The following is a 72,089-nucleotide window of genomic DNA, read 5'->3' as shown; positions in this document are numbered from 1 at the left end:
GACAAGGAGCTTGGACTATGGCCCTTCTGGTTATGGTTTCCATAGTAGATTGATAGAAAAGACGAATGAGAGGACAGCAATGAAGCGACCCTTAACCCTACCCCTAGTTCACGCCCGGCTCGCTTGCCCACCAATAATTTGAAAAGTTTTCCCCCTAAATCAGGATGATCAAAGAGGATTGGTTTTAGAAGATGAAGTTTCTACAAATGCTACACGTGTAGCGTGCCCATCCAGGCAGACAACCCCCCATACACACAAACAAAAGTCTTGAGTTTCTAAGGAGAATATTGCATGGCGCATTCGTATATGGTCGTTATATCAAGACGGTAAAGTTACAAGTAAAAACTCATATGTACTAAGGATCTGAGAACCAAAGAACAACCAACAGAGTTGGAGGAAACGTGTAGATTACAGGACCGACATGAACATCCTGATCTGCAAGACGGGGCCAGCTACACTTCGTCGATGGATTACAATTCAATGTGTTGAAAGTCCATCATCTCTGCACTTGATCAGCTCTATATTACTAGCTCTCGCTGCAATCGCTTCCACATTTCCTGCGCGTAGTGCCAGCAGTTGGAGAAGGCCAGGCTGTAGGTCGGGTCAAAATCCAGCAGAATCTCTAGTATTCGCCGAAAGCCCAATCTCCTACCATCGCACCGAATAATCTCCCTGCAAGGTTCACTCAAATGTTTCATAACTTCATCCTTCGTAAGCCAGAAAATGCAAATGCCGGCGAGGTGCGGCGGTAACATTACTTTCTCGGCTACAATAAATCGCTGCATGTGCTCGTTCCCCAGCTCCAGAATGAGCATATGGTGTGTAACATCGAAGATCTCACACAGACTGGCAGACGTCGACCGAGCCGAGTCTGATAGGGGTGGTGTTACGTAGTACATTGTCTGAAGAGTGAGGGTGTCAAAGATGGGGTCTTTGGGCACCTCATTATGGACGCCGCCCTTCGTCGCGGCCGACGCTACACTCTCTCCGCTGGCCGCCGACGGCCGACTTCTGCTCGCCTCGCTGCCCAAGGCCCGACTTCCGTTCTCCGCGCTGGAGGAAGCAGCTGAACCCATGGAAAGAACGTACCCGTGGGCGAGGCTGAGCACAGGCGCCCCCCTGCGGTGCTGCGCCCGATCCAAAACCTCCTCGACTGGGGATTATTATATAAAGATGGAATCCGTCGCCCACAGTCTTGCTTTCATAATTTTCATTAGCTGGTTTTATTCGATGCGGTGCAGGTGTTTCTTTATTCTGCTCCACTTTGGAGTTTGCTTTCCAGCTGCAACGCATGGGTGTTATTCTTTCGATAGATTAATAATTAGAGCTGCCCACACACGTGGACAGCCGCGTGATGTGAACGGGCACAGGTCCTTTATAAAAGCACATATTGCTTTCTTGATTAATATACACACTAGTATGGAAAGCATGTATTGCTTCTTGATTAATATAACACGAGTATGGGACCCGGACCCGGACCCGGACCCGGACGATGCTTTGGCATTGTTTGGAATGGCATATATATCCTATTTAATTTATGAGTTTTTACACACATAAAGTAACTGCAATGGTTTGCGCGTCCAAGAGTGCGAGTGTGAGTGAGAGAGACAAAGACAAATAGAATGTTAATGATTTTAAGCTAAGGTGGAACCTTTGACCATAAAGGTTCTCAACTTAGGCTCTTTTATATTATAGATTATATTTTTATTTTTATATTTTATTTTAGTTTGTTGATTGTGTGCGATTGCTCCTCTTCTTGGACGCGTATCAGAGCCTGCGTAGTCTTCGTCTCAGATGAAGTCACCAACTGCATCACCCCCCGAGATGGAGAAAAGGGCACACCTACTAGCGAGGGAGCCCGATATGAACAGGCCTAACGTGTCGTCCCACGCGAAGCTCTCCGGATAGAGAGCAGGTTGACCCCACAGCCCCACAGACAACACTGGGTGTACACGAGCCCAACTTGCCTCTGACAAAAGCTAGTTTCATAAGCTGATGCTCTGGCCTCTACGTTAAAGTTTTGTTACCGCCTCCACGCAGTCAAATATATATATATATATATATATGTATGTATGTATGTATGTGTGTGTGTGTGTGTGTGTGTGTGTGTGTATATATATATATATACGTATGTATGTATGTATGTATATATATATATATGTATGTATGTATGTATATATATATATATATGTATATATATATATATATATATATATATAGAGAGAGAGAGAGAGAGAGAGAGAGAAACACGAATTGAACATTGAACAGAAATTAACTCGCATGTTTGCGACAGCATAAAGAGACAAAAAAACATGAATTGAATGCACGATGGCCTACCTCACTTTTGGAGTTTGCAGATGTAGACGGTTGGCAAATGGTAGGGAAAAGGCAGTGATGCTTTATATAGCACGAGAGGAGAAATAGGAAACACCAACACCAAGAGAAAGACGAATCGCGGATGACACTAGAGAAAGACGAATCGTTGATGACACTAGAGAAAGACGAATCGCGGATGACACTAGAGAAAGACGAATCGTTGATGACGCCACGAGGATCTCGCTTCAGCTCTCCTTCCTTGTCAAACCTCGTTTCGGCTCTCCTCGTCTCCAGGCTGCCACGTAGAAGAAAAAATGTCTTCCATTAATATATAGTATAGATAATACATCGTGCGTAACTGTCTCCCTATCTCTCTCACGATCTTTCTCAACCGACTCCTCCCTCCTGGGCTTCACACAAAGTTAGGGGGTCTCTATCAAAACCCCCACAGCATGATCTACGTCAATCTCTTTGTTTCATGCTTCCACTACGGGCCTCTGATCCCTCTAATCCATGCCACCGCCACCAACTTACCGCCACCAACTTCTACTCCTAATTACTCTTGGCAGAACCCCCTTCATCACAAGAACAAGCGCGTGGTAGATCCTACGGACGGTCCTCTCACATGATCTTCAACGATCATTGGATTCTGCTTCCTCATCGGCGGGCTCTTCTCGCCAGAAGTACACATACGAGAATGGGCTTCTTGTCTCCCTCTTTCATCAACATTGGGATCTTATGAAGGCTGGCCTACTAGTAACCTTCAATGAAGTCATGTGGACCAACACCCTCCCAAAGAAACCTATAGAGGGTCTCATTCAAAGGAGGGGGTGACATGCTTGAGGTGCACCACTGGAGCACCATCACCCTCCTTGGAATGACCTACAAAATCCTCTTGCTAGGGTGATCAATTTTTGAAATTTAGAAATAAATTGTACAACAATTTAATTAATTTTTGAATGTTAAGCTAGTTCATGGCTTTCAAATTGACGGGTAGGGTAGACCTTCAAATTTCAGCTTTGATTACTATTTTTCTAGTGTGTATTGTTTGGGAAGGAGAAGATGTTGTTGGTACTCTCCCATTGTTACATTGTTGAGATTGTAATGGTAGTAATTTTATTTATTCACACACACGCATGCACATGCATATGAGTACTAATTTATCTTACACATATATACTCAACTTACCTGCACAAATTGTAAGAAATTTTTATTTCTAACCCACGTACACATACACAAAACACACATGAATATGCTTACAACAACTGTTTTAACCCAAAACATCTATGGAGTAAAGGGCGGGAAAACAAAAGTGAAGAGCAAGAAAACTCGAGCTGTCTGAGGGCGCATAAAATAATTACGATTAAAGAGACACTACATACCGCCCACATGGCATCACACCTCCCGATATGTGGGAGTTCCACCTGATAGACAACTGAAGCATGGCGTGTACAACCTAGTAGTAACTCCTCGCAAAATTGATGGTGAAGCCATCATGCAAACATGTAGACACGCAAGATGAAAGCATGGTCCCCCAATCTTGCGTGGGTGTATACATTGTGGAGCTTGCCCCCCTATTATCCTACACACCAACAAGCTTGTATTGGGTACCATCTCTGAGCAGACGATGCAGGAACTTCACCAAGTAGTGGCCAAAAAAGATGCAAAAGTGCAAAGCCAAGCCCTCTACAGATGCGAGCTCCTCTACACTCAAGAAGATATTTCACTCCAAGATTGACCTCCTTATGGATCGGATTTGTGCCGAGGTCAAAAGAATCCAAGTGTGGACACTTCTTGTACTTCATGGGAAGAGTCCCAAAAGATAGACGTGGCTCTCTTCTACTACTTCCAAGGTAGGGTGATTCTTTAAAAATTTCACTTTGTGATGGGAAAGGGGTCCCATCAAGTGTTGGTCACCTCTATCACACATGTGCCTTATTGTGTGGGAAGTACCTTTGTCTATCGTGGTGACCTAGTTTATGTTATACCATGGTTCCCCTCATTCAAGCCAGAACAAATCTTTTAAAACTAGTGTCCTGTTTAGGTGCACTTCTCTAACCTCCCCTACTCTCTCTAGGGGGAAGTCCGCTCTAGTGTCAGTGTACTAGGCAAGGTGCTTTATGTTCCACCTACCAAACATAACGAAGGATGTGGTGCAAGAATGGCATGCATATTGTGGGATAGGCGCAATGACACACAAGAGGAGATAGAGTTAGTCAGTCCCAAAGGTATCCAGTTCTCTGTGATTGTCAGGTTTGGTGCATTTCACGATGCCTCTAAGTGTAAGGAGACTAGACACTTTGCCAAAGAATGCCTCGACAAGATTAAGTGTAGCTCCCCCTAAGATCAAGAGCATCTCCCCCAAGGGTAACAAGGGCACCCTAGAAGAACCCCAATGCCTCAAGGGGTCTAAATAAATCAAGAGTGGCTCCCCCAAGGTAACAAGGGCACCCAAAAGAAACCCTGTGCCTCAAGGGGTCTAAACTCAAGGGGTCGAGTAGCTCCCTCATGTAATGTAGGAAATTATGTGCTTGGTTGTACTATACATGCACATGTGGGATGAGGGCCTAAGCATATGATATGGGGCATAGGACTTGGGTTTATGGGCAGCCCATGTGTGAAAGGTCCTAGGAGTAAGTGACTATATAAGTCACTTATGGGATAGTTTGTACACCAATCTTTTGATATCTTTTATAAATACAATGGCACAAGCTTCCATGGTGAGCTTCTAGTATGGTGACCTACACCCTTGTTGTTTACTCCATGAAATGAGAGGGCCTCCTTCTTGCAGTGGTTTCTAGTATTTTCTTGAGTTCTCTAGATTTTCTTGAAGTTCTTGATCTTCCTTGATTTTCTTGGGAATCTCGAATCACATTGAGGTTAGTGGACATGAAGATCATGGTAATTGATCTTGATTTGAATTTTGATCTTGATCTTTGATCCATCTTCTTGTATAATTTTCATGATTTTCTTTTAACAAATCCATGGCTGCAATTTCTTTTCATGTTAGAGTGATGGAATGAGCCAAACTTTGCTTGATTTTTGCCAAGGGGATCAAATTTGAGGTGGGGATCAAATTTTTTTAGAGTTGAAAAAAATGGAAGAAAATAATTTTGGATAGAGGAGAACTGTTGCCTGTAACGTGGGTTTGTACAAAGCTTGCGTTTTCTAGGGTTAAGGCCACCATTGCAAAGAGCTTGTTGTGCATTAAGTAGCTAGAAGATTGCTAATTCACGCAAGCACGGCCCTTGCATCGGCGGATTCACGTGGCAAGCACGGCCCCTGCAACATAGAGCTGCTGTGGCGTCAAGGGAGAAGCCGACAATCGCGTTTTGAGCATCGTCATTTTTTTCTGCTCTACAACTTGTTCGTGCCTGCGGCCCTAGCCTTTGCATACATCAAAATATGGTTTCTTTTGTTTTATTTATCATGATACAACCCTCACAAGGCATGCCTTACATGATTTGATGTTGATAAGCAAGAAATTAATCACAATGAGGGCAAAAAAGGACTACACCATTGTTTAGGGTTTTTCTTAAATGGAGATTAGATGTGATCAAGCCCTATTAGCAAGCCTAATCACACACTGGGGTATTTGGCAAACCCTAGATCAATCTTGTTTAATTTCTTCATTGAATGGTGTTTAGTCATTCCCTAATGCAATTGCAAGCAACTTAATGGCTTAGCAAGCCATGGTAAGCATAGGGTTTGAAGAATAAATGATTTGCAGGTTGCCAATGCATCAAATAACTTCTTGGAAACATTGGTGAAGGGGGATTGGTAGGGTCTATGCTTCTTGAAGGTGAATTGTTTTGTGTACCTATTAGAAGCAAATGTGTATGATTGCACACCATTACACATCATGTTTCCTTGAAGCATGGGATACTTCCTTAAAGCATTTTGACACTCTTCATGTTTCATAGAAGAGATTACAAGCATTTGAGAAGAAATCAAACCATTCAAGCATACGGAATGCAAGTGATGCACTTGGATGCCATTTGAAGAGTAATGAAATTATTGATGCTTCTTCACCAAGTTGGATTAAGGCTCATGAAGATGCGAAATGCATATGTGATCTATGGGATTTGCTATTTGTTGGCTCTTTGATGTCATTCTTGGTTACCAAATGCCATTGGGATTGCATTTGATGATATTCAAAGCTTCTAACATGTTTGGGATGTCAATGGACACACATACTTGATGCTTATGCCATGATTGTTATTCATTGGATTGCCTATACTCACATGGATGCCATGGTAAGGGCATATGGTTAATGTTGGGAAGACTATTGGAGAGCTACATATGCCATGGTAAGGACATATGATGCACAAAAGCAAGATTTAGATTTGCCATGATGTATGGACTTTTGCATACAAGATTGTTGGAATCAATGAAAATGTAAGCTTTTCTTGAGTATATTGTGTCTACTGAAGTGAGTAGTTTATGGTTCAAAAGAGGAGAGCCATTGTTAAGGCTCACCCTAACCCTCCTTGGAAACACATCCAAAAAGAGATTACCTGGTAAACCACAACTGTCGTGTGAGGATCTTTCCAATGGTCGAGCTCGTAACCCTCGAGGTCTCCAAGCTCTACAACTACTTGAGAAGCAATTCCACCGCGTCTCCCGTGAGCGTTGTCACACCACTGCGTTGCACTACGGGCCTCGTCCCTCCTCTCACCTCACTTCACTCACACACACTCACTAGCATGCATTAGGGAGAGAGATTAGCAAGAGCAAGACTCAATTGCACAATGGGAGAGTCCCTTGTATTATGAGAGAAATTCACTTATATACATGGCCATAAGTAATCACACTCACTTAAATTATGGTCGGCTGGGCACTTTAAGCTCTTAAGAGGCCTAATGCTATGACAATGACTACTCTCATTATATATCCATGAAGTACATCACTTAGGACTTCATCCTAACTTGCTACCACACGCTCTTGAAGTGGGAATTGCCATAAATACTCTGTCACACCATTACGAGGGCTCGTCCAAGTTGTAGCTTTGGACACTATTACTTGATATCTTGAATGTATGACCCTTTGGAGTATCTACCATGACTCCTTGATGTAAGATAATGGCGGTAGCTCTGGTTAATCCTAGAATGGGATTAGCATTCCCCCCTTCCTGATGATGATCGCGTCCTTAAGATCGCGTTGAAGACTTTTGTGTGGGGAGAATGAACAAGCTTTGTCGATGGCTTTGATGTTGAATGATGTTCAATGGTGTGTGTTCCTCCGGAAGGAATAAGAAAAGCTAGTTAATAAATGAAGAGGTTAGTGGTGTATCGGGAATTCCTAACGGGGTGGGGGGGTTTTGCGAATGATTGCATTTTTATATTTACGTGAGCGTCTTTTTTTTAATTATTTTATTATTTTTTTACGTAAACTGGTTTTTTTGCTCAGTTTGTTTTTGGCAATCATCGACAAGATTACATGTGATTTTTGTTAGTGGGGACACTAAGAGATGTTAATAATGGGAGAGAAGAGAGAGAAGGATCCAGACTTTATTATCAGAATGAGATGGTGATTCTCAGTTCCTCATTTGATTCATTGAAGAGCGACATTCATCATTTGAAGTATTTGGCTTGTGAGGATGTCCCTTTATGTGGCAGGATTCTTGTCAAATGTTGTTGAGTAGGACCTGATCCTGTCTTCTTCTGCCCATGTGCTTTCTATGTTTTTATGTATATTTAAGTACTCTTAGAAGCAGATTTACATGAAGTCCACGAATTGAGTCATATAGACTCTTATTGAACTGCTCTATGTTGAAGTAGCCACTTGTTGGTGAGGATTGAAAGAATTACGTGGACTTGCGAGGCTAATATAGAGATCTTCACTAGGAATGGAAAATCATTGAGTTGTGAAGATTGTGGCGTCTTTTGGAGAGGTTTGTAATTTGAAGGAAAATTCCAGGTGATGGGTTGTACCATTGACTAGGCTTCCGCCCACCATGGCCCCCCCATCCACCAGAGATGTACCTGGAAGTTGTTGATAGTGAGGCATTGGTGCAAATATTCTCTAGTGCATGAGTATGGATATGTACTCATGGAGCAGCTCCTACATAAATTGAGCCAAAATAATAGAAAGCAATAAGCTTAACAATAATATAGTGGCTATTGTGTGATATGGCTTAATCCATGATGAGACTTAAATCGTGAAAGTGCAGGTTCTTAAGCCGTGAGATGGAACTCCTTGATTTTGCAAATTTTGACCTCTTTTTTTTCACGTGAACTACTAAGACGTGAGACACTGAGGCGTAAAAGACCAGATGTGAAAGTCATGACGTGAAATAGTAGACGTGAAAGTCATGACGTGAATGAGCAGACGTGAAATTCATGACGTGAAGATCCAAGATGTGAAAGTCATGACGTGAAATAGCAAACGTGAAAGTCATGACATGAAATTACAGACGTGAAAGTCATGACGTGAAAGAGCAGACATGAAAGTCATGACATGAAATAGCAGACATGAAAGTCATGACATGAAAGTGCAGACGTGAAAGTCATGACGTGAAATAGCATACGTGAAAGTACAGACTTGAAACTATAGGGAGTGACATGGGCTGTGACATTACATCTGTGTTTGCACTTTCTTAGGATAGATCATTTATCATTTCCAGAGGGTGACAAGAGCATTGTTATTTTGTTCTTGATGTGCTCTTAAGTCTCCGTATTTGATCTTGAATTTGTTGTTGAAATGATGTCGAGGCAGTAGGGAAGACTGCTGATTGTTTGCTTGAACAGACAAGCTCTTGTGTTGGTGCTGGATGCACGAGAGTGGTTGAGGGATTTTCTTGCTGTTTCTTGGGCCTCCATTCTTGTCAAACTATAGGTGAAGTTGTTGGGGTTGAAGTCGGTGGTGAGGTTTTCTTCACATTGTTCGATTTTGGCAACCATATGATGGAATTACCATCATAGTATTTTTGTTGTTGAAGCACATGCACAGGTACCCATCTTTGATGAACATTGTAATTTGGTGGCCGATGTGCTTGGTGTTGAGGTTTCCTTCTTTGTGCAAGCTTAGGGGACTTTGTGATGCGCTTGGGGACCCAAGCTTTGGTATTTCTTTGGTAGTACCCTTGTGCTTGCAGCAGTGTTTTTGGTACCCACACTTGTTGCATTGGTGGAGTTCTTTGAGGAACTCGCATAAGCTTTTGTGGATGGTGTTTTGGAGTACTCTTGTTCTTCCTTTGCTTTCGAGTGTTGCGTTGAGGAAGAGGTTTTGACTATCGAGGCACCCAAATTTGATTGGCACTTTCATAGTAGCCTTGAGCTATAAGTAGCTGCTTCTCCACCCACATGATACTATTAAGTTAAGATATCTTGATTGTGGTTGTCGTAGTGGAGTTTTCTTTTGGGGTGATGTGGAAGGTTTGGGGCCCTCCTTGACTTTGGTTGGCGCTGAGACTGCAGGTTTAAGACTCATTGGCATTGTTGATGAGATGAGGTTAGAGTCTCTTGTGGAGTGGCTTTTGATGACGAGGCTTTTGAGCATGTGGTTGTCTCCTTTGGTGAGGTTTGTCGATGAAGATGTATAGGAGTTCCCTGTTAGAGTTAGATGGTTGTGCTCTGAGAATAGCTGCTGATTGCAAGGTTTTGGCATTGAACTTCGTAGGTGAGGATGGGGTTGATGGAGTAGAGGCTTTATCGGAGTTGGTTGTTGATGCAGATGGTAGGTCATTGTGTAGAAGGGCTTTTGTGGAAGAGGCTTGTATCCTTTTGCGTTCAGCATCATAGATATCCATTAAAGTTAGATCCTCTTCCTTGCAGTATGGTATTGTCAACTTCTTTCCATTGACCATCATGATGACTCTATCACTAGCAAAGCACAGTGGTGCTTGGGCAGCAACAGTCCATTTATGTCCCAAGATCAAATCTACTTCCAACACATACTCAACCACAAAAAACTTGCAAGTGAGGGGGTTAGTTTCAATATACATTGTATATTCAAAGTACCCTAAACATGGCATGTTCAAGTCTTGTGTAAAGGTAATCCTTTCAGGATGTGCCATGAGTGTTTGTTGACCTAACAAATCCCATAGCTCGAGGGTCATGAGATTGTGTTCTCGTTTCGGATAAAGCTGTGCTTGAGCTGTGGTGATTTCATTTGAAATTTCCAATCCAACCAAAATCCTAGGGATCTTTTCAATAAGATGTTCCATAATCCTTATGTCTTCAAAAGCATATTTTCCTTTGTCTTGACTCTTAATTGATAAAGGCCTTTGATAGGCATTTTCATACATTGTCTTTGAAAATGAAAAGTCTGCAAGTGGCCTTGCTTGAGAGAAGCCTTGTCCTTGTATACTATATATGTTTGAAGCAGGTTGTTTAGTAAAAACATTGCTTCTTGCTTGCATGTCATCAAAATCCTCTTCATCATCACTAATAGAGTTTGTAAGATCACTCTCAATTGGGTTCCAATTACTATTGCTAAGAGTGATCTCATAGGAAGAATCGCAGCCACCTTAATTGAGTTGAGATTCAACTTCACTTTTATGGATCCAATCATCATTGCTATAAGTGACCTCATAGGAAGAATCATAGCCAACTTGATTCTTGTAGGAATAAGCATCAAAATCCACATCAAAATCCATGCCTTCCATATGCCCTTAATGATCATACTCGTAGTCTTCATCACATTGATCATTATCCATGCATGTAGATTTTTATGATTGTCTCTAGCCCCATCGGAAGTATCCTCTTCAATGCAATCTTCCTCATTCGTGGTACAACTTCCATTGCAAATATTGTCATCGGTACTATTATCATTCTCATAATAATAACTTTCATCATCCTCATTATCATAGTCATCCATGGCTCCTGAATAGTGTACCGGATCCAAAATTGCTCAACTATGCCCCTAGTACAAGATTTGATCCAACTTATGACTTCGAAATCCGATTGATGAGGTTGAAAGCTTGTCGTGAAGCTTATGGGATAAAGATTGAAGCCCAATGATTGCTTTCAAAATAGCCCTAAATCCTCTTAACTGAATTAGGGTTTAGCACTCTGCTCAATATGCGGTAAAAATTGCCAAAACACCAAATAGGCCGTATTTTGCTCAAACAGACTCCAAATTTGATGATCTTTAGTTTGTTACATCCACAATGGAGAGAAGAAAGCGTACACCACCTTGGATCCCACTTTGAATGTGTGCTATATCTATCTGTTTTGAGATTTGTGCCGCATGCTCGTCTTCTACTACACCACTCAAATGAATCCCAATTTGTGTGATCTTTAGTTTGTTATGTCCACAATGGAGAGAAGAAAGCATACACCACCTTGGATCCCACTTTGGATGTGCGCTATACCTCTCTGTTTTGAGATTTGTGCCGCATGCTCGTCTTCTACTACACCACTCAAATGAATCCCAATTTGTGTGATCTTTGGATCATTGGAATGATTTGATCAAGGATGTCTGAAAATAGATTTGAAAAGTCAACTATCCATGTTGACCAATGAAAAAGTCAACCGCTTTGAGTTGACTAGTAGTCAAACGGTCTCCGAACCAAGCATGCTTGGGCTTAATGGAAAGCTCTTAATATATACTTTCATGTTATATGATCACTTTTCCACCAACTTGAAGCATTTATGACTGGGCCAAGGTTTTATACAATCTGCCCCAAAGAACAATGCGGTGGAAAATGCCAAAGTTCACCGCCTTTGCAAATTTTGATTCGGGAGTTCTAATGCTTGTTAGAAAGCTCTTTAGTAGTGCTATCCAACACTTCAAATCCCGTCAAAACAGCCTGCACTATTTGTGATTGAATTAAGCTTTTCTGCATTACCTACGTGTAGTCAAAATTATCCCTCTAATCTTGAATGCATCAAAGTTGACCACCAATGATCTTACCAATGTCAAATAGCATGTATTGACTCAAGATAAGCATTTGGCATTACATTCTGAAGAAATTTTGGGATGACCTTTAGGCAATTGCTACCGAAACTCAATCCAAAATGTGATCACAAATAATGCCCAAGCATAGGCAATATGCATATACCAACAATTGCAATCTTTTCCACTTTGCTTGTGCCATTGCTTTGCTTGAAATGCAATTACCAACTTATGCATGTTCCATTGCTTTGCTCCAAATGAAATTGCCAACAAGATTATTGTCAATGAAGCACGTTGAAGCTTGCTAATCTCCTAGCCAAGCTCTTCCAACCCCTTTACTCAAGTTTACAATCCAAGGGCAAAGGTTTAGGCCATTTCTTTACCACCATGTACCTAATCCCTCACCGTACCACTTTACCAAGGCACTCATGGCATGGTGAGTTCAAGACACACTCTCCTTGGCTTCTTCTCCTTATTGCCAAGGTACCCTCACCACATATCTAGCTTTCTACTTATGCAAAAATCAAATGAAAGCTTACAAATGGATGAGAGTGTAGATCACTTACAATTGAATGCATGAACTCATGCGATTAAAAAAATGGCATATATCATATGATTCCCTATTTGATCTATAACATGATCTATGTAATGTAGCTCTCCGATACCCTTCCCAACATCAACCATATGTTGGAAGTTCTGGCTCCTGCAAGGTTTATTCCTCCCGTAATAGCAAACTTACATTGCATGCAGGAGTGTTCAAGGTGATTGTTTGCATGGATTCATCTAGTGAATACAACGATTCACTTATCCAAGATCTGCCAATGATAGCATCATACTCAAGGGAATCTAGGGTGACATGAAATGTAAATTCCATATCGCCATCGATTTTTCGAGTAGTGTATCTAAAGTAACCTGGAACTTCAATGTTTTGTTCATTGGTTTTTTTTGCAAGACTATTGCTTGTCGGGGTGAGTTTAGGTTGTCCCAATGACACCCAAGTGTCTATTGTCATGATGTTATGACTTGCTCCTCGAGGGCTAATCAATGCGCGCTTGCGCTGAACATCATTGCCTGCTGTAAGAAAATCCAACCATACCATGATAGAGTCTTCCAAAGGAACCATGGGTGTTTCGGTTATTGTTTCAGCTTCAGATCATGTGTCTGTTTCATATTCCCATTCACTTTCATATTCCCATTCAGTTTCATTCTAGGTTTGGGTCTCAGATTTTTCAAAAGTACCAATGCGTACAATGGCACACTTGGCCCTTTGACATTAATGAGGGCTGTTTGGAAACTTGTGAATCCTGAGACAGTCCTGTTTTATGTAGTTTGCTATGTCCTTGTATAACTTTGGTTGAGCCATTAAAGGTGCAAGTGTTGATGTGATTTTAGCTTTATCATCACAGAAGAGCATTGAGGTTTTGAGAGATTGTTTTAATCTTGTAAGGGAATTATCGAATTCCTTACGTGCTTTCTCAAGCTTATAGTTCATACAATCTATCTCAAATGACTCTTCTGTAGAGAGTATGTCTTCCTCTTGAAATGGAAAGCAGTACTCCTCTAGGCTTTGTATCTTGGTTGTTGGTTTAGGTTTGGCATTATGAGGCTCAATCTCAACCGGTGACCTTGTAAGACATTCAACCATGCTAAGCATGCACTCTTGAGCTCGTTTGTTGCGTTCCATATATGTCATATGATCATTATTATCCATTTGGGGTGGTTGGGTGGGTTCTAGTTTCTTGATTCGTCTATGTGGTACACTGAGCGAAGAGTAAGAACTTGTTTCATCCTCACTTAGTGATGTACTAGAACTTGTTTCACCGTGATTGATCTTTCTTTTGCCATTGCTTCATTTGGTTTAGATGAGTAACATCTCGTAGCATTATCATCTTCTCGCATGTTGTCATCTAAACGTATTGCTTCTTTGCAACATTGATCGAATGTTTCTGGATTAGATACAATGATCAAGTTATGTAAGCTATTATTCTTTAAGCCCATCATGAAACATCTCCTCAATTAAACATCATTTAATTTTTCCCATGACTCACAACGTGAGTCCAAGAGTTTTATCCGAAGGATAAAATCTCTAATCGATTCATGTGGTTGATGCTCAATTGAATAGAGTTGTGTTGTTGCACTCCACCGATTACCTTGTCTAGAAAAGCCATGTATAAAGGCTGATTTCATAATTTTGATGTTGGTCTTGATCACTGGCAATTAATGCGATGAACCATCGACTAGCTTTTCCCTCTAAACATAAGTTCAACGCAGTACCTTAGTGGGGCAGTTGGGATTTCCAAAGGCTTCACATCTCTGTTCAAACTTTTGAATGAATTGAACAGGGTCTGTTGTTCCATTATATTTGCCCATAATTTTAGAAATTTGTACGGCCATATTTTTGTAAGTCATTGAGGTCGTATGTGAGTACTCTTGTTGGAAGAGACTCACTGAGTCCTTGGGCCACCCCCTTTCTTAGACTAGTCAGTATGTCCAAGGTGTGGGCACCCAGGAAAGGGTTGGTACTTATAAAATTTGCAGGAATGTTAGGCAAGGGGCCAAAGCCTGGTGAAATCGAAGTGAAAGGGGGTGTAAAACCCGATGACACGCTTATTATAGGCATAGTCAATGGCATGGGGAGGTGAATTGGTGGCATGGATCTCAATGGCTCGAAGATGTCAGCCATTGGGTTCAGTCCTTGTGTAATTGCAGGCAATCTCTCTATTGTGGCCATGTCAGAGTACCTAAATGCTCCTTAATGTGAGCAATCATAGTTTTTTTTTCTTGCTTTTTATACTTTACCATAACCTGTTTACAACCTTAAGAGGCTTGGCGTACTCTTCGTTGGATCAAACGGGTGTCCGTTTGCCCTAATTAGCTTAGGCACTATGCGCACGAACCTTAGAGATATTTTTCCAGAAAAGGTGTACGCTAGGAACTTCCCAGATGGAAGAGGAGGTCCTAAAAGCTATTTTCCATCACTGTCTCAAGACCAAAAAAAAATCTGAGAATTTTCTCCCTGTTTCGCAGCACGTTTTTTAGGGTGATCCAAAAAGAATTTTGAAAAACTCTGTATGAGGGAGTTGTAGTATTTTTGGAGTACTACAACTTTGTTTCCCTGATTTGTCTGTGATTTTGTCGTTTAGACCCTCAAAAAGTAACCCAAATATGGCTCGTCGATGTTTTCACACTGTTTTTTTATGATTTTTCATGATTTTTGGGCTGTTTTTTACCTCGATTTTCGGGTCGAATTTTGAGGCTGTTGGTCGGAGGCCAAAATGATCGATTTTAACTTCGGAAGACTGAGTCCAAAGTCGAAGAGCTCGATGTCAGCTTTCCGATGAGCCCTAGAGCGCCTTCATCGGATATACGGTTTAGGAGATCCGGGCCTCCAAACAAGGGTGGTTTCCAGAGAACTTTTTCACACCGTGAAACCACGCATGAACCGGACTTCATGTGGGATTAAATTTTTATTCTTTTATTTTTTTATTTTTTTCACGTAAACTGGTTTTTCACGCCGTGAAACACTCTTCACGTGTGAATCGGACTTCACGTGGGATTAAATTTCGATTTTATTTTAAAATTTTTTGGAGTCTAGTGGGAAATACGAATTTCCCTTTTTGGGGAGAATATTTTTTGAATTTAGAATAAAAGGGATATGGGCATTTTCCCAAAAAAGGTAAATGGAATCAAAAAAGTCAACCCTTTAATGACACATCTTACACCCATAAATGACTCCCAAAATGGACAAATTGAACTCATGAGCATCTTCTCATTGAATGCTCATTAGCCTTAATGAGTTATGTAAAAAGGTGATTAAGGATTAATCTAAGATTAATCCTTTCACTAATCTTTTTCTCTTTTACACTAATTAAGGACTCTAATTAACCACTAATCCCTAATTAATTCACACAATTGAGCACATCATTGGACAGAGCAAGGAAAAACTAATCTATGTGCATCAACAATTGTATAAATTAATCTAAATTAGGAGATTAATTAGACTCTTAATTATAATCTCCTTTTTAAGGTAAAATTAAGCAAAAGAGAGTCAAATTTCTCTAATTGATCAAACAATTGATGTGATTAGGTGTTTTGATATATCAAAACACTCAAAAACTCTAATTTCAACTTCTCAAATGATCAATTTAGACCCCAATTAATACATTTTCTAAATTTTTTACCTCTTTGAATAAGATTAATCACTTTTAATGATAAAAACCAGTCCATTAAGAGAAATTAGTCAAATTCAAGAGTTTTTGATGGTTTTAATAATTTTTTTAAAAGATTAAGCTACTTCTAATTCTTGCTAACATCCTAATCCAAACAATTTCAACAAACAACACACAATTAAACCAAAATTAATGATCTTAGATCTATGTTTAAACTAAAGAGAGCTAACATTCACTAAAGAAATGCATTCTCTTGCATTGTTTGATGCAATGGATACAAACTAAGCCTAATACAAACTATGTGCAAGCCCTAAGAACATGAAAAACCACAAAAACAACAACAAAAATAATAAATTAATCTAAAAATTAAACAAAAAGCATTCTTTTCAAAAACAAAAAAGAGAGCTATTCTACACCAAATCTCACACAAATCACCATTAATCCACATCTTTTTCATGGAAAACCACTAATCAAGATGATGGGCAATGGGTTATCCGTAGACTAGAGACAAAACGATGGAAAAAGCCAAGGGATGGTTCCCCGGCACAGCGGTGCCAAAAATGTTAAGGCTCACCACCCTAACCCTCCTTGAAATACATCCAAAAAGAGATTACGTGGTAAACCGCAACTGTCGTGAGGATCTTTCCAATGGCCGAGCTCGTAACCCTCGAGGTCTCCAAGCTCTACAACTCCTTGAGAAGCAATTCCACCGCATCTCCCGGCTAGCGTTGTCACACCGCCGCGTTGCACTACGGGTCCTCGTCCTTCCTCTCACCTCACTTCACTCACACACACTCACTAGCATGCATTAGGGAGAGAGATTGGTAAGAGGATTAGCAAGAGCAAGACTCAATTGCACAATGGGAGAGTCCCTTGTATTATTAGAGAAATTCACTTATATACATGGCCATAAGTGTTCACACTCACTTAAACTGTGGACGGCCAGGCACTTTAGGCTCTTAAAAGGCCTAATTCTATTAGAATGGGATTAACAACCATTTGCACAAAGATTGTTTACATTTGATGAAGGAGTCACTTGCATGGGACTCAAGGATTGGATTCGTAATTGGGATGCCTATTTTCATGCCTTTCCTTGTGGAAAGATTGCCAGAGTGAAGAAAGTGACTTCTCATTTCAAAGGAAGAGCTAGATCTTGGTGGTTGAAGGAAATGTACAAGTACAATTGGGATTGGCAAACTTTGGAATATGATGTTGTGCAATACTTTGTGACTACCCAAGAGTAAAAGTTCTTTAGAGATCGATGCATGGTGTTCTCACATGAGGACTCTTTATCTAGCTATATAGAGAGATATTGGTACCTTTCCTTCTTTGTTCCTGACATCAAAGTGAAGGAAAGTATAGAGGGTTTTGTGCAAAGATTAGACAAAGACTTCATACAAGTATCTCAAAGTATTGTGCAAATTGATGAGGACATTGGTCTTGATGAGATCATGGTGTTGGTTGGACTTGTCCACATGCATACCCAAAGGGTCATCACAAGGGCAAGTTTGTTGAGCTAAGTAAGATAGAAATGAATGAGTTGGCGGTACCCATTCTTGGCTACACTTCATGCTTGAGTGAGGATGGAATGTTTCAACTCCTGTTGAAAGATTTGAATATCAAAAGAGATAAAAGAGGTTACCCCCTCACTCAACCTTTTGGTCATTTCTTATCAAGGATTACGTCTTGGGCAGACGCAGCAAAGCAGAAGCCCCAACTTCTCCATAGTGCAGAGCAAGAGATAGGCCGAAGATACCGATTCCCTCTTCAGATCACAAAGGATCAAGCCAAAGGGTGAACGCAGAAAAGCGGGAGCCCGCACTCCTTCGCAGTGCAGAAGAACACGGGCTAGGCCGGAGGAGCCGAAGCCTTTTTCAGATCAACCCAGGATCAACTCGGGCGATGCAGTAAAGCAACTCGGGCGAGGCAGTTTATGATTATGTGGGTCTTTGTGAGTTCATTGAGGGTATCCTTGGGGTCAACACACTTGCTAAAAATTATGAAAAGCAAGTGAAACCATACACTCAAGTACAAGACGTTTTGGACATTATCTCATGTACCGATTGTGTTGCGGCATGCATAGATCTTTTTCCTATGTTGGAAACATCCATATGTGTTGATGTAGTAGCATCCCATTGTGAGCCAATGATGAGCTTTGTGATAGCTGGAAATTCACAGATACCTGGGATTCACTTATGGATGCTTTGAAGGATGGTCCATGGACTACATTTGTGAATCCAATTTATGATGCTTTTTCGAGTTCGGAGTGAAAAGTTTATGATTATGAGCTCTATGAGACCGGTTCATGTGTGGATGCCTTATCGGAGTCTAGTGTTGATGAGGATCATGCTTATGATGGTCTTGAGGATTGTACCTTGGACACATGGGAAAATTGCACATATGGTGATGGTTATACACTTGATTATTTTTTATCAGAGTGTTGTGCATTACAGTGACACCTTACATACACCTATTAGAGATGCTTCTTGTTTTCGTGATGTGTATGGCGATTCTCCTTATACATGGGACATTAACAGGTGCTATGCTCATTGTATAGATGATGACATAGAGAGAGTCGTACCTATGTAGGGTTTGTTGGATTATCATTGTACTACCACCTATCATGAGGACGGGGATGACTATGATGATGTTTACTCTATGCTTGATGGTGGATATTTTTGTATCCACAGTGAACATGTGTATTTGGATGATCACACCTATGCCCATATGGATGTTAGCTATGAGCCGTGTATTTTTGGACCTTATGGATGCCCATATGGATGTTAGCTATGACCCTAGGGGTTATACAACCATTGCCTTGGTGACTACAAGACGTGGATTTCCATTTGACCCAGGAGATTATGTGATGTTTGAGGATGCATGGCTACACCATCTTTTCGACCCAGGCGGCATCATATTCTACAACTTGGGAGTTGGTCCATGGAGTTTTCCATTCGATTTAGGAGGCTATGAGGACCTTTTAATGTTGATGTTGTTTGTGCATTGACATTCAAGGGTTTCCATTTGATGTTGGGTGACTCGACTTATTATAGAGGATCATGGACTATTGGCACTTACTATGGTCTATGACTCCACATGTTGTGGGTCGGTTTTGTTTTTTTTTACACAACTACCCTTCGATTTTGAATTGTAGGAGGGGATGGTTTGTAATGTAGAAAATTATGTGCTTGGTTGTTGTTATAAGACCATGTTACATGGAGATTAGATTATTCCACAAATTAAATAATAAAAGAAATAAACCATAACATCATAGCATAAATCAAGAACATGAAAGATCAAAGAACACAAGACAAGGTGCAATCTCCCCCCCGACGTGTGTGGATTCACTCCCACACGCGGTATTTAAATCATATTAATAAATTTAGCCCTTGGAGCCATTAATAGCATAGCTTTTCCAAAATTGGGCTTTTTACAAAATTTAACCATAGTCCAATGCTTTTTAAAGCATCTCATAAAAAATAAACCTTGCCCAATATATATACAATGGGCCAAACCCTACAAAATTAAATATTTAGCACATGTGCTTAGCTAGATAATCTCGTCTAATGTCCACCTTGGTTGTCTCAAACTCATGATCTATACTCAACATAGCCCACAATGTTAGATCACAATGACTTTGGAATCACTCACAAAAAAAATTATAACAAATGGAAATCATTCATTATTACCATGCTTCACACATGAACCATGCATCACACATAATTATTTGGATTCACTCCCATGATAAAATATTCTGAAAGATCTCACTCCCGTGATAGTCCTCCCGGTTGAGAAGAACAACCGTCCTCAGTTGTAACTATCAGCACACACGAGTGATCAAACATATTAATTGTTCCCACATTGGATTCACTCACAATGTCATTATGTATTTAAGTGGATTCACTTTCACATATCCTCACACGTATCACATGTGCCTTAAATTTGATCAGATTCAGTCACGATATCAAATTCACAAAACCTTTACACGCGTCACACTTGTCTTAGAGTTGATCGATCTCACTCACAATCAAAGTCCTACATTGGATTGACTCACAATGTTTTCATACGTGTCACACATATTCACAAAGTATACCACACGTCTCACACGTGTCACAGCTGGTTGGACTCACTAACAACTAACTAGGGTCACCCTCATCAAGAATTATTGATCGGACTCACTCACGACGACGACGATCATATTCACATAACCTTTACACGCGTCACACGTGTCTTAGAGTTGATCGGACTCACTCACAATGTTTTCATACGCATCACACGTATTCAAAAAGTATACCACACGTTTCACATGTGTCAAAGCTGGTTGGACTCACACAACCATCACACATATTCAAAAAGTATACCACACGTTTCACATGTGTCAAAGCTGGTTGGGGGACTCACACAACCAACTTACACAATACATGCATTACACATGTCACACTTGGTTAGATTCACTCACAACCAAATTAATCACACTTGGGTCACCCAAGATATTCTTTTTACTTATTGGATCACCCAATAAATTAATTACCGTAACAATTATACTACACATGCACATGTGGGATGAGAGCCTAAGCACATATATGGGGCATGGGACTTGGGTTTGTGGGCAGCCCATGTGTGTCCTAGGAGTAAGTGACTATATAAGTCACTTAGGGGATAGTTTTAGTTTGTACACCAATCTTTTGATATCTTTTATGAATACACATTACCTTGATGCCTATGGCACAAGCTTCCATGGTGAGCTTCTCTCTTCATGAGATTCTAGGATAGTGACCTACACCCTTGTTGTCTACTACATGAAATGAGCGGGCCTCCTTCTTGCACCTTAGTTCTTCTCAAAGGGTCTAAACCCAACTCTCCTCCATCAAAAAAAGTAACAAGGGAACCCCAAAAGAACCCCCCTCCAAGGAAGATAGCACTGACATGAAAGCCAAAATATCTCGCAAGAGAGAGTGCTCATCACCGGTTAGGAGGGCTCCTTGTCTACATTTGTTGAAGGTAAGATTTTTGCTCTCATAACCCCTTAATTGTCTAAAGAAAACTCCCAAATTGGAGGCTAGGGGATGGGTAAGAGAACCCTTAAAAAGGAAGCTAGATCTCATACCTTGGAAACCTCAAATCAATACTAGGAGGGAACTCTCCTACAAAAATTTCACTGAAGACATGTGAAATACTCTCATGGAATGTGAGGGGGTTAATGTGAGAGGTTATGCTCATAAGCTAAGAAGAGATAACGCATCATACTATGGAATAAGCACTTTATATGCATATAAGGGAATTGAAAACTAGGGAGAACATATACATCCATCTTGGAAACTGTGGAAATTTTGGTTGGATTAGAGGCACAACAGGAGCACCGACATAATGAAGGCACCTATGTGATAGTAGAGGTAAGTTGTGATAACACCAATTTAGTTATATACCTATGTGTATGCCCATAATTGCTTCAAGGATAGAGCTAAGGTATGGTTCAAAATTGATGATAGACAAAAATGGAATTTTAATCAAGGACTTCAACATAGGTCAAGAACCTTAGGGACATGTCCCACCAAACAAATTGACATATGCACTAATGAGTAGAATGCATGGCAACACCTAAGATAGTGTAGCCATATTTGGTAGTGATGTGTGAACACACCACGACTAGCCGAAGCACTTTTTCCCTATTTAGGAGGTTTTTTTCACAGTGCTATTATACACCCATCTTGGGGTATACTTATTATCTTTGTACAACATGCATTCATTATCTATCTATCATCTCATTGTGTGATCCCTTGAGCTTATCCATTTTGTGTGTGTGTACGTGCGCGTACACGCATTCCTGCAACCCTATTTCTAGCATTTGGTATCATAGCATATGCTCCTCGCTCCTGTGTTGTTGCTTGCCCTTCACCCTGAGTCACCTGTCTTCTTAAATCGAATCAAGGAGCTCTTCTGGGAGAAGAAAGAGGAATGTTAAGTTTGTAGTACTTTGTACTATATTCTTTCTCGTTTCAGGTGTGTTTTGGTGGCTCTTCACGCAGTTTTGGATTTTCTGTAGACATCGTCGAGGACCGGATTTGCACTATTCTTCATCGGATTCTAGAGTAGTATTATTATATCTACTACCACAGGTGTGCAGATACACAAGAAACCATCAAGAGACACTCATCGCACCGGATCTTATCTATGAGCTACTCTTTATCGACATCGATCTCTACATCTTACGAGTAAAATTTCTACTCACTTTACTCTGCATTTCTTCATACACCTTGTAGGTCTCCATTGTCAGTGGCCTTATGAGAAGCCACCTTGGTTGCATCAAAGTAACACTTAGCACTTGCAGGTTGCATGATTACTTGCTTAGGTATTATCAAAAAATGGCAGATAGTAATGTATTTTGGATGTTATCTACTGAGGATAAGCTTGATGGGACCAACTAACCGTTATGGTCCTATATGATGCGGCACGTATTGGTAGCCAAAGGGCTATGAAATGATGTGGTTAGTATTGAGAAATGTCCTAATTCCTCTAATGAACATGATGCAGAGGCACATCTATAGATACGGACTCAATTTCACATGGTGTACTACCACAACATAGCATACCTCCTATGTAGGAACAAACAAAGTGGGATGGAAGAGATGCACATGCACATGCAATGCTTGCTTTGTCAGTCCAAAAGTATCATTCCTCACATTTGGTCATGCAGGACTGCTAAGCTTACTTGATACGCAAGCAATTAGAGTTAGAGCATATGGAAAAGGGAGACTTCATGGACAGTTTCCTTATAAAAATCAAGGATTTTAAGGTGCAGTTGTTGGCGAGTGTTGATGAAGTATATCCTGATAGTTCATTGGTGCCTACTATCTTAAATGCATTATCGAACTCGTATCAAGGTTTGCTTCTACCATCAGACTCATGATGAAAGGCAATCTAAATGCCTTGAAGTTTGAGGAGTTGGTTTTGTGCTCTTGCAACATAAGAGCAACCCATGCAAAACAGATCTCTCATGCATACACGAGATTAGGCTTTTGTTGCTAGTCAATAGAGGCAAAGATAAATCCTTTTGTCAGGGTAGTTACAGTAGAAATCAAAGTCATTAGGTGCTTATAGGCAAGGAAGGCGATAACCCAAAGAAAAAGGACAAATGCAAGTATTGTAGGAAACCTGGTCACTACATTAATGAGTGTAGGAAACGGCTATAGAAGGAGAGAAAGAAAGACTTAGGTACTGTAGCTAATACGCCAGCATCTAATGTAGAAAACAAGGAATCTGCAAACTACGCACATGATGGTTAGGCTTTCATTGTGTAATGCAGTTTTGACCCTTCGCATAAGGATGTATACATTGCTGCTAACAAATGTACATGTATGGTATTTTGACAGTGGTACTAGTAATCACAGGACTTCTCATCACAGTTTGTTCTCATCACTTAAATCTGCTCCATAGGGAAACACTGTAACATGTGCAAACAACTCCTCATATCATGTAAAAGGGGTTGGTAAAATTATTCTCATTACTGCACAAATAGTGGAATAATCATACTTTCAGATGTATTATATGTACCAGGGATCAAGAAGAACTTGTTATCTGTCTCTACCATTACTAAGGTTGCCTTAGTAGCTCAGTTTGTGGATGACAGATGTATTATTCATGATCGCAATGACGATAGTACAATTGTTGCTTCTAGTACTTTATCTCATGGCCTTTATAGGAGATGCATATGAAAGACAAACGCATGTTGTATGTACAGTTTTTGCCACAAAGGCAAAGGGTTATGCTAACATTTGAGAGAGAGTGTACCTACGTACTGTTGAGAGGCATATGTAAATCCTCTCTCATGCGAGTGTAGCCATGACCACATATCTTGTTTCAAAACTTGATTGGCAAACACATTCCAGCTAAGCCTCTCCGGCCCATCCATAATAGAGTGAGCTATAGAAGCATTCACATACATTAAAATCGCCCAACACAAAGCTAGGCTTAGCGTTGCACAAACACAATAAATCGTCCCATAACTGGCAATGTTGTGCAACACCATTAGGTGCATACAGCCCCACATAGGTTGTATAAAAGGGCTACTATTGTGGCAAGTCTCTTCCTTGCGGTCAGCTTATTTGGTGGAGAATGACACAACTATATATTGGATGAGGGTACTCCAAGCTACACCTGTGGTTCAGAGTAAAAGGGCTACTATTGTGGCAAGTCTCTTCCTTGCGGTCAACTTATTTGGTGGAGAATGACACAACTATATATTGGATGAGGGTACTCCAAGCTACACCTGTGGTTCAGAGTAATTAGTGAGGGAAAGCTAGTACATCACATGGCGGCCATGTGGCCATTTGTAAAGTAATTTTGGTAATATATCTTCTATTACAAAAAAAAAGATGCATTTATCAGAAAGTGAGCACACCTCACCACGAATCCCCACCCATTAAAATTTAATCTAAATTAAAATTTAATTAGTTAAAATTATATGTGTGTATATGTGTATATAAATTTATTATATTTATAAATACACACACACACATAAATATAATAAAATGTAATGTTCTATATAATATATATTTGCATGTGTGTGTGTGTGTGTGTGTGTGTGAGAGAGAGAGAGAGAGAGAGAGAGAGAGAGAGAGAGTGTGTGTGTATGTATGTGTCTAAGTATAATAAAACATAATAATATATATAATATAATTTACATGTGTGTGTGTGTGTATGTGTGTGTGTGTGTGAGAGAGAGAGAGAGAGAGAGAGTATGTGTGTAAGAAAGAGAGAGTTTCTATGTGTGGGAGAGTATGTGTGAGAAGAGAGAATGTGTATGTGTGTGTGTGTGTGTGAGAGAGAGAGAGAGAGAGAGAGAGAGAGAGAGAATTTATGTGTGTGAAAGAGTGTATGTGGGAGGAGAGAGTGTGCATTTGCATTATTGCATGTGTGGGTGTGTAGATGTATGTGTGTGTACGTACGTTCGAGCGTGAGAGAGAGAGAGAGGGGGGGGGTGCGGTGCATGTAGATGTATGTATGTGTGTGTTTGAGAGAAAGAGAGAGAGTGCATGTGCATGCGTGTGTTTGAGAGAGAGAGAGCCAAAGAAAGAGTGAGATGGGGGCAGGCCTGGGGGGGAGAGAGAGAGAGAGAATAAAAGTAGATCTCAATAAAATATAAATATAAAATAGAATAATAAAAAATATATATGTATACATGTGTGCTTGTATTTTTTTTACATTTATAAATACACACACACACACTCATATATATATATATATATATATATATATATATATATATATATATATGTATATGTATATTTATATTTATATATGATGGATGTATGTATGTATATATGTATATGTGTATATTAGATCTATCTATACTATTATTATGAGTAAGTTTTTGGGAGGGGAAGGAGCACGTGATGGTTAAAAGAGGGCCAAGTGTTGGGGTAGGGAAAAGAGAGAAGGGGGTGCGATAGCGGAAGGGAGGGGCCACATGTTGAGGCAAAGGAGAGAGAGAGAGAGAGAGAGAGAGAGAGAGGAGTGTAAGAGTATGTTAAGAAAAGAAATTTTAAATAATATAATATAATAAGTATAAAATACAAATATTACAATATGTAAACATATAATAAGTAAGGATATCAAATGAATATATATATATATATAATCTATACTAATATATTATAATATAATATTATATATATATATATATATATTATATATCATATATATCTATATATAATAGTATATTATAAATATGTTAATTTAATATAAATATATAATTTATATATATATATATATAATAAAAAATAAAATATATATAGTAAACATATAATAATATAATATAATAATAATAATCAAAAACTTGTTGCCAATGGCACCAAGTACTACTTATCACTCCAAAATCAAAGGGTTCACATAATATAATCATGATATATAAATCAACATACAAATAGTAAATATATAATAATATTATATATAAACACATTCACACGCACATATGTATGTATGCATACACACAATCAATGTAGACGATGTGTGTGTATGTGTGAGACATGCTTGCACACGCGTACACATGCATAAAAGCAAAAGGTTCATGCACGCAGGTCACCTACGTTCTTATCAATTAAAAGAACATTACAGGGAGGTTAGTTTCGTTGATGAAACACTTGGCACGCTCACCTTCTGCATCCCAATCACATCTTTTGGCATATCAAACGTTTGGCACGCTTTACCTCCGAGTACGTTTGTTTCAGTTGTTTACCCTTCTTTGATTAAGCTCTTGGCACGTGTACCTGCTGCATGCATGGCATATGAAGAAAAAAACACTACCCCCTCCTCGTTTCTTTCAAGCGAGCTTGTTGGAGAGCACCATACCTCAGCAACAGCTTCCACCATCCCTGTCTTTTTGTAAGTATTGTATCAGTATTTTCAAAGGCTTTAATATACACTGTTGGCGTCTATTTTGGAGCTGATTCTTGGAAAGAAATCCCCTAACAGGGATTCAAATGGCATTCTAGGTCATGTATGATTCAAAGAAATCCCCTAACAGGGATTCAAATGGCATTCTAGGTCATGTATGATTCAGATGTGGATGGGTGAGTGATGATTCACACTATTTCTGCAAGAAATAGTGTGAATTGCAAGACTTAGAGTTTAATCTCTCAAAGAAAAGGAATTTGGATTGTTTCTTTGGCAGCATATAAAGAATGCATCGGACAATAGGAAAGGTTAAACTTTCACGGGAAGGTGACACCACAAAGAAAGTTGACCTATGGGGAGCATTTGCCCCAAACAGAGGTCGTGTCCGTGTGCAAGATGTGCTCCAAGCTCTAGAATGGGATCACGTTCATTATGTTGATGACAACGGATATGAGATTCAAATTTGTGCACACGGCCAGGGGCCATTGGAAGGCCTAAGTACTGATACATTTGAGCCAGATCAAATCCTGGTCGTGGATGGTAAAAAACTCGCTGCTGGTATGTTTACCCACTCTCTCTCTCTCTCTCTCCCCCACACACCCACACTTGCACAGACATAAACACACGCACACACGCACCCCGCGCGCGCACATGCACACACACTCCCTGTTTTTGTACTTGTCCTTGAAGTTTACTATTTGAATGAACTGCAAGCCATCTCAACGAGTTCAGCTTCTTCTGTGCTTATAAATGCATTGTGCTGCATATTAATCTTGTGTACTTTGACTTGTAATCGCAACGTCTGTATGGTTTGTTATGCTTTCTCTCCCCCCGAAAAGGAGACTTAATTACAGTACAAACGAGCTCTTGCTTTTATAGATGGTGCTCTTTGGAGCCACTGTGAGAAAAAACCAATGTGGTTCTGAACTATGTTCGAACCAGCGTTAGTCAAAGAAGAGCCTCTCCCCAAAATGCATGAATATTTGGTGTTTGTACTCAATGGTTTTGGAAGAGCTGTGGAGTTTACCTCAAATGGATCTCCAAACCTACCAAGCCATTAGGCACCCAATAACCTCCCCTGCTGCTTGAAGTGGTTTGCCAATGGAATCTCATGCAAGGAGGTCATTTGAACCATACCTTTGTTGGACAATGGCATGTAAAGCAAAATCATGAGGAGTTGCCTCATAAAAACGCTTGTGGTACAGCATCCATGAGCCATGCAATCATGTTCAATAAGAATGGCTTCTCCTAATGAGGGACGTAAGTGAGAAAATCATGAAGAATCTATTTTGGAAAAAAGGGAACAGGATTGATGATTGTGTAAAGCACTTTCAAGTTTAACTGAGTGTAGTTGTGTAGGTGGGTCCAGAAATTTAAAAAACAACTAATTGTGTCTGATCACCTATGCCCTCTTAGACGGAGGATGTCATGCACTAGCAAGGGTGTAGAGCGCAGGGAAGATGATCTAATGTTAGTGATCTCAATATAATTAAGGAGTGTTATGTCGTGTGTTTGGACATAAGGAGGCTAGTATAGAGGTCGGCCGCCGGGTTTGCTTAGTTTGAACTGGTTATAAGCGTATCTAGTTGGAACTTGGGTTTATGGCTCAATTGTGAGAGAATTCATCAGCGGAACTCTATCATGGGAGAGAGGCCTCCGAAGAGACCTAGCTTCTAGTTAGCCCACTGGCTAGCCACACAAGTGATAGTCGTGAGGACTGGGGGTGCCTGGTATGGGACTCTCAGGCCTAGAGGATGCGGGCTCTTCCATATTCAGCCAGCATATGTGCAGTCCTACAGCTGTCCCGGACTTGCATAAGTGGCCCAGAAGAGTCTTCTGCAGTGCCCTTGGATTGGGGGTACTCAGCCGACGTATGGTCTTCCTTGTCCTTGCATTGGGTAGTCATATCGCTTGTTCTCAAGCATTGTACAATAGTTCTCCAAAGAAGTAAGATAAGCAAATACTCCTCCTTGTAGGAGGGGGGAGGGGGGGGGAGGGTGGGGCTTAACTGGGTAATTGGAACCCAATCTTGTGTCGTCTACATTCTCTTCTCTCTATCTACTCTATGAATGGATGCTAAAGATCTCACCAAATAAAGGTATAAAGAAGGCCCTGTTGTGCGTTACCATGATCAAGCGTTACCATGATCAACCTCAGTGCATGTAACATCTCTCCAACCATAACATAAAGATTAGAATAAATACTATATGGAAAGTAACTCTACAACTAAAACATACAAGGTCCATAGTGTGAACCCAATTATGTGAGTTGGTGCTATAACTATACCATAACTCTAGTAAGCAAAGTGGCTGTCATACTCTCACCAACCATGATGCCAATGGCATAAGTGAGGAGGTGTCATGTTGGTGTCATCTTGGCGTGTCATCCATATCCACACTAGTTGAGCTCAATATCTCAACACTGAGTAGCTAGGAGAAGCCGATGGTCTAATCCAAAATGGTAGCAGCCACAGAAGCGATATCCCATTCCTTGACAGCAATCGCACTCAATTGAAAAGAGAAGACGACTGCCTCAACATCCTAATGGGTGGGCTAAGAGTGATGTTGAACTACACATTCCATAGGGGAACCACCATCTCAACAGAGCATCTTGTCACTACAGAGAGGCACCTGAAGAAGGTATAATCCATTGGGTGCCCCATGATTCAAGGGGGGCTAGTTAGCTCTCATTATCTTAAACCATCAACACATACATGACAGAGAAGCTCCATAGCTTTCCTTTATTGCACACCACAAAAACAACACACTACACTTGTGATAAGTTCACATTGAAATAACCTAAGTCTAATGTCCACACACTTGGCCAGCTGGACGCAGCCATTATTGTCCGCACACACACACTGCTAGACTGGTGTCCGCATGCTACCGCTATCCACCAGATTCCGATGAGCTTGCATTCTTAACACTCCTCTTAGACATAGTTTTCACCCTGCCATCATGTATCCTCAATGACACACTACCAACATGTGTAATAGGATGTTGAGTATCATCACCTGTAGCAACATAACCTTGATTTTGTGATGGCATCGTATTATCAAACCACTCTCCATGACATGTCATGTGGTTTAATGCACTTGAATCCATATACCATGTGTCATCACTCTCTTTGCAAGATATCATAGTACCCATCACATACTTCATGGCAAACAAATGATCTGTATGTCCTTCATTGCTAGATGATGCATAATTTCCATGTTGTACTCTACCACCATGAACATCATTTTGCTTTTTGTAGCAATCTCTAGCCATGTGTTCAAGTTTGCCACAATAATGACACTCAATGCCGCGCATATTTTATTGTTGTGGTTGCCAACGACCTCTACCACGAGATCCAAGCCTCCCTCTAGCATGAGAGTAAAAACCTCTACCACCACGTGCACCAAATGATGGCTGTGAATCTTGTTGTTGTTGTGGTGGCCTATCATGGCAACCACGTCGACCTGTACGTCCTCTCGAACTAGATCTCCCCCTTCCTCTAGCATCTCTACGAGTGTAGAATGCTTGGGCCCTTGCATGTTCACTGGTACTAGATGAGGTACCAAAACTAAGTTTCATCTCCTCCATAATAAGCAACGAGATCAACTCATCAAAATCTAGGGAGTCTCCACCTGTAACCCTGATAGAGGTTTCAAATGCTTTGTAATCCTTGCCCACACCATTCAATGTAATGGCAACCAAGTTATCATCTTCCATGGGGGCACCAATAGAAGCAAGTGCATCAGCACATTTTTTAATCTCCTGCACATAATCATTTATGCTCCTGTTGTTTCAAACCACACCATGTATCTTTTTTTTCTATTGCATCTTCTTTGGTTGTGTAGTCGTATCATACATCTTCACTAATGTATCCTATGCATCCTTGTGTCCTGAATATGGCATAACATGGTATTTGTCACACAAATTGAGAAATAATACAGCACTTTGAAAGCATTCCTATGTGCTGTAAGTTGGGCGGGTGTTGCATTCACTGGGGGAACCCTTGGCTCCGTCTCCTCATCTATCAACAAGTTCCAAAGTCCTTTGCCTTTAAGAAAGTTTGTCATGCAGTACTTCCAAATCCAAAAGTTGTCTATCAAGCTTTTTCTCAACAATCGTGTCTGGACTATCACTCATTTTGCTATGCACAATGTTTATTGAGTAATGCAAATAATAAACTCAAACACACATACATACATGTACTTCGTCAAACCAATGCTGTCCCCACATTCCACAGTTTTTATGGTGACAAAATTCAAGACTCGAAACCACTGTTTACAGAAGCTGAAAATAACTTGGCGCTGCTCACAAAATCTGAGAAACATCTCCAAAACAGTCCTCCACTTTCCGAAACACTCCAATGAACTCACACTTTGCATATAAGTTCACCCAAGTAGCATTTGAGCTCAACCATAGTTTTTTTCCCACACGTCCGCTGGGAATTCCGGACGTCCGCCCGCTTACGGAATGTTTTTCCATACAATGCCCTAAAAATTGGGGATTTCCAAAAAAATTTGCTGCCGATTTAACGTGCGTCGCATTCCGTGTTGTTGCACCGCGCAGCTATACCCGACCGTGTTGAGGCCCCCAAGCAAATCAAACTTCGAAGTTCGAAGCGGCAGCCGGGTAAGAAAATGTACAAGCTTTTTTGAATTTTCCCCACGATTGTACCATGTAGCCTATGTTCTATGCTTTTTTCTTGCTTGCGCCTCCCTTAGGCTACCTCCTTTTTTCTGCCTGCGCCTCCCTTTACAGCCTATGCCCCTCTTTTTTTATGCCTACGCCCCCCCCCCCCCTTCCCCTTCTCGTGAGAGTCGAGACTTCAAGACTTCAAGATTGTCTTCTCCCCCCTTTTTCTAACTTTAGTTGTGTTACGTGTGTCCACTGCCTTCCCCTTGGGCCCTGAGCTCTCTTCATAGTACATACTTCAAGAGTCAAGACTCGTCACACTGAAGTTTGTTGAATGTTCAATTTTCTGTCCAATGTCCGCCTCTTCAACCTCTGGCTCTAATGAAGTTCTGTCTAAATCGCCCTTTTTACAGATGGGACGATCCAAGCGTCCGGAGTGGCAATATGTGACCCAAGTGATGGCCCTTGGGCAATTCACCTATAAATGCAATTATTACCCTCATCAATTGGATGGAGGCCCGCTATGCATTCGAGCACACATGTTGGGCTTCGTTTGCAGGTGTGGGGCCTTGCGTAAATGTATCAGATGAGGTTAAAGATGTTTGCAGGAGGTTGCATGCAAACAGTCGTAGCAATGTTCATGGGCCAAGAGGCTTTTGTGGATGCTTTGGTGGATGATTTGGGTGGAGATGTATCTTAGGGTGCAGGGTCCACATCAATTGGCACACAGGGAAGTACACAAGTCAGCGGTAGTACAAATGTTGGGTCATCATGTAAGAAGAGAAAGATGTCTAAAGGGAAGGGGGATTTGGCAAATGCATGGAATGTACAAGTACGAAAGCAAGCAACCGTTGCAATGCGCAGATTCTTTTATGCAAAGGACATTCCCCATTGGAAAGTGAGAGTCCTTACTTTTTAAAGATGGTGAAGGCAATTGGACATGTCGGTCCTTCTTATGTGCCTCCATCTTACCTTTGCTTGCGCACCACTGAGTTAGTGGATGAGGTCAAATGCATTGATCATGAGATCATGGGTGTGTGTGAGAAATGGAAAAAATATGGATGTACCATTGTTTCTGATGGATGGTCAGACACTAGGCGCAGGCCTATCATAAATTTTCTTGCGTGCTCCATTCATGGCACTGTATTCTTGAAATCTGTGGACACATTTGGGGAGTTCAAGTCTGGGGAGTTTATTTTCCAGCATTTAAAGCAGATTATTATTGAGACTGGCCCAGCAAATGTTGTGCAGGTATGCATGGATAACGCATCATCGAACTGCGCTCGAGCTTGGGAATCGGTTGAACAGGAGTGGCCGACCATTTTCTACACTAGATGTGCATGCCATTGCTTAGACCTCTTGTTTGAGGACATTGGCAAAATTTCTTGGGTTGCGAAAGTGCTAAACCAAGTAACTCAAGTTGTCACATTTGTCACAAGGAAGTCCACAGTGTTGGCATTGTTTAGAAAACTCAGCAAGGACTTGGTGAAGCCTTCTGCAACTTGGTTTGCATACTTTTTTATTATGTTGGTTACTCTCTTGGATGAGAGATGTATGCAGGATGTACGCAAGCTGATGATTGATGATAAATTTGTAAAAATGAAGGCATCAAAGACCCCTCAGGCAATCGAAGTGTCAAACATTGTGTTCTTTGCATCTTTTTGGCAAGAGGCAAGAACCATTGTCAAGATATGCACTCCCATTTTGAAGATTCTCTGCTTGGTTGACAGGGAAGGAGCCACCATGGGCCTCATGTATGATCTTCCAGATCGTATGGTAGAGCAAGTGCAAAACATGCAAGGCATTGAGGCCAATAAGATGAAAGAGATCGAAGACCTATGCACTGGTAGATGGGAAATGATACACACACCATTGCATGTTGTGGGCTATATCTTGCACCCTGTATGGAAAGGAAAAGAGCAAGATAGTGACTCAAAGGTGCATGATGGATGGATGACATTGTTGGAAAAATACACTAAGGGTGATTTGGCCTTGCAAGGAGATCTTATTGATGAGATGGACAAGTATAAGCGAGAAAGCAGCACATTTGCTCGTCCCATTGCAAAAGATGAGAAAAGAATGCAAGAGGGTGTGAAATGGTGAGAGACATTTGGAGCTTGCATACCCAAATTACAAGCTCTTGCACTTAGGGTGCTTTCTCAAGGCACATGTGCCTCCCCATGTGAAAGAAATTGGAGCACATTTTCTCTCATTCATACTAAGAGAAGAAACAGACTTCTCCCTTCTCATGCGGAGAAGCTTGTTTTTGTTGGAATTAGGGTTGCAGGAATGCACACACAACTTCAAGAAGATGAGGAAGCTTGAGCACAACACAGTAGTGTATTATGAGTGCCAAAAATGAAAGATAACAAGCCCTAGAAGATAATGGGCGTATATACAATGCACGGGGGAAAAAACCTCCTAGTGAGGGAAAAAGTGCCCCGGCGGTCCTAAGTGTGTTCACACACATCACTACTATAATATGGTAACAAATCCCCCCTGGAGTGATGCGGTGAACAAGAGCTAGCACTCATGTATAGGGAAGTGTCTAGCTATGTGGACGAATCCACAAAAGGGAGTAAGCCCAAAGCTTTGCGAAAAGCTTCGAACTTCTCACGAGGCAGAGCCTTTGTGAAAAGGTCTGCAAGGTTATCCTGTGTTGGCACATAAGCCAAACTGATCTCTCCTGCAGAGAGTCTCTCCCTGACATAATGGTAGTGCACCTCAATGTGCTTCGTACGAGCATGGAACACTGGGTTCCGCGCAACTGCCAATGCGCTCTGACTGTCAGTGAAGATGGTGGTGGCAGATGGCTGCCCAACACCCAAATCAGCCATAAGGCGTCTGAGCCACACACACTCAACCGTAGCTGTGAAAGCTGCCCTGTACTCAGCTTCACAACTAGAAGTGGCCACAGTAGGCTGCTTCTTGCTCAACCATGATATGCATGAGCTTCCAAGCATGAAGCAAAAACCACTCGTGGACACGCGTGTGTCATAACAACCAGCCCAGTCAGAATCTGAAAAAACATGTAAATCTGGCGGCAATGATCCCCCCTTGGGATAAAACAACCCAAGATGCCGAGTACCACTCAAATAGCGAAAGATACGCTTCACTGCCTGCCAATGCTTAATGCCTGGGCTATGCATAAATCTGCTCACCTGTGAGACTGCAAACTGAATGTCTGGCCTCGTAATGCATACATAAATGAGGCAACCAACAGCTGTCTGATAGAGTGTGACATCAAAGTGATCTCCAGCATCATGAAGACTCAACTTCAAACCTGTCTCCATTGGAGTAGCAATAGGCTTGCAGTCTTCAAGGCCAAATCTCCGCAACAATGTTTCAATATACTTTGTCTGACACAAAGCAATACCTCCATCACACTGCTTAAATTGTATCCCCAAATAATGATGCAAATGCCCCAAATCTGACATCTCAAAAGAGGCATTCAAATCAGCCTTAAAATCAGCAATATGACTCTCATTTGGTCCTGTGAGCAGCATGTCATCGACATAGAGAGCAATGATTAGATGTACACCATCCACACGTTTAACATACAAAGTGCTTTCTGTTGGACTATTCTGAAACCCATGTGCAGTCAAATATGCATGTATTTTTTCATACCAAGCTCGTGGAGCTTGCTTTAAACCATATAAAGCCTTTTTTAACCTGCACACTTTGTTTTCCTGCCCTCTTTGAACAAAACCACGAGGCTGCGATACATACACCTCCTCATGCAAATCTCCATTTAAGAACGCAGTCTTTATGTCCAGCTGATGTACATTCCAACCATTATGAGCTGCTAATGCACAGATGCTACGAACAGTGGTCATACGACATGTGGGAGCAAAAGTCTCATCAAAATCAATGCCCTTCTCTTGAGCATAACCTTTTGCAACAAGCCTAGCCTTATGGCGATCCACTGTGCCATCAGGCTTACGCTTCAATTTGTATACCCACTTAGTGCCAATGGCCTTCTTGCCAGGGGGCAAGTCACATAAAGACCATGTACTATTCTTCATAATAGCATCGTATTCTGCTTGCATAGCAGCCATCCAATTTTCTGAACTTTGTGCCTCATCAAATGAAACAGGCTCACTTTCATCGCACATACTAGAAACAGCCAATGCATAACAATCTGACGCATAAGAGGCACCATGAGAGCCAGAACGAGTGCGACTAGACAAAGGGGCATCCAACTTGCTGTCACGCAAAGTCTGCACCAGCCATCTAGGCATGTTCCTAGAGCCCTCAATCTCTTGTCTCTCATCCTCAAGTGCATCATGCACATCTGCATCAGATATAGGCTGATCTGTGCCATCATTTAAAACCTGCATAGGCTGAAAAACTGCCTCATGAGGTATTGCACTTGACTGTGCACCACTGAAAAGAGGCAACAATGTATCATAGACATCACGTGAGCTGATATCTGTCTCCTTAGTACATGAAACCAAGGGCTGAACTGCATCTTCCACAAATACAACATCACGGCTAACCAAAATGCGCTTTGTCTGTGGATGATACAAACGATAGCCTTTGCTCTCAGCACTATATCCAACAAAAATACATTTGACAGCTTTGTCATCCAATTTTCTGCGATGTTGCACAGGCACTAATGCATATGCCAGGCAACCAAAAACACGTAAATGGCCAACAGATGGCTTGCGGCTATGCCAAGCCTCATATGGAGTGACAACCTGTAATGCTTTGGTGGGACACCTGTTTAGTACATAAGTGGCACACATGACAGCCTCAAGCCAAAAACCATGTGGCAGACTTTGACTCTTAACCATACATCTTGCCATTTCCATGAGAGACCTGTTTTTTCTCTCAGCCACACCATTTTGCTGTGGTGTATACGGCACTGTACATTGGTGTTTTATCCCACGCTCAGCCAGAAATGCATTAAATTCTGAAGACATATACTCCCCCCCTCGATCTGAACGGAGGGTGCCCATCTTACTTTCTGACACATTTTCAGCCATAACCAAAAACTGTTTGAAGCTCAAAAACACTTCGGACTTTGCCTTCAAAGGATATACCCATGCATGCCTGGTAAAATCATCAATGAAAGTCACGAAGTAAAGGTAGTTTCCAAATGATGGAGTTTGCATGGGACCACAAACATCACTGTGAACAAGCTGCAATCTGCGTTCAGCTCTCACTGATCCATCTTTGGGAAAGGAAGCACGCTGCATTTTACCCAATATGCAGCCCTCACAAACATGCTTGACAGGTGCCTCAAGCTTAGGCAAAGAAGACACCATTTCAGATTTCTGCAGGCGCAGCAAACTTGCAAAATTCAGATGACCAAAACGTGCATGTCACAGTTTTGCATTTGAAATAGCCTGCGTATCCATAATAGCACATGCTGAATCCTCTACACATTTGCCATCCATGTTGAGCTTATACAGCCCTCGACATAGTGAACCAGATGCTACAATGATGTCACCACAAGAGAGATCATGAACAGTACATCTGTCATCCACAAATTTTACAACCAAACCTGTTTTGGCAAATGCGGAGACTGACAGCAGATTCTTTTTGATCCCTGGCACATACAATGCATCAAAAAGTGTAAAGGTGTTGCCATTTGCAACATTCAGCACAATCTGTCCAACTCCTTCAACGGGATAAGAGGAGTTATTGGCACAAGTGACAGTATTCCCTGTGGGAGCAGACTCAAGGAAAGTGAATAAACTACGCTGCGAGGTGATATGCTTAGTGGCACCACTGTCAAAGTACCATACATCTGAATCTACTGCAGACATACATGTGTCATGCAAAGATGGGTCATAACTGCACTGCGCATTGAATGCCCATTCTGTATCTAGCACAACATTAGCAGATTCATTGTTAGAAGGAGAGGCATCTGCAACAGCCATACCAGCCTCTTTCTTCTTAGCCTCTTTCGCAGCCAGCTTAGGACAAGCTTTGATGACATGATCATTTCCCTTACAGTACTTGCAAAATGTCTTCTGTTTGTCACCCTTCTTCTCATCTTTGTCTTCCTTCTTTGGTTGCGCAGCATTTGCAGATTTCTGCTTACTAGAAGAAAAGCCAGCTTTACCTTTCCCGCTTCTCTGACTAGCAACGAAAGCTTGATCTGCGACACGCATAATATTCCTGTTTTGCCTTGACTGGTCTTCTTGCAGCAAAACAGAAACTAACTCCTCAAATGATAAGGCATTGGGATTGCCTTTCATCATCAAGCGAAGAGTGGAAGCAAAACCCTGATAAGAATCTGGTAGACCATTCAAAACAGTCTGCACAAGTGAACTGTCTGACAGGATTTCATCTGCAGAAATGAGCTGCTCTTTGAAATCCTTGATCTTTGTCAAAAAGCTATCCATAGAATCACCTTCGTTCATATGCTCACTCTCCAACTGTTTTCGGAGGTAAGCAACACGAGCCTCATTTCTTGCCTGATACAATGTGGCAAGTACATCCCAAGCATCCTTAGAAGTCCTGCAGGAGCGAATATGTGGGATAATGGTACGTTTGACAGACAGCGCAATCAAGGCATGAGCCTGCGCATCTCTACCATCCCAACGAATCTGCTCTGCTGAAAGTGGTGGTTCTCGAACAGCTGCTACAGCACTTGTGCCTGCACCATCATCAACAGTACCTGTTTCTGATGTGTTTGCAGCATTCCCAGCCACAATAGGACGTGCATCAATACCCTGCACAATGTTCCATAACCCCTTTGCTACCAATACATGTCGCATCATATATGCCCACAATGGATAGTTGGTGCCATCCAACTTATCCTCAGCAGCCAACATGCGGAATACATCATTGTTGTCAGCCATGGCCAATGACTGTACTACTAGATGTAAATGCTGTCTGCAAGAGGTAAACCTGTATAAAATCGACCTGTGCTATGTAGCACAGCCCAAAACAGACGAATGGGCACCTGTCCTGCAGATTTTAATCTTGACAGAAAATCTGCACAGTAGGACGATTTTTCCTGCGCAGTACTTGGAATGCAAAAACGGAGGGCGAAATGACTTCAGATCAAAATTCTGAAACGAACCTGCAGACGCTCGTGAAACCTCGTCGCAATCGGAGGAGATGAAGCGGCAGGTGCCGGTGATGCTGCCCGGGAGGAGGAAGCCTGCTCTGATACCAATTGTTGGAATTAGGGTTGCAGGAATGCACACACAACTTCAAGAAGATGAGGAAGCTTGAGCACAACACAGTAGTGTATTATGAGTGCCAAAAATGAAAGATAACAAGCCCTAGAAGATAATGGGCGTATATACAATGCACGGGGGAAAAAACCTCCTAGTGAGGGAAAAAGTGCCCCGGCGGTCCTAAGTGTGTTCACACACATCACTACTATAATATGGTAACAGTTTTCATACACAAACTTGACTCATCTCCAAGATCAAAGAAAGAGGCTATAAGAGAATGGAGATCACATTGGATATACTTGACAAAGAAAAAGATGAGGAGCGCTTGATTGCCTTGCCAGATTTGCAAGAGGCTATTGCAGAGGCAGATGAGGCTTTGGAGCCTCTTTTGATTGCTCCACCCTCTGCAGATGGCTAGCCATCCTCTAGCCATGTTGGGACATCATGCTTAGTTGCTACTGAGGCTTATGAGTTTGATGATGATGAGGAGGAGGAGGAGGAGTTTGCAGATGAGAATGAGGAGCCCATTGATCATGCTGAGGATGAGGGGAGCTTTGATGAGGCTTAGGACTACTTAGTATTCTTTCACTCTCTACTTATGTTTTGTCTACTTCCTACTTATGTTTTTCTTCACTGCTACACAGGAGTCAGTCTACAAGTTTTGCGGCTTGCCCATTGAGCAATGAGCACTCCATCATCCATGTTTTTGCTCGTTTTATTTAGTTTCTTGAAGCTTGGACCTCCTCATGTTTGTCCAGACTCCACATTGCACAACCTACAGGCTACAGGTAATAGATTTTGGCATTTGCCCACTCCACACTCCCGAGTCCCTACTTATATAACATGTTACATGGTGGCCCATGGTTTGGAGTTTGGATTCTGGCTCTACATCATTTATGTTTTTTCTAATCCCAAAATCTTTGCAGTTTCAACTTTCAAGTTTCTTTGGTTTTTTGTATCATATGTAGCATGTTTTTCCTTAAATTTAGGGTGTTGTATGGTATCTGATGTATGGAATTTCTTGGGGGTTTGAACCGTACTTTTTTTCGTACTTTCATACCCGTATGTCACATGCATCCCGCACTTGGATCCCACGTAGACATTTCTGTACAGAAGGTGCAGGACCTGGGATGGTGAACTGGTCCCATGTGAGCCCAGTCCGGGACGAGTCAGCCAGGGATCCATCTCAGATGTCCGAGGTCAGGTGTGCATTGTCCTTCGTTTTTCAGAAAGCAGGCGATTTCGAGCACTGCGGTTAAGTCATCGATTCTCTGCAGAACTCTGTTTTAAGAACTGCAGGAAGACAGATTGGCTGTGCAGACACTGTGGGTGCTGCAAAGAGGTCAACAGTTGCCATTGGGTGTATGTATGCACATTGAAGTCACTGGTTGTGACATTTGAGAGTACCACAGTACCGCTGCAGGAAATACAGCAGTTTGTGCAGAACAAACCAGAGTGCTGTTTCTAGTAAAATTGTGTGTTTGGCAAGATGTCAAATGATGGGATAACCCAAATTGTGGCTGAGAAGCTAGATAAGAATAACTTCCATGCTTGGAGGTTCAGGTTGACGAATTTCCTAATGGGAAAGGGCTATTGGGACTGCATAGAAGGTGAGCATGAAGAGGCACTGGAGATACCGGACATAAATCCGACTGCTGCAGATGTGAAAGAGTTTAAAGACTGGAACCAAGGAGCCAGGAAAGTTATGTATTGACTCTCTATTAGTATACAGGACACTATGATTGGGCACATTCAAGATGCCAAGTCTCCCAAGGAGGCGTGGGACACCTTGGTAAAGCTCTATGAAACAAATACCAAGGCACGTAAGATACAGTTGAAGAATGAACTTCATACTGTGGAGAAAAAGAGCATGTCTGTGAATGACTATGCGTTGAAGATAAAGGGTATTGTGGAATCCCTTGCATCTATTGGTGTGTAAGTAGATGATGATGATAAGATGGAGGTCTGTCTACGTGGTCTCGGGCCACAATACAAGGCGTTCAAGACGTCTATTCAGACTCGGGAAAACATTCCCAACTTTACAGATTTGGTGTCTATGCTGATTATAGAAGAGAAGAGCTTGGGTGAAGACCAACAGTCTTCACAAAACAAAAACAGTTCAGAGCAACAGGTCTTCTACACAAGTTCAGGAAGAGGACGAGGTAGAGGAGGCTGTGGACGCGGTCAAGGAGGTGGCCGAACAGGTAATCAGAATTATGGACAGCAGCAACAGCAACAACAGTCCCAGAATACACAACAACAACAACAACAATACGCAGGTGGAAGAGGAAAATTCAGAGGTAGGGGGAGTCAAAGAAGCCGTGGAAATTGGCAAAGGGAGTATATTGATGCACGTGAATGCTATTATTGTGGTAAGCCTGGACATGTGCAGGCAGAATGTTATAAGCAGGCTGACATGCAAAATGGGAAAGTGCAGCGGCGGAGAAGCAAGCTCTCCGAACTTGCTCGCTGAAGCTCCCGCCCCCCTCCCTGCTCGCGCTACCTGCACACCTGCGCCCCCCGCCTACCTGCCTGTTCTTTCTTCGCGCCCCCCCCTCATTCCTCGCGCCTCCCCTTGCCCCCCCCGCCTGCCTTCGCTACTGCGCCTCCTTTTGCTCCCCCCCCCCGGCCTGTCTTCGCTGCTGCGCCCCCCTCCCTCGCTGCATTGCCCGCCGCCCCTCCTCGCCTTCGCGCCCCCCCCCCCTTCTTTCACGCCCACCTTCACTCTGCAGTGCCCCGCCCCCCCCCCCCCCCTTCCGCCAGCTCTTTCTCCACTCCTCCCCTCTTGCGCGCAGCTCCCGTCCCCCCCCCCCCCCCCCCTGGGTTTTTCCTTAACCGCTTCACCCCCCCTCCTTTTTCTTGCTAACTTCCGCCCCCAGGGGGGTTTTTTCATTTTTCTTCGGCCGTCGTCTTCCGTCTTTCTGTGTGCAGCTCGGTTCTTGCAGGATCTCCGCTTTCGCCTCGCCTTCACCATAGCTTCAGACTCTGATGGAGGCTCCTCCCGCCCCGCCTCAGAGGGACTCATTCGCAGCCCCCTCGCCCGCCCCTGAGGACACCCCCATCAGGCTTTCTCTTTCGCCGGAAGAGGAAGCGAGCCTCACCGCAGAGGTGGAACGCCTCCAGGCTCATTCCACCATCTGCCGTATAGTCGGCACTCGCCCCAGCAGAGGGGAGATCCGAGATCTTCTCCAAGCCTGCCTTCTTGCAGATGTGGGCAAGATCCTGGACGTACAACTACTGGGCCGTGGACATTACCAGATCGAGTTCAAGACCGCCCAGAGTGTGGCCAAGGTAAGGCCTTGAGTCCCCTTGACATCAGGGGTGCTCGGGCTTTCTTCAGACCTTGGCAGCATGGCTTTGACCCAGCAGGCTGAGCAGGGAGAGCGCCTTTTTCATGTTACAGTTTGCTTCCCTGGACTCCGCCGGGAGTATCTTCCGCTCCTCTCTAGGCTAGGAGCACTGGTGGGCTCGGTACTAGAGACTGATCCCACAGCAGCTTCAGTGGTGGCCAGAGCAGCTGGGCTACCTTCGGTCAGAGTTTTGGTGTCTGACATCTCCTCCCTTCCTAAGGTCATTCAGCTACCTAGGATAGGGGGGGGGATGGATTGATCAGAGAGTGGAGTTCTCGGGGCTCCCGAACCAGTGCTTCATTTGCAAGCAGGTCGGTCATCTGGCCAAGGCCTGCCCTCGCAGGAGACCCCGACCCTCACCACAGCAGCAGGCCCCAGATGGCCCGCCTACAGATGCGGCTCGGCAGGCTGCCTGCGGGACACCTGCTCAGGACAGAGACCTCGGAGTGGCAGCCTGGACAGGGGCGCCACCGAGGGAGACAGCCGCAGCAGCACGCTCAGAGACCGCTGCAGCACAGCAGCCACAGTCTCAGCCTCACTGGGTTCATGTGAGGAACAGCTTTGCTCCTCTCCAGGAGGAGACCCCTGCGGCAACGACCGAGGACCAAGAGATGCCAGCACCCCCTCCTTCACCCCCCCCACCCCCACCGCCTCGCTGCCACCTTCGCCTCCTCCCGTCCCCGCTCCGGTTTCGGCAGCGGCTCCCTCTCCACCCCCCTCGCCCCCCCCTCCTCCCCCCCCCGCCCGCCTCACCTTCCCGAGAGGCCCTGGCAGTCCCCTGGCGTTCACCTGCAGTCCGGAGGGCGCTGAGCACCGACCTCGCTCGAGCACCACAGAGGAGACCTACCATGCCGATTCGGGCTTCACGGATATCATCTATCCGCAGTCGGCTGAGTCGCCTCGGCATTAGACAGCGCTCGGAGGCTTTTGATTACGCCTTCACACGGCTTTTTGGAGCAGAGGGCCCCCATGAGCCAGCACCCATCCGAGTTCACGTAGTGATACCTCCGGCCCGCGGGGAGGAGGCACTTGATTCAGCGGTGGCCTTCTCATTCCCTCTATGTGGCCCTTGCGACCGGGAGTGGGGCGACCGGGAGTGGACTCTAGAGCTCGCTCTTAGCACTTTGAAGACTCAGGCAGTTGAGTTTTCTCATCATGTGAGCGATCTGGAGGTGACAGATGTGATAGGCCGACTATGGGAGTTGGCTCATTTTTTCTTGGATCCCGGGAGTGTGGATGCCTCAGGGATTCGTCATTTGGTTGTTCGCATAGTGGCAGACTTAGCACGCGACCCTGGATATGTATGTATACACGAGGTTGCTCTGTCAGAGCGGGGGGCAGTCGCCATGGGCCACAGCCACTGGCGCCGCCTGATCCGTGATTCTTGCAGTACACCGGGTGGGCAGATTCGCAGCCACTCGGATGGGGACTACTCTCCATCCAAGCCGCTTGCGAAGGCCCGCCGTACGGCTGAGACAGCATCCACCTCAGCAGGTCATCCATGAGGACCATCTCATGGAATGTACAGGGCCTCGGCGGAGCACATTTTATACGCTATCGTGATTGCTTGAGGCAGGAGCTTCAGAGATGCTTGGTTGGTGGCAGCATTGATATTTTGATGATGCAGGAGCACCACTTGGGTGAGAGCAGGATCCGGAGATATGGTTCGGTGATGCCTGGTAGATGGGACACCTTTTGGTCTGCAGGGTTTGGTCCTTTGGGTGGACAGGGAGGAGTATGCATGGTCATTGCAGATGTATGGCGGCAGGCCATTGTGGATCGAGGGATCATTGTGCCTGGTAGAGCACAGTATGTCATTCTGAGGATGCATGATGAGCTATTGGGCGTGCTCAACGCCTATGCGCCCAATCATGCTAGTGCCAGAGCAGAGTTCTGGACCCAGGTTACGGATGCATTGCCAGAGGCCGCACATTGGTGTGTCGGGGGAGACTTCAACATGCTTGAGGACCCGGCCGATAGGGTGGGAGGTAGTCATGTTACAGTGCACGGCACGGAGCTTGCAGCTTGGGACCGGTTTTGCATGTCATTGAGGATCATTGATGCATGGCAGCATGGGGCCTTCTCCCGCTCTCAGGACAGTCTTAGTTTCTCTCGGTCGGATCGCCGGCAGGGAGGGACTAATCTATCACGGATTGATCGCTTTTATGTGGGCGACTGGTTAGGGGAGCGAGGGGGCTCCGTCGGCATTCTCGTTGGCACTTCATTTTCAGATCATTCGCCAGTTATCTTGACATTGGAGGAGAGGACACAGGAGCCCAGCTTGCAGTTGAGGATCCCAGAGAGGGTACTTACAGATCCCAGTCTCGCGGAGGACATTGAGAGGATCTGGCATGATAGTCAGTGCTCTGACCAGGATGCAGCAGGCCAGTGTGCCCAGGGACTCATCGAGCTTAGCTCTTTTTTGCACGCTGCAGCTTTGACACGGCTGGGAGAGATTCGCGAGCGGGAGCATTGGCTGAGACGCAGCCTTGCTTCGCTACAGCGCCTTCAGGAGCAGCAGCCTGCATGTGAGTGGGTGGCGTCACAGCTGAGCCAGGCACGCCAGGAGGTTAGAGAGGCAGAGGAGCAGAGACATGAGTTTTACTATCGTCGTCAGGCCTCTCAGTGGACGCAGCTTGGTGATAGAGTGACTGGGGAGTTTTCTGAGATCACTGGACCCCGCCATGCTCGAGCAGGAGTCTGTCAGCTTGGTAGACCGGATGGATCGGTAGCTACTGAGCCCGGGGAGATCAGAGCCATTGCCACTGCATTCTATAGAGACATGCTTTCAGCGAAGCCAGCCACTGAGGATCGAGATGCTTGCAGACAGACTGTGTGGGCCCATGTGCAGAGGAGGGTCACAGATCGTATGCGTACAGTTCTTGGTGCGCCTCTTTCAGAGATTGAGCTTGCCGAGGCCTTGAGGGTCCTGCCGCAACATAGTTGCCCAGGGGAGGACGGACTGACGCCGACCTTTTTTATGCGCTATTGGGACCTTTTGGGGCCAGGCCTCCGCAGGGGCTTTCAGTATGTTTTGGACACTGGGGTGATGCCACAGAGCTTTTCAGAGGGCTTGATCTTTCTTATCCCCAAGGGGGAGGGAGTATCAGATGATATTCGGCATTGGAGGCCTATTACGATCCTCAATATTGTCTACAAGGTCTTAGCAAAGGCCTTGAGTTTGAGGATCCAACCCTTCCTGGGGGAGTTGATTCATGCTACCCAGACAGGATTCGTCAAGGAGCGCAGTATCCTTGACAACATCTTTACTTTCTGGGAGGCGACGACCCGAGCTAGATTTCTTGGCGAGGACTTGGTCGTGATGCTTCTCGATTTTGAGAAGGCATACGATAGAGTTGATTGGGGTTTCTTAGAGGGCACTATGCTTCGACTGGGCTTTGAGCCAGGATGGATCAGAGGGGTGGCGGCTCTGTATTCCACAGCTCGTAGCCAGGTGTTGATTGCAGGAGGACGGGGGCCGAGTTTTGAGCTGACCAGATCAGTCCGTCAGGGGTGTCCCCTCACCCCTTTTCTTTTTCTCTTCTTTGTGGAGGCTATGAGCATGTATTTGACGGCAGAGGAGGTTGGTTTGAGAGGACTCCAACTCCCAGTCAGGGGGGAGGACCTGCTCGATATGCTGAGTTTGCAGACGACACGGGCTTATTTTTGCATGGCCAAGAGGCCAATCTTCTGTGGGCAGAGCAGTCGCTCCAGGTTTTTAGTGCAGCTTCGGGAGCATTGATCAATTGGCGCAAGACAGTGGCCTTTTGGATCAGTAGTGCTCCCACTCCGGCATGGAGCTCGGACCCCGGTTTTAGATGGATTTCTCCTGGCACAACAGTGCGGTATTTGGGATGCCAGATTGGACTAGATTTGTCACCTGAGCAGCAGATTGCCCCGCTTCTTCTGAGTATTCGGAAGAAGCTTTTGTATTGGAGTACAGCTCGACTATCCTTGGCTGGGAGGGTGGTGGTGGCAAATCAGGTGCTGTTAGCGACCATGTGGTACATTACGTCTTACTGGATCTTCTCGAGCTCTTGCATCAGCCAGGTACAGAGGCTGATCAGGAACTTTCTTTGGTCTGGGCGGGACGGTCAGCCAGCCCAGGCAAAGGTTGCATGGGCAGTTATTACACTTCCGCTGGCTCAGGGAGGCTTGGGCATTATAGATCCAGTCCATCAGAGTAGAGCCTTATTGGGGAAGCTTATTGTTCGGGGGCTGCTTCTAGGCGCTGAGCCTTGGAAAGAGCTTCTCTTGCAGCGGCTGCAGGCTCGGGCTCCCCCAGCAGGGGGCACTTGGGCACCAGAGATTCGCTGGATCTTCATAGAGATGAGGAGGACAGGCTTCAGTAGAGGATGGGAGGACAGATTTGCTTTGAGCATCCTGAGAGTTTGGGAGCTGTTGAGACCGGGGCTTTCTCAGCGACCTCCTCCTTGTGTTGAGGAGCGGGCCAGACAGCCGCTCATCTGGAGCCCAGCGGTTCGCACAGAGCAGGGTCATATGCTGGGTTCTCGGCCTCGTCTAGCCTGGGGACCTTTAGCGGCAAGCCCAGCACGTAGTTTTGGAGACTGGCAGGCCTTCTGCAGTCTCCCAGAGGAGATCCAGGTGGAGAGACTGAGTCACTTCAGAGGGGGGTTGATTATGAGGGATGATATTCAGGAGGCACTCACAGAGGAGTGGTTCACGCCTTTCGAGCTAGTGGCCCCACGGTGGATGGGAGTCTTTACACAGTTGGAAATCCTGATTGCTGTCAGAGCTTGCACTGAGGATGGCAGATGCCTCTACTATGAGATTCAGGATGAGGGCAGACTTCAGAGAGTGGAGGTGGAGTCGTCTTTGGTTGCAGAGTGCACCTTTCAGAGGATACGGGTAGTGGCCGCCGCTTCTTGGAAGTGGCATATTGACCCCGACCCTGCAGATGTGCTCCCGGATTGGCGTATATGGGCATATGCAGCGCGTCCCTTGGCCCGGCTACAGTGGGACCCTGGGGAGTACGAGTGGCATGATCCTTATGCATCCCTTGAGGCCACAGAGATCACCTTTTTCCAGTATACAATTCGGCTGGGATGGCATATTTTGACGGCGAGGAGGATGGTCTCTCCAGTTGCAGCGGGGCATTGGCGGCTACAGGGACTCTCACAGGAGTTCCTGGAGGATTTTTGGGCTCGGCTCTGGGCTAGTCGACAGGCCCGCAGGATCTCGACTTTCCAGTGGCTGGTCGCCCACAGGGGCTCAGCAGTTGGCAAGTCAGGCCATCAGATTCATTAGGGACCAGCCTCGCCTGGTTCCGGCACCGGATTTCTCGTCCGCCAGCTGGACACAGGAGAGGGATTTACGATGGGAGCTCCTCAGCAGCCTCACCATCTGGTTCACCTGGAGGGCCCGCTGTTTCACGGCCTTTGAGGGGAGACTGGAGCCCCCAGCAGAGACTGTACGGGGGATTTGGCAGGAGTTGATCCACACCCTGCGAGGACAGTATGACCGTATCCGGGGCGACTCGGATGAGGCGATCTTGCGGCGATAGGCCTTTCACACCACCTGGCGCAGCGGCCCCTTCTATACCTTACACAACGGGATCCCCCCGTTGGCATTACAGGCCACCTGTTTGGCTTCTCCCCCCCCCCCCTATTGTATGATTTAGCCCCTCAGTCCTTTGTACTGATGCTTGTATTTTGCAGCACCTAGGGAGAGTCTCTCGGACTGCCTTGCTGTATTCACTGCTCTGCTTCTCTTATGAGCAGGAGAGATCTTTTGTAGCCCTACGGGCGTTTTTATATAACTAATGAAAGAATCTTTTCTCGAAAAAAAAAAATGGGAAAGTGTAGCAGAACAACTATGCATCCTCAAGCAGAAACAATGAGGATAACGAAAGGTTGTTTGTTATGCAGCATGTCGTGAATGCCATGTCTGAAAATGTTGAAGCAGCACAAAAAGATGATGTATGGTATGTGGATTCAGGTGCTTCGAACCACATGACAAGTCATGGGGAGTGGTTCAAGGAGATGAAAAACCTTGAACGACCAGGTTTTGTGGAAACAGGAGATGACACTGCTCATCCAATTGTCCATGTTGGAGATGCGTCATTGTCTATACAGATGGCAAAGTGAAGTACCTTGCAGATGTACTTCACGTTCCGAACATAACAAAGAATCTGGTTTCAGTTGGCCAGATGATTGAGCAGGGTTTACAGGTTCGGTTTAACCCTGATGGTTGTTATGTTGAAGACTTAAAGACAAGTGCAGGTTGGTTGCAAAAGGCAACAGAGTGGGCAGAATGTTTACGTTGAATGTAGACATGCTTGAAATGAGTGCTGCGATGTTTGCAAATGGTTCAGGAATTGTTGCAGACACAGACATTTGGCATAAAAGAATTGGATATGTGAATGTGCAGAGAATGAAGTCTATGCAGACTAAAGGAATTGTGATAGGGCTGCCAAAGTTTAAAGTGGAAGGTATGCAGAGAATATGTGAAGCATGCCAATTTGGAAAGCAAACAAAGCATGTATTTCCACGTAATGGATATGTGAGCAGAAATGCACTAGATGTTGTGCATTCAGATGTATGGGGTCTTACGAAGACCATGTCTATGGGAGGTTGCAGATATTATGTGACATTTATTGATGACCACACAAGGAAAGTGTGGGTATATTTCATGAAGGAGAAGAGTGAGGTGTTCACTCACTTTCAGAATTTCAGAGTTTTGGTTGAAAAGCAAACAGGGAAATATGTAAAGTGCCTAAGGTCAAATGGAGGGGGAGAGTACTTCTCCAATGAGTTCTCTGAATTTTTGAAGAAGAATGGTATTCGGAGACAGTTTACATGCAGATACACTCCGCAGCAAAATGAAGTTGCTGAGCAGAAAAACAGGCACATTGCTGAGATTGCGCGAGCATTGATGGAAGAGAAAAATATGCCGCATAGCTATTGGACTGAGGCTGTTTCTACAGCGGTATACATCATGAACAGGACTCCAACTGTAGCCATACATGATGTAACTCCAGAGAAGAGGTTTACTGGCAGAAAACCAGATTTGTCTCATCTGAAAGTCTTTGGATGCATTGCATATGTGCATGTGCCAGATGAGCTGAGAACTAAGCTGGATCCGAAAGCTGAAAAATGTATGTTTATTGTATATTCCCTTGAGCAAAAGGGATACAGGTGTTATAACCCTGCTACACGTGAGTTGAGGGTAAGCAAGGATGTTGTATTTGATGAGATGAGCAGCTAGTATGCTGTTGAAAAAGAAGCTGTTGGGGCTGATGTGAGTGGAAGTGTGGTTGCACAGAATGCAGGTCAGCAATCACAGTCTTTGAGTGGACCAGGAGAGTCCTCATCTAGTGGGTCTGTTGATAGACCATGGAGTGGCAGGCTACGTCATAATACCAGTCCTGCAAATGTGATTAGTACATCACGTAAAGGAAAAGAGAGAGTGGTTGAGTCCCTTGGTATGCCTGACATTTCTGCAGGGCATTCTCATGTTGATGGAGAGTCTAATGGCTCATATATGAGCCTTGATGAGGAGCTTGGGATCCCAGCTATGAGAACACCTGGTGTAAAGAAGGCTATGGAAGCCATGAATGAAAAGCTGCGAAGATCTGGGAGAGTGAAAAATCTTGTGCAAAGATTTACCTATGATGGTTATGTGGCACATCACTATGCATATATTGGACTATTCTATGAGACTGGGACAGAGTTATGTGTACATGGGTATACAAATGCTGATTGGGCTGGTAGTATCTCAGATAGAAGATCTACTAGTGGATTCATGTTTTCTTTGGGGAGTGCTGCTGTGACTTGGAGCAGCAAGAAGCAGCCTACGGTTGCTCTATCCAATACAGAGGCCGAGTACAGAGGAGCTGCTATGGCGGCATGTGAGGTAGCTTGGTTGAGAAAGCTACTTGCAGATTTGGGTCTATCAGTGGATAGACAAGTTGTCATTTTCTGTGACAACATTAGCAGTATACAGTTGGCCAGGAACCCAGTTTTTCATGCTCGTACGAAGCATATAGAGGTCCACTACCATTTTGTCAGAGAGAAGGTCTTGGCAGGAGACCTTGACCTTGTTTATGTCAGCACACAGGATCAGGTAGCTGACATCTTCACCAAAGCATTGGGTACAAAGAAGCTCCGCAGATTTAGAGCTTCGCTTGGTGTACATGAGATGGAGTTGAGCTCGAGGGGGAGTGTTGAGATATCGAGCTCGTCTAGTGAGGCGGTGGACACTGATGACCCGCCTGGAGGATAGGCCCCACACCTACACCACTGGCATGGTTGGTGAGATCTTGGGTGATATGCGGCCGGATGACAGGCTGTGTGACAGTTATTCTAGAGACTGGCATAGTTATAGCGCCAGCTCATTTAGTTGGGTTCACACTATAGAGAACCCGTGTATGTATTGGTTGAGTACCTTTCATATTATGTGTACTCTTATCTTGTATATGGTGTGTTGAGTGTTAAGTGAAGAAGATGAAGATATTCAGCCTCTCACCTTGTGTGTTCTCTATTAGGGTTTTGTGAGTGTGTGTGTGCTTGCAAAAGCTCAAGCTCTCTTCCCCCCTGCATCTTTTCAATGCCTGAGTGTAGGTGACAAGCTTGACCATGGTGTCAATCTAGCCTCTAGTTTGGGGGTGCTCCGGACGGAACGTTTTATGTTGAATTTCGGGGTGCCACAATACGTGGCACTCCACGGCCCCCAGCACGGGTGGTCACCTAGCCGGTGACCGCCTCGGTCTAGACCGTGGTGCAAAAGAGGTATAGACACATGTCCGTGCATTTGCTGGGATTCGAACCCAGGTCCCTGCCAAGGGAGGCGAAGCATCTATCCACTGCACCGCACGCACACTCATGATATGCACACATGTCCATAACATCTTATGGACACATGTCTACAAATGGGACCGTCACCAGCCATTGACCAGGTGACCGGGCCCGCGGGGTGCCACGTATCGTGGCACCCCGAAATTTAACAAAAGCCGGACGGAGCTATGGTTGGGTGGTGAGCCGCTGGCACCATATCTATGTTTGTGCTGTGTATTTGTCATGCAAGACTTTCTCAAGTAAGGGGGTGTTTCAATTGGTATCAGACCACTCGAGCACTTCATGCATGGGAGCTTCAGCCTCAGCTATGAGTTTCTTTATTGCTCAAAGTTGATCATTTGATCAAGCTTGGAGAGTGGCGCTTTCTGGTCTTGGGCAATCTTTTTTTGTCAACTGTGCAATAGGTGTTATTTCTATGTGCTAACGGAAGCAAATCTGAAGCTCAGGTGGCTGAATTTTCTTGCTGTTTTCTGGAAAAAAAGTGTCCTCTGGTTGCGAGGGAATGGCTGTACAAGCCAGGAAAAGTGGTTAAAAAGAGATTACGGACAATATCTAGGACTTACCAGGCAGCCTCAACAAGTGCCTTCTCTCCCATTATGGGGCCTGTTACAGGAGTTCAAAACACGGTGTTGGCAGTTGCGAGCCTACTGTTGCTACGGACACCCTGACAGCAAGTTGTTCTGTTTGGATGTGGCATTTACTGGCAAATTTAAGAACTTTACCCTTAGGAGAAAGTTGGTTCCATCTAGGTGTGGGTGGATCACCTAGGTCAGAGTTTTTCTACCTGATCCATCGACATTGTGTTGAAGGAATCTGAGCCACATATGCCATCGCAGCCGCTGTAGTGTCTGGGGTCTCAAACGAGTCCCTTGGTTCTCGGGCAAACACATCACTGAATTCCAGCTGCGAGACAATTCAAAGAAATTCTGAACCAAGAATCAAGGCAAAGATGCCCTAATGGCATTGCCCATGATAGAGGTTTCTTATTACTGGCCCTTAGTTACCAATTAGATTAAAGCATAAATATGGGAAAAGCAGGAAGTGGCACCCCTCCATGCAAGATCCAGTGTCTCTTCGCCAGTGAGGTGATAGCTCATGTGGTGAAGGTATTTTTCTAGGACCAAGAGGTCCAGGGTTCAAAACCCCCCTTGGTGCTTCCTCGGCGGCATCGCCTACGGGCGGATAATCAAGCGCCTACACGTGGTGAAAAATCAGTAACTATCATCTTGGGCCAAAGGCCAATCGAAAAAAAAGAAGAAAAAAAGATCCAGTGTCTCTTCACACAGCCCTAAACGCATTTCCCATTTGGGAAAATGGTAGAATGATGTTATGCATTCCCGGATTGCTCCATTCTGCTACATTCCCCCCGTTTTCACTTTTCCACTTATCTTTAGCGTTGTACCAAAGATATCTCCATCGCTCAAGGATGTCTCGGTTTTCTATACCACCACTCCTAGGCCCCCTGCGTGGTGTTTTCCTATTTCCATTTTCCTTGTCCCTATTTCTCATAACTATGGATTAAAGCATGGCCTGCTCGAAATCCAACCTGTAAGCATGTGCAATCCAAGATATGCCACCTGGCCTGATAGCCTTTGCATGCATCCTTTATTAGGTACTGATGGGATTATTCATGGCAAAGTCATCATGATGTCGTACGTGATGGCATGCGAGTGGAAAAAAGCACACTCATTTTGAGCTATGTTCTCACAGAGACAACAGCCACATTGAAGATCCAAAGTTTTAATTTCATTTTCATTATCCTATATTGTGGAGCAAATTGGAGATCCGACTGTCTTAAGTTTTTTGAATTGAAAGTTATATACAATATTTAGGTGTTGGGGTTTGAACGCATGTCCCCTTTTTGGGCAGTGTTGTGCAATAGCCACTCTGGCAAGGGCCACCAACATGTTACCGTCTTTTTGTTTTTTATATGTTATCAAAACAATGGTGATGCTCCCTGACAATGGACTTGCATGATTTTTTTTGCAGTAAACGAAGACCTTTTGAACACAATAGCAAACAATTTCATGAGTGGTCATGGGTTTGTGGCAGCTAAAGATACTGGTATGTGAGTAAGGTTCAGCTCTTTTTATTTCTTTCTTACTTACATTGTTCAAGTGGCTATCCCAAAAGGGGGCGTGAGTTGAAACCCTGACACCTATACATACATACATATGACACGTATACATACATACATATAACTCACTAATCATGAAAAATAAATCACATGTCCTGTAAACATGGTATGCATAACTTAGATTAGTAGCTTCGATCTTTTGCTTACATGGTTTGTCTTAATCATTTGTTAACATGGTTTAACATGATGTGCATGTCATATTAACTGGGATTAGTGGACCCTGATAGGGCAAGGGCTCGCTGAAAAAAATGTTTGTATTATCTTTTACCCATTTCTATTACATTTTGTGGGTGCAGAAATGCAAACCTCTCTCCTTGAAGAAAATGAAGATTTCTCCAAGCTTGTTGCACTCCACGGGCAAGCAATGGACACTTTGTCAGAAATGAAAGAACTCCTAGAAAGTCTTTCAAAACTTTCTGTAGTGTAATTATTAAATCAAAGGAGTGAGATGATGTCTTTTTTTGGGGGGCAGCAGTTACTGTTACACCTCCTCCTTGGCATAGCCACACAGGCAAGGGCCGATTTTAATAACTAATCAGTCTTTTATATGTGGGAAATTGCATAAGCTTTAGTGGTAATGAAACAACATTTTCTCTTATGAGAAAATTAAGTCTTGTGTAAATCTTGGTATGAGAGAACAGTTTGCATAATTGGTTTGGTTAAAGGTGTTGATAAAAGATTTGTAAATCTTAGAACAGTGAGACTACCTCGTGTAGGAGAGAGTGTAGACTACCTCCTTTAAACGCTTGTGCCATGAACATGCCTTTACAATAATCACCATGAATGTGCTTACACTTCTCCTTACCACAATTAAGAAAAGCTTCCACATCATGTGATCCATCTCCATGGAAATACACTGGTTTAAACCCTCTTACCATACCTTCACTTTTAACCACCACTTCCCAAAGCAATTATCCTTGCTATAATAGGCCTTGCAACATGAAAATTTACAACTTCCAATTCATAGCATACTCAAAATAGAAAACCAAAAGCATAACTATATTTCATGTAGAAGGCTTAATCATTCAACTTTGAAACATCTTCCCCTCTTCTATAGGCATCTATCAACCTCATATCTCATCAATGGAGAAAGACAAATTACGTATTAAATGCAAGATATGCCTGAAATTGTCAAAGTAAATTTCTTGTAAAGCCTCAAACACATACGGGTGGATGCACGGTAAAGGTGATCACTTTCATCCACCACTCTCAAGGGAAATAGGACATCAACATAAATCCTTAAAAAGTCGTCGGTGGTGTATCTCGATTGAGGTATTTAGAGCACTCACATAGCATGCATGACACATGCCCCCTAGGCCAATATCTCAATCGAGATCCCAAGCATCATCGCCACATGCTAGTAGCCTCGAGAGGACTCAAGTGAGACTCACGTGGGAGTTGTAGCAGGCGAGGGTAGAGATTGTAGAGATGGTAGATGTAGGCCTGCTATACAGAGACACCTTGGGCAAGAGATTTTGACGTCCACTTGGTAGGTCTCTCTCTTTATAATTAAAATATCTATAATTAAGGTCTAAAGCTATGAATTTCTTAAGTTGTAACTAATTAGAGAGAATAATCAATTTTTTATGTGGTTTACTTTTTGAGCATGTAGTTCATGAGATAGAGACATAGCTTGAGCAGGCCAAAGCAAAGGCCGAGAGTGCTAGACCCAAGGCACAAGAGCACAATATTATGGATAGGATAGCATAACATGGAGTGGAGCAGTTGATTTTGCATGTTCAAGAGTTCCGTAACTCTACCAATGTGATAGTACCTTACTTACCTTTATGTCCATAGCCTATTACAGAGGTTTTTTGACGACCTCTCTCTCAAGACACACCTCCACCTCTCCACTTACTTGCAAACTTTTGTCAACCTGGTGGTAGAAACACCCTGCCATAATGTGAAACCCATGCTCATCCTATGTCATGGTCAAGGATGCACTTTGACTAAGTGTATCTCATGAGATAATGATCGACCCCCTCCTCGTTATCCTCATCAACAAATGATTGCAAAAACGTCACCCTCTTCTTGTAAGAAATATATGTCAGTGTCATAGTCTGTTGAACAAACTAGACTTGTGGATATTAATAGGGACTATACAAGATGTAGAAGGTGCATGGGAGTCAAAACCTACTCAAACCAATGATCAGCCCATGTTGACATAGTACAATAATTTGTGTAGTCACCATTCATACACGACCTACAAAAGCATGCAAAGTGTCGAGTGAAGATCCACATGTCTATCGTCATCATCATGCTTTTAATGGAATGGAGTTTAAGAGTGCTTGTAATGTGAGATCAATCATGCTACCATCCACACTCCAAAATTGCCTCCTCATAACCCTCGCCTCATATTAGGGATACGAAGATGATGCACTCCCTTGCTGAATGCTAACCACACCAATCAACCACTTGGGTTGCACCTCAAAATCTATCTACATCATGTAGAAGATGGTAATGACGATTAAGAGCATGTTCACATGCTCCTACTCCATCATGCTCCCCCCTTCCCATACCTAGTCTTAACAAAGAAGCAAATGATCTCAATGCACGTCTGATAATGCCACACCTACAAAGCTAATAGAGCTATCTAGAACTGGGTTGAGGGGAGTCTGTGGGGGAGGGAGCCAAAGAGGTGTGCTACGAAAGAGGGTTTCCTTGCAGTGGTAACACCCTAGTAGATGTATGGTTCAGGGAGATCTTCCTAACCTCTTATCCCAACCTACAATGTAGTGGAGGACCTTGGTGACAATCATGGCTACTTTGAACTTTTGTTGGTGGTAGGGTTTGTGAAAATATGCTATGGAGCTCGTGGTGGAAGTGGTTAGCCCAGTTCACTGGGTTCTTATATGTGTTGATCCACTGAGGTTGGTTAGCATGGTGAGGACTCGAGCTAGGGTAAGCAGGTATGGGCGAGAGATGTTTTCCCACTTCACACCATCTTTGTTTGGTAGGGCATGTGATAATGTCTTTAACCATCCCTTGTCACAACAGTAAGTTTCTGATAAGGTTCGGTGGCTCTGGGCGTGTAATGCATCTCAAACAACATCGTCCCAAAGTTAGGACTAGGGTAAAATCAGCTTTAGCTCAATAACTGACAATGCCAGTAATGAGATGTGTGTCATAAGAAGAGATAAAGTAGAAGCAAGTGCTAAGGGGCCAAGGCTCTAGCAAAATCTCTGACAGTGCTAGTATTGAGATGCGTGTGGTAAAAGAAGAGGTAAAGTGGAACCATGTGCTAAGTTTTGGCCCCCAAGTTAGAAGAGTTTCCACTCTGTCAAGTCCCAATCTGTCATATGCTCCATGACCTCTGGCCTCTTTTCTACCTGGTAGCATTCTTAAGTGTGATAGGTGAGCTTATGCTTCATCGTCTTCTCAGACACACTAGATCGTGTTGTGGATCATGTGCCTTCCAAATTCTCAAAGCAACTCCACTCCAAGTGGGGAGAAGCCAATGGATCAAGTCGGTGGAGTTGTGTGCTACAATTTGATACTCCAAGAGTTTGTGGACCATATGTGCATTCGTAACCTTGAATAGACATGCAAAGCATGGAACATGCGTGCATTGATGAAACGTTGAAATGCGCCTTCCCTCCCATGGCGAGGCCAAAGGCACTCACCCTAACCACGTCATCAAGTTGACCACATGTGTCGCACATTTGATCAAACACTTCCAAGTGTGCAATATCTCCATATTCCCATTGAACTTTGGCATCAACTTTACAATTTGCATTGGTTTGGTTGAATTTTGATGTCTAGGGTTTGGTGCTACCACTATAGCTAGTGGTGGATTGGCTGTAAGCCCTATTTCTACCCCCTCGTTTGCTATCATCAAGATATCTTCAGTGGTGGTCATGGTCAATGCAACAGAGGTAGTGGTGTAGGTGGAGGTTGGGGAAATGGCTATGAGGGATAGTAAGGGTACTGGTACGTAGGTGGCAGCATGGCATATGTTAGATAATGTCCTTACCCCCATGAGGCAAATTGGGGTACTGTGGAGGGTAGTCGTGTATGGTTGGGTCGTACTGTGGTGGGTATGCTCCTTATTGGCATATATGCTATGAGTAGTGCCACATGTGAACATGGGCTAACCAAGGGCACTTTTCTCCCTTTGGGTTTTTTCCCTTAGATATCTGATGTAAAAGGACACCACCACTTTTATTGTATTTTGATATTATAGAGTTTACTCTCTAGGTCCACACACTCCAATGCAATCCATTGCGTAAGCAATCAATCACCATCCATTGTGTCCTTATTACTGCTGGTTGATTCTCTGTGTGTTTGTCTATGTGGAACCCTAGTCCAAATATTGGTATCAAAGCCTGATGTTTGCGCAGTCCCCTTTCAGTGATCCTCGATTGTCCATTCGTGTTAAACCAATTCTAGGGTTAACAATAGCTACTGCCATTATCTTACATCAAGGAGTCACAATAGATACACCAAAGGATCATACATTCAAGACATAAAGCAATAGTATCCAAAGCTATAACTTGGATGGGTGCCCGTAATGGCGAGACGGAGTATTATGGAGAAATTCCCACTTCAAGAGCGTGTGATAGCAAGTTAGGATGAAGTCCTAAGGTAATGTACTTCATGGGTATATTATGAGAGTAGTCATTGTAATAGCATTAAGCCTCTTATGAGCCTAAAGTGCCTGGCCGTGAGTGCGAAAACTTATGGCCATGTATATAAGTGAATATCTCTCATAATACAACATACTCTCCCATTGTGCAATTGAGTCTTGCTCTTACTAATCTCTCTCCCTAATGCATGCTAGTGAGTGTGTGTGAGTGAAGTGAGGTGAGAGAAGGGACGAGGACCCGTAGTGCAAAGCAGCGGTGTGAACGCTCGCGGGAGGCGCGGTGGAATTGCTTCTCAAGGAGTTGTAGAGCTTGGAGACCTCAAGGGTTACGAGCTTGGCCATTGGAAAATCCTCACATTAGCTCTCTTTAGTGTTAAACATAGAACTAAGATCATTAATTTTAGTTTAATTGTGTGTTTGTTGTTGAAATTTTTTGGATTAGAGTGTTAACAAGCATTAGGAGTAGCTTAATCTTTCAAAAAAAAATTAAAACCATCAAAAAACCCTTGAATTTGACTAATTTCTCTTAATAGACTGGTTTTTTTCATTAAGGGTGATTAATATTGCTCTCAAGAGGCAAAAATTTTAAAAATGTATTAATTGAGGTGTAAAGATCATATATGAGTAGTCAAAATTAGTGTTTTTGAGTGTTTTGAGAGCATCTAGATGCATCAAAATACCTAATTACATTAATTTTTTCATCAAATAGAGAAATTTGACTCTCTTTGCTTAATTTTGCCTTAAAAGAGGAGACTATAATTAAGAGTCTAACTAATCCTCTATTTTAGATTAATTTACACATTTGTTGATGCACAAAGATTAGCATTCCCTTGCTCTATCCAATGATGTCCTCAATTGTGTGAATTAATTAAGAATTAGTGGTTAATTAGAGTCCTTGATTAGTGTAAAAGAGAAAGATTAGTGAAAAGATTAATCTTGGATTAATCTTTAATCACTTTTTTATATAACTCATTAAAGCTAATGAGCATTCAATGAGTAGATACTCGTGAGTTATCAAAATTGTCTAATTTGGGGGTCATTTATGAAGGGTATAAGGGGTGTCATTAAAAGGTTGACTTTTTTTATTCCCACTTACCTTTTTGGAAAAATATCCATATCCCTTTCATTTCAAATTCAAAAAATATCCCCCCCTAAAAAGAAAAATTCGTATTTCCCACTAGACTCCAAAAAAAAAATATTTAATATTCCGTGAAGTCCGGTCCACGGCATGAACCATTTTTTGCAACTTGACGGAACTAGAGTTCACACCCAAAAGGTTCACGTCCTCAAGAACCACACGTGCAAAAAAAAAAATCAAATTTAATATTCCATGAAGTTTGGTTCACGACATGAACCATTTTCTGCAACTTCACGAAACTAGAGTTCACGCCCAAAAGTTTCACGTTCTTAGGAACCGCGCGTAAAAAATTTGAATTTAATATTTCGTGAAGTCCGGTTAACAGCGTGAATCATTTTCTGCAACTTCACAGAACTAGAGTTCACGTCCAAAAGGTTCACGTCCTCGGGAACCGCGCCTTAAAAAAAACTCCAGTTTCACGGCGTGAACCATTTTCTGCAACTTCACGGAACTAGAGTTCACGCCAAAAGGTTCACGTCCTCGGGAACCGCGCACAAAAAAAAAATCAAACTTAATATTTCGTGAAGTTCGATTCACGGCATGAACCATTTTTTGCAACTCACGGAACTAGAGTTCACGCCCAAAAGGTTCACGTCCTCGGGAACCGCACCCAAAAAAATCAAATTTAACATTTCGTGAAGTTCGGTTCACGGCGTGAACCATTTTTGCAACTTCACGGAACTAGAGTTCACGCCCAAAAGGTTCACGTCTTCGAGAACCACACGTGCAAAAAAAAAAATCGAATTTAATATTCCATGAAGTTCGGTTCACGGCATGTACCATTTTTTGCAACTTCACAGAACTAGAGTTCACGCCCAAAAGGTTCACGTCCTTGGGAACCGCGCCTTTAAAAAAAAGTCCAATAGCAGTTCACACCCAAAAGATTCACGTCCTCAAGAACCACGCGCAAAAAAAAAACGAACTTAATATTCCGTGAAGTTCGGTTCATGGCGTGAACCATTTTCTGCAACTTCACGAAACTAGAGTTCACACCCAAAAGGTTCACGTCCTCAAGAACCGAGCCCAAAAAAATCAAATTTAATATTCTGTGAAGTCCGGTTCACGGCGTGAACCATTTTTTGTAACTTCACGAAACTAGAGTTCACGCCCAAAAGGTTTGCATCTTCGAGAACCGCCTGTGCAAAAAAAAAAGAATTTAATATTCCATGAAGTTCGGTTCACAACGTGAACCATTTTCTGCAACTTCACAGAACTAGAGTTCATGCCCAAAAGGTTCACGTCATCGGGAACCGCACCTTTTTTTTAAAAAAATTTATAAAACCTGTGAAGTCCGTTAGCGTGAAGGGGTCCGTTGGCAAAAAAAAAAACTCTCGAAAACACCCCTGTTTGGAGGCCCATATCTCTTAAACTGTATATCCGATAAAGGTGCTCCAGGGCTCATCGGAAAGCTAACATCAAGCTCTTTGATTTTGGATTGGCCATCTAAAGTCAAAATCGATCATTTTGACCGCCGACCAATAGCCTCAAAATTCAACCCAGAAATCAAGGCAAAAAAGAGCCCAAAAACTACGAAAAATCACAGAAAACAACGCGAAAACGATGACGAGCCATAATCAGGCTACTTTTTGAAGGTCTAAACAACAAAATCACGGACGACTCAGGGAAACAAAGTTGTAGTATTTCAAAAATACTACAACTCCCTCATATGGAGTTTTTCAAAATCCCTTTTGGATGTCACCCTTAAAAAACGTGCTACAAAACAAGGAAAAAATTCTTGAAATTTTTTTTCATCTTGAGACAGTGATGAAAAATAGGTTTTAGGACCTCCTCTTCCATCTAAGAAGTTACTAGCATACGCTTTTTTTGAAAAATTATGTTCATGTGCGTATAGTGAAAAAGCTAATTAGGGCGAACGGACACCCGTTTGACCAACGAAGATTACATCAAGCATGTTGAGACTATAACAGGCTGTGGGAGAATATAAAAAGCAAAAAAAAAACTGTGTTTGCTCATTAAGGAGCATTTAGGCACTGTGACATGGCCCCATGATGGAGGGATTGCCAAGGATCACACAAGGACTAAACCCAATGGCTGACATCTTTGATCCATTGAGACCTATGCCGCAAATTCACCTCCCAATACCATTGGCTATGCCCATAACAAGCGTGTCATCGGGTTTTACACCCCCTATCACTTCGATCCCACCAGGCTTTGGTCCCTTACCTAACATCTCCAAAAATTAAGAACCAACCCTTTCCTGGATGCCCACACCTTGGACATACTAACTAGTCTAGGAAGGGGGATAGCCCAAGGACTCAATGAGTCTCTTCCAACAAGAGCACTCACATACGGCCTCAATGACTCATATAGAAATACCGCCATACAAATTTCCAAAATTATGGGCAAATATGATGGAACAACAAACCCTATTCAATTCATTCAAATGTTTAAACAGAGATGTGAAGCCTTTGGAAATCCCAACTGCCCCACTAAGGTACATGCGTTGAACCTATGCTTGGAGGTAAAAGCTAGTTGATGGTTCATCGCATTGATGCCTGGCGATCAAGACCAACTTCAAAACCTTGAAATCAGCCTTTATACATGGCTTTTCCTAGACAAGGTGATCGGTGGAGTGCAATAACAGAACTCTATTCAATTGAGCGGCAACCAAATGAATCCATTAGAGATTTTATCCTTCGGATAAAACTCTTGGACTCACGTTGTGAGTCATGGGAAAAATTAAACGATGTTTAATTGAAGAGATGTTTCATGATGGCTTGAAGAATAACAGCTTACACAACTTAATCATTGTATCCAATCTGGAAACATTCGATCAATGTTGTAAAGAAGCAATACGTTTAGATGACAACATGCTATAAGATGATCATGGTATGAGGTGTTCCTCATCTAAACCAAATGAAGCAATGGCAAAAGAAAGATCGATCTCGAAATTGACATTCCTCAAACTCTATGCAGCCTTGCTCAAAACCTTCCAATCAACATCTCTAAGAGAGGATGAAAACCTTCAAAACCAGACATCCTTAATGCCTCTACAAGTGAGGAACGAAATGCCTTGTGTTGAGTGCAATCACTATGACCATTTCGCATACAAGCCACCTGTTCTTCTATACTGCATATATTGTAAGACCTTTGACCACGATACTAAAAACTGTCCCGCTTCATCCACAATTGACTCAAAACGCACCACATTTCTCAACACCCCCTCCTTGGTGCCAAATCTCTAGGCTCCTCAAGGTGGTCGGATGGGAGGATTATAAATTTCATTTCCCCCCCCCCCTTAATTCTAACTTGGCTGGGTGACTCAGAGCTTGGACACTCTCTAGCTCATCAGAGGTTACTTGGAGGAGGTGGTTTGTTTGTCACTCCCCCTGTGGGTGCTTATTTGACTACTCTCAGGTGTTACAACATTTCAAATGATTTTTGGCCTACTCATTTAGTGGCCTTTACAATATTGGCTTGGGTAGTGAGTTGCTGGAGTTTTCCTCTTTGCTGATGACTGCATGGTTTTCTACACGTCTTTGGCTTTCTCCTTCAATTCTTTTCTTCTTTTTCAACATTAGCTCTTTTCCCATAGGCTTCTTGGCCTCACTCGCATTTTTGTTATGGACTTGATCTTCTTGGCTCGTTCAGTCGATTGTCGTAGTGGTGGCACTTTTGATTTTTTGTGCCTACATGGAGCGTTTTTTTTTAATTGTCTTTTTATGCTAATGCAATTTTGGAAATTGATGCATCCACCAGTGGACATGCACATGCAATCTTACCTCATGTTGTGGTACGGGCAGTGTCTGAAATCCGAATATAAACAAACACACACATGCAATTTTTATGATGGGAAGGTCTTACCAACACGGGGATGTCATCGGGCGACGCAATGTCTAGTCTCGGTTTTACAAATTTGATGTGAACACACACATGTTGCCATTTTTTTTGGCGCTACTTTATTTTCATAGTTGTGTGTGAATAGGCTCTTATTTATGAAGAGTGCTTTTACACCACCTTATTTAAGGATTTTCATTTTACTATTTTTTTTAAGAAATCTTATCTATTGCAATCATGGTGGATCTTCTTCCCTCTGTTTTGCCTACCACACATGAGGATATGAAAGTAATAGGATCTGAGTTACATGCCTTACTCAAGCTAGCATCTTTGCTATCGCTCTAACACTCTGACTAGGGATGTTTGACTCCTATGAGGTCTTAGGGACTGTGAATCGTGCAATGATTCCTCTTGACAAGATGCTCTCCACTGTGCATCGTTTGAGGCACTCTCTTTTAGTGGGGGATTGAGTCCAAAAATACTTCCTAATCTTGTGCACATGAAAGGGTGTTCAGTCCTCATAGAGAACACCCTTATATGACACAAGTCGCATTGTGGCCCTAGAAATTTTGGATTCAGCTATATATTGTTTTTGTTTTCAGTCTCGTTTTGACTTGCAAACATTCTTAAGTTGAGAGCATGTGCTCCCACTTGGGTACATGCGTGCCAAGTGAGTTGGAAATGTGCATGTCTAGGTCCCTGTTAGATTTACAAATGTGCGTTTACAGGTTCGCGAACCGACATGGGGAGCAGCATATGCATGGCTAGTAAAGATAAGAACGTGCCTGGCTAAGTCTGATCTACAAATGTGTGTTCCTCAGAGATGAGAACGTTCATAGCCTTTTCTTTCGAATATGCATGGCCAGGTTTGATATGTGAATGTGTGTTTCTGAGATGAGAACGCACATAACTAGTTCTCGACCCTGCATGGCTAAAGCTAGGAACATGCATGGGCAAGTGTCTGTTTGAGTTGAGAACATGCATTCACAAGTGAGAATGTTTGTTCCCACTTTGGCACATGCGTACATAATTCTAATAGGTTTTGCCACTTATAGTGGTGGAAGTTAGGGCCACGTGATGGTCCTTTTAAAACCGTTTTTATCATTATAGTCATTTATAGAGGGAATAATTTCTGATCTTTTCTTGATGAGAATATTGTGCAGATCTTCCCTGTCAGACTTAGGAACATGCATTCCTACTTACGAATATGTGTTTGCACAGGCTAAGTCAAACACGTATGAATTCCTACTGGTGAATATGTGTTTACTCAGGCTCGGTTGAGCACGTATCACAAAGAGCAATTTTGAGTTTGGTTAAAAAAATCCAAGTTTTACCCTCTAATTCCTTCTTAATGTTGCATATTTTGGGTTTTTTATTTGATAGGATGCTTTAGCTTTTCCTAACCTATTTAATGATATGACCAATGATTCTACAAGGATTAATGTTGAGATTAACACCTAAAATAAATAAGACTCAAAAAATTAGTAAATACAAGAAAGATTAACCTTGAATCAAAGGAATTGGAAAAGAACACTTACTTGTAAACATCCATCTTAAGCTTTAAGTGTTGCTCCATGCTCTATTGCACCAAGGTAACCAATTAAACCAAAAAACAAACAACAAAATAAGTGTTAGATAGCTGAATCTATGAAAAAGGCAATTTCATATTGGGTGTGTAAGTGGTGTGACTGGCGTTAAATTTGCACGAATATCCGATCACTATCAACTGTGGTGGATTTGCACTCCAACTAGGCTATTTCAATACTCTAAATGCAAAGTATAGCAAGGGAGCCCTAAGCCAAGGCACTTCCCTCTGGTAGTAGCATGGGCACCAAAGATGTTCACCTATTCGAGAACACTTTAGCCTTGCAAGATAAAGAGAAGAAAATGAAGAATGCAAGAGTCTTACCAATTTGCACCTCTAGTAGCCACTCTTAGTAGAGTAACCCTCTCTTATGGAGAGTTGGGGTCCTCAACCTTGCCTCCCTTGTTTTGTCACTACGAGTGAGCTTAGCAAATGGTGGGGTGCAAATATAGAGAGAGATATGGAAAGCTCAACCTTTACTTTGATGCCTTAGTGAGTGAGAGCATGGGAGAGAAGGAGAGAGGAAGAAGAGAACTTGCATCAACACACCATCACTCACCCACATAATCCTTAAGTATGTATGCAACAAAAAAGAGAAAGCATACAAGAAAACTTCAATCACAAGAGCAAGAAACTCAAACTCAATTGTGAGAATGGGATTATGTCTTTTCTCATTAGTCAAATTGTCTTATATACAGGACTCATATGTGCCCTACCTAAGTAATGTCTAGGGGGCCAAAAGCTATTCTAGGCTAATTTTCTAGTCTAAGTATACATTACTAACATTATACAAGTCAAAAACTTAGTTTTGACTATCTTCTAACATTACACAAGTTGTAAGCTCGTAGATTTTTCATAATCATTTACATGAAAAGCATTTTGCGGTACAAAAAGTATGGCTTGAAGGTGTTGCCACACATTCGGAGTAATGTTAGTCAATGTGGTTAACACTACAAAAAGAGTATACAACTCTGTCTAGGTCAGAAAGAAAACACCATGCTTAATTCTTGCAACTCTCCTATGATGTGAAGCATCTAACCTATAAGGTGATTAAGAAAGTAAACAAGATGTTAACAAAATGGTATGCTCACAAAATGTCACATAATCTCATTTCAATAATCAAGTTCCATATGTACACCCATATTTATAGTCTTGGGAAGGATTCCAATCCATGCTTTTTGTGCATCCTAGTACCAACCATGTGTTCATTAATGCTCACACCACATGTGCAACCTTGTGCTGTCCATGTGTCACCTTTTGATCACCTTTTACAAGTGACCATACAAATCAACCTTTGATATTAGACCCTTAGTCTATTCCTTTTTCTAATGTGCATGCTTATTCTCTTGTTCATGTGACTCACTCCCTACCTCTTTCTTGTACACTTTGGCACCACATTTCTCAACACCCCCTCCTTGGTGCCAAATCTCTAGGCTACTCAAGGTGGTCGGATGGGAGGATTATAAATTTCATTTCCCCCCCCCCTTAATTCTAACTTGGCTGGGTGACTCAGAGCTTGGACACTCTCTAGCTCAGAGGTTACTTGGAGGTGGTTTGTTTGTCACTCCCCCTGGGTGCTTCTTTGGCTACTCTCAGGTGTTACAACATTTCAAATGATTTTTGGCCTACTCATTTAGTGGCCTTTACAATATTGGCTTGGGTAGTGAGTTGCTGGAGTTTTCCTCTTTGCCTGACTGCATGGTTTTCTACACCTCTTTGGCTTTCTCCTTTAATTCTTTTCTTCTTTTTTAACATTAGCTCTTTTCCCATAGGCTTCTTGGCCTCACTCGCATTTTTGTTATGGACTTGATCTTCTTGGCTCTTTCAGTCGATTGTCGTGGTGGTGGCACTTTTGATTTTTTGTGCTTACATGGAGCTTTTTTTTTTAATTGTCTTTTTATGCTAATGCAATTTTAAAAATTGATGCATCCAGTGGACATGCACAGGCGGTCTTACCTCGTGTTGTGGTATGGGCAGTGTCTGAAATCCCGATATAAACACACAGACATGCAATTTTCATGATGGGAAGGTCTTACCAACACGGGGATGTCGTCGGGCAGTGTCTAGTCCCGGTTTTACAAATTTGATGTGAACACACACATGTTGCCTTTATTCATGGAACATGTGTGTGAATAGGCTCTTATGAGAAGAGTGCTTTTACACCACCTTATTTAAGGATTTTCATTTTACTATTTTTTTTTTTTAAAGAAATCTTATCTATTGCAATCATGGTGGATCTTCTACCCTCTGTTTTGCCTTCCACACAAAGCTGCTCATCGAGTTCACAATCACCATCGTGAGGGAAGGTGGTGTCCTTGCTGCCCAAGTAGAAGCGGTGCTGCCCGTCGTCGTTCACCAGCTCCTCCTTACAAAAAATCTATGTCTACTCCTGCAAGTGCAAGAAACCTGACGCCGCCATGCCTACTTCTCCTTCAACCACAACACACTGGCGCCAAAAGCTTCTGTGGTTGAGCCATTCTTTCCGTCTTGTTCTCCCTCGTTGTAAAAACCTTCGAGTTCTTGCACGGAGTCAGCCCACCAGCAGCCACATCCACAGCTTGTCCCCGCTTTGCATTGTAAGCTTCCATGGCTTGCCTCTTCTTGGCCTTATCTCATCCTTCAGGGCCAGCCGCTTTCTTTTCTTCAGATTTGTTTCCTCCCCCTTCTTGGAGAGAGCACCCTTAGCCGTAGCTTCCTTCATTTGAGCTTTCTAACAATGAAGAGAAGATATAAACATTTCTTGTTGATTGTCTAATTGAAGAAAAGCTCTAAGCAATAAGGATTAGACCCTAATAAGAAAGCAATAAAAAAACTATATTACCAAGAGAGGTTTTACCTATCCTAGTCAAACTAGACGTAAGCTAATCAATTGCAAGGAGCCTAGTCCCTAGTAAGCCCTAATACCATGTTAAAATACATGAGTCTAGGGCAGCTCATAGCAAGTGATATCAAATTTATGATTAAGGAGAATAATAAGGGGACTAAGAAAGAAACAAGATGTTAACAAAATGGTATGCTCACAAAATCTCACATAATCTCATTTCAATAATCAATTTCCATACCTCATTTCAAGATGTTAACAAAATGGTATGCTTATAACTTTTGCATTTTAGCTCTAATTAATAAGCTGCTGAACATATTAAATTCATATAACATAGAGTCTAATTTGATTTATTGGTATTTCTTGAGCTTTGTTTCTATTTTTAAAATTATTTTCAGGACTTACAAATGCTAAAAAATACACAACTTTTTATGCACATAAGATCGACAACTTACAATGCTCAATTTTAGAGATTCAATGGTTAGAAATAATTGAAGTTTGATAGAATGTGAGGCTAAAATGAAATTCTAAATTTAACAGTTACAAATTTTTAAATATCATTTAGAAAGTTATGGCAATCTATTAGAAGACCTATGAAAGTTTTATAATTTAATAGTAATTTTTTTAATATTCATGCAAATTACTTCAAACTCATGTGGATAAAGGTAATTATAATGGCCAATTTGTTAAAAAAAAAAGGGTTAGTTTGAGTTTGGGAAGCCAATTTTTCATCTCCAACAAGTGAAAATCCTCATTTTGTGTCCATGCAAGTCTAAACCCGAGCCTATTTAGCTTTGATAATTTAGGCTTGGTAATAAACCAATAAGCCTAGAAGCCATACCATTACCATGTGTAAGACAAATTAGCTTTTGTATCCTAGTCTTGGTGGTGAGTACATCTCCTACATATCTTTTCCACCTTGTGTTCATCTCAGCTTGGGGAAACTTCACATAAGCATCATGCCACCTCAATTGTCCATGTCAACATGGTCAACCTAATTGAGTTGCTAAGTTATCATCCTAGTCATTATAATAATGCCACATCATTCCTGCCACCTTTGCATGCCACTTCCCATATGTTGACATGGTATGTCACCTCATGTGCTGCCATGTCATGCATGCATATACACATGGGATATACAACATGACCATCACCCTACCACACGTGGCAGGTTGCTATACCATATCATTATCCACCCATGGCTCCATGCATACGTATATATAAACTTTAAATGATTTTTAATCTATAGTTTAATTTATAATTATTTAACGTAAAAATTATTTTTAAAATAAGAAAATATCTATTAGTAAATAAAATATATATATTTAAAAATTAAAAAAATATAATTATATTATTATAATTATAAAATAAATATATATTAATTAATAAAAATATATTAAGTAATAAAGATATAGATATATATTTAAAAAATTAGATATTAAAACTAATATGAGTTATTAAAATAAAAAAGATGTATAAGAATAAAAGAACATATTTTTATACAAACAATAAATATTAAAAATAGTAATCTAGAATCAAGCTGCTCCATTGCCTAATATATATTAACACACAATTCTAAGCTTATTAGCACACAGTTCTAAGCTCATTTTTGAATAAACTTGTGGACGAGCTCTCTTTAATCCTCTTAGCTCACAACATTAATTTCATCTTAATCTTTATCTGAGCTCTTTTAATCTCTTAAATCCTCTTAGCTCTTCTAATCTCTTCTTAATCTTATCTTAGGTGTTCTAATATCCTTAGCTCTTCTAATCCTCTTCTTAGCTCTTCTAATCATTATCTTAACTCTTAGAATAGGTTCTCAAATCTATCGGAGCCGAAAAGGTGATAGGTCTAGAGACCACCCCACCCATCTTATACATGAGGAGGAAAGGAAAATGAGAGCTCATAAGCAAAAGATAGAGAAGAGATCATGCCAATGAGTGTGGCAACCACTATTGTAAGTGAGCCAAACCCTCATCCTCCCTCAAAATATTGAGCACACTCCATCCCCATCCCCTTCTCCTCCCCCACCCCCTCCTTCTCCACAAGGACCCACCTTTCTTGCACCTTCATCTCTGCCGGCCCCACCTCCTCTGTAAGATCCCATCCCTCCTCTAGGTGCCCCCAACTAAGAGGGGTAAATTTTCATGCCAAAGTCATTTTAAAGTCCTCTAGGTGCCCCCAACTAAGAGGGGTAAATTTTCATGCCAAAGTCATTTTAAAGTCCTATTTAAAAGATCTCACACCTTCATCATAGGCAACTATGATCACTTCACTGATCAAGCATCCTGGCATTGTGGAGTGTAGGCCACATTTCCACATAGGAGTCGAAGAGAGAGGAGAGCTAGTATGGTAGCCTTGAGTAGTGTGCATATAGTTCCAGTGTATTAATCAAGCGTGCAATATTGGCACCTCAATGGGCCATTTTAGCAACCATAACTACCTCTCAAATGGTAGGGAAGGTGAGTGCCACATCTGGCATCCTTTTCATAGCACCACACACACTTAGAGTTGGGTCTAGTAGAAGGCAAATTCTAGATACTAATGCTCTATGGGCAAGTAGTGGTCAAGCACCTAGACATGATCGTACGTTAGACGCTTCACGCAAGAGAGTTGCAAGAATTGAGCATGGCATTTTTTTTAACTTACATAGAGTCGTCTCCACCAAAAGGTATGACACAAAGCCAGGGATTTTATTTTGGTCATTTCTTGGAATCAAAAGCATACTTACTTGAAACCTCATGGCCTTTTCACCTCTCTTTCTCTCCCTAAGTCAAGTTAAAGATGTAAACATCGAATGTAGAGTCATAGTTTAGGGAAGGAAAGGTGAAAGGCTCCAAATAAGAGGGTTATCCTTTGTTGGAAGAAAATACTCCAACTCAAGATTTTGTGAATGGAAACATATGGGAGTGTTGGTATGGCTCATCCATGCAAATTGGGCAATTGGTACATGACATTTAGAGTAAAATAAGGTAGTACGGATTTATACATGGATAAGATACATGGGGTTTGCGATTTGACAAAGAGATAAGAGAAATAATGGCCAAAAGTGCAAAAAACACAATGCAAAATAATTTTTATAAATATGATTGCACTAAAATTGAACTAAATAGGTGTACAGAGCTTCAGCTTCACACCTATATAAAAACTTTTCAAAACAATCCACGAATACTCTATTGTGGAGGCGTCACTCAAATATGAAAGGGAGAGGAGGTCTACTTTTATAGAGATGGAGACGAGGGCTCCTTTAATAGGTAGACATTTTGCCCTCTCTCGCCTTGTAACAAATTATAAAAGTAGAAATCTTCATTTCTTTGTGATGTAAGGCCAAATGTCACTATCAATTGTCCTTTTTGGCTACTTTTGACATATGTCTCCTTGAATAATTTAAATTAAAGAATCTTTGACCTGGGGGATAAGATCTAACCCCACTTTGAGCCCACATAAAGGCCCCTCACGTACACATGTCAAAAATTTGCTTAGTCCACATAGGACTTCTACACGTCTGTTGGAAATAGGGTTGCAGGAATGCACACACACACACACATACATAGTGGAGAAGCTCAAGGGAGCACACAATGAGATGATAGATAGATAGTGAATGTGTGATGCACAAAGAAGATAAGCATGCCCTAAGATGGGGGTATACTAGCACGGGGATAAAAACCCTCTAAAGAGAAAAAAAAGTCCCCTGGCTGGTCCTAGTGTGTTCGCACACATCACTACCAAATGTGGCTACAAATCCCCCCTGGGAGTGATGATGTGAACAAGGGGTGATCTGGCACTAGAAGTACAGAGATGTGCCAAGCTCTTTGGAATGTAATAGGGAGCCCAGACTAGTCCCCGAAGGGAAGTAAGTTTAAATCTTTGAAAATAAGTTTAAATCTTTGAAAAAAGCTTCAAACTTCTCTTGTGGGATAGCCTTTGTGAGAAAATCCACAAGTTATCCTGTGTGGCACATAATCCAAGCTGATTTCCCTTGTTGAACATCTCTCACACAATGATAGTGCACCTCAATGTGCTTTGTGCGAGCATGAAAAATTGGATTCCTCATAACTACCATAGCATTCTGACTATCAGTGAAGATGGTAGTGAATGAGGATGCCAAAGCCAAACACATTCAACTGTAGTGGTATAACGTTGCCTTGTACTTAGCTTCACAACTAGAAGTGGCCACAACGAGTTTCTTCTTGCTGAGCCATGATATACATAAATCACCTAGGCAAAAGTAAAAACCACTTAGCTTCACAGAGCTATAAGTGGCCATAGTGGGTTTCTTCTTGTGCTGAGCCATGATATACATGAATCACCAAGGCAGCGAAAGCAAAAACCACCCCCTTGGGATAAAATAACTGAAAGTGCTTAGTGCTCTTTAGGTAACGGTAGGTAATAGAACATTCATTTGACAAGACTGCCAATGCTTTGTGCCTAACACCATATTGGGGAATATGGGAATTTCCCACAAGTTTGGGACACGTGGTCAAAAGTTTGGATTAACCATAACTTGAACACCACTAATCCAAAATGAGCGCTTTATAGCTCTTTAGATTCCATTTTTCAAGCGCTTTCCAACGATAGGTCATATGATAGGGTTTTGAGAAACTTACAAACATGTTATCCATGTCCCCCCTTTTTTAAGTATTCAAAAATGGGAATTGGGAAATTCCCAAATTCACTAATATGGTGTTGCCTAGGCTATGCATAAATCTGGTCAATATTGACACCACATACTGAATGTCAAGCCTAGCGTTACACAAAAAGATAAGGCATCCAACAGTTTCTTGATACAAGCCAGCATCAAAAGAGTCACCTACATCTTCAAGACTTAGTTGTAAACCTAGCTCCATAGGTGTAGCCTTAGGTTTACAATCCTCAAGATTGAACTTCTTCAACAATGCATCTATGTGTTTCCTCTAGAACATAACAATGCCATCATTACACTGCCAAAATTGAATGCCCAAATAATAGTGCAACGGCCCAAGATCTGACATCTCAAAAGACTTCTCTAAATTAACTATAAAAGCTAAAATATGATCATCATTAGGACATGTGAGTAGCATGTCATCAACGTATAATACGATGACTAATAAAACATCCTTAGTCCCCTTAATATAGAGGGTACTGTTACTTGGGCTATTGCAAAAACCCTGTGCAACCAAGTATACATGTATCTTTTCGTAGTACCATGCTCTGGGAGCTTGCTTAAGACCATATAAATCTTTCTTCTCAATCTGTAAACTTTTAATTCTTGACTTTTTTGAACAAAACCACGAGGCTGAGATACATAGACCTCCTCATGAAAATCTCCGTTTAAGAAAGCAGTTTTGATATCCACTTGATGTACATTTCAACCTTTATGTGCTGCAATGTAATGATAG

General features: G+C 42.6%; 1 protein-coding gene and 1 pseudogene across 4 annotated transcripts; both read left to right on the top strand.

Moving 5' to 3' along the window:
- Positions 1-26,415: 26,415 nt before the first annotated feature.
- On the top strand, positions 26,416-53,433 carry LOC147625622 (uncharacterized). 4 transcript variants are annotated; one of them, XM_086817810.1, is made up of 5 exons: positions 26,416-26,443; positions 26,601-26,705; positions 26,995-27,275; positions 52,637-52,711; positions 53,081-53,432. In XM_086817810.1, the coding sequence occupies exons 3-5, from the start codon at positions 27,005-27,007 to the stop codon at positions 53,209-53,211; spliced, it is 477 nt and encodes a 158-aa protein (XP_086673936.1). In that variant the 5' UTR covers positions 26,416-26,443; positions 26,601-26,705; positions 26,995-27,004; the 3' UTR covers positions 53,212-53,432. The 4 variants fall into 4 exon arrangements, with proteins under 4 accessions (XP_086673936.1, XP_086673937.1, XP_086673938.1 ...); XM_086817811.1 differs by lacking the exon at positions 26,416-26,443 and adding an exon at positions 26,816-26,893 and having other exon boundaries at positions 26,519-26,705; positions 53,081-53,433; XM_086817812.1 differs by lacking the exon at positions 26,416-26,443 and having other exon boundaries at positions 26,519-26,705; positions 26,971-27,275; positions 53,081-53,433.
- LOC147625623 (uncharacterized) lies at positions 32,585-39,178 on the top strand (annotated as a pseudogene).
- Positions 53,434-72,089: the final 18,656 nt, after the last annotated feature.

Source organism: Cibotium barometz, chromosome 23, assembly GCF_041138505.1.
Source record: "Cibotium barometz isolate CiBa-2024 chromosome 23, ASM4113850v1, whole genome shotgun sequence".
Lineage (NCBI taxonomy): Eukaryota > Viridiplantae > Streptophyta > Polypodiopsida > Cyatheales > Cibotiaceae > Cibotium > Cibotium barometz.
Note: the sequence above shows the minus strand (reverse complement) of the source record. Positions and strands in the feature narration are given on the sequence as shown.

Bases quoted from the DNA above. Each gene is read 5' to 3' on its own strand.
- LOC147625622 (XM_086817812.1), top strand. From the start codon at position 27,005: ATGCATCGGACAATAGGAAAGGTTAAACTTTCACGGGAAGGTGACACC. The intron at 27,276-52,636 runs GTATGTTTACCC...TTTTTTTTGCAG, and splicing joins TGGTAAAAAACTCGCTGCTG to TAAACGAAGACCTTTTGAAC. The intron at 52,712-53,080 runs GTATGTGAGTAA...TTGTGGGTGCAG, and splicing joins TGTGGCAGCTAAAGATACTG to AAATGCAAACCTCTCTCCTT.